Source organism: Meriones unguiculatus, chromosome 7, assembly GCF_030254825.1.
Source record: "Meriones unguiculatus strain TT.TT164.6M chromosome 7, Bangor_MerUng_6.1, whole genome shotgun sequence".
Lineage (NCBI taxonomy): Eukaryota > Metazoa > Chordata > Mammalia > Rodentia > Muridae > Meriones > Meriones unguiculatus.
The window spans coordinates 47309815-47379750 of record NC_083355.1 but is presented as its reverse complement, the minus strand read 5'-3'; the positions used below and the strand labels follow the sequence as shown (position 1 = coordinate 47379750).

The window sequence follows — 69936 nt, the reverse complement described above, 5'->3', positions numbered from 1 at the left end:
AAAAAAAAAAGGGAAAGAAAAGAAAGCAAGAATTGTTCTTCCACATGACCCAAGTTCAAGTCCCAGCACCCACCAACTCCTGTAAGTCCAGTTCCAGGAAACCCACCTTCTGAGTACCAGGCACAAACATGGCACACACACACAGGCAAAGCACTCACACACAGACAAGTCTAAAAATGTAATTGATAATCACCGTATATGTGTGCATTGTAAACTGGTTCAATCCAGTTAACGTCGTGGCCATCATTTTAAAAATACTTATTTTAGCCAGGCGTGGTGGCACATGCCTTTAATCCCAGTACTTGGGGAGGCAGAGGCAAGTGGATCTCTGTGAGTTCAAGGTTATCCTGGTCTACAATGAAAGTCAAGAACAGCCAAGGCTACACAGGGAAACCCTGTCTTGAAAAACCAAAACTAAAACAAAAACCCCAAAGTCTTATTTTATTCAGGGATAGGGACATAGGCCTTTAATCCCAGCATTCAGAATCTGAGTTTGAGGCCAGCCTGGTCTAAAACAAAACTTTATTTTAATTTATATGGATGAATGTTTTGTCTACATGTATGTGTGGGTACCAAGTGTACACCTGGTGCCCAAGGAGGATATTTGGAGCCCCGGAACTGGAGGTACAGGCAGGAGTAAGCTGCCCTGTGGATACTAGAAACTGAACCTGGGTTCTCTGGAAAAGCAACAAGCGTTCTTAACCTCTGAACCATTTTTTCAGCTCCACAACCATTATTAAAAAATATTTTAAGCTGGGAAGTGGTGCACACCTTTAGTTTCAGCACCTGGAGGCAGAGGCGGGCAGATCTCTGAGTTTGAGGCTAGCCTGGTCTACAAAGCAAGTTTCAAGGCTACACAGAGAAACCCTGTCTCTAAAAACCAAAGTGAATAAATAAACAAAAAGTTCTTTGTCGATTCCAGACATATTGAAGATAGGTTGTACCTTCCCACCAGCCCCTGGACCGGCTCCACACCCCCCCTCCCATTTTATGTCTTTTTTTTTTCCCCCCGAAACACACTGTGTGCAATTACTGCTGGTCCCGTCCGCATGGATGTGAGTCTCCTCCTGGAACACAGCCACCCTGCCTCTGGATTGTCTTCTGGTTGATCTGTGCAGATCATTTTAAGATTAAGAAGTCTTTGCCTTTAATCCCAGCAGAGGCAGGCAGATTGCTGTGAGTTCAAGGCCAGCCTGATCTACAGAGTGAGTTCCAGCACAGCCAAGGCTACACAGTGAAACCCTGTCTTGGAAAAGAAGAAGAGAAAGAGGAAGGAGGGGGAGGAGGAGAAGAAATCGTCGTCTTTTTTTTCTTCTTAAGATAGGGTTTCTCTGTGTAGCCCTGGCTGTCCTAGAACTTACTCTGTAGACCATGCTGGCTTTGAACTCACAGTGATCTGCCTGCCCCTGCTTCCCTGAATCCTGGGATTAAAGGAGTGCATCACCACCACCTAGTGAGGTTAAGAAGTCTTAATTCACTTTCTTCTCTCTGTTTCTCAAGAACACATGACACAATTTAGGGAGGTGCCTCCATGGGTAAAGTTACAAGTGTGAGGACCCGAGTTCAAATCCCCAGTGCCCATGGCTGAACATGGTGCAAATCTGAAATCCCAGCCCTCTTTTTTTTTTTTAAATATTTTATTTATTATGTATACAATATTCTATCTGCATGTACATCTGCGTACCGGAAGAAGACACCAGATCTTTTTATAGATAGTTGTAAGCCACCATGTGGGTGCTGGGAATTGAACTCAGGACCTCTGGAAGAACAGCCAGTGCTCTTAACCTCTGGGCCATCTCTTCAGCCCCCAATCCCAGCCCTCTTGGGGGTGGGGGAGAATGAGGGATGGACGTGAATCTCCAGAAGCATGGTCAGTTTAATGCACATCTGGTGGACACTGGAGACCCCATCTAAGCAAGGTGCTCTTCCAGGGTAACAGCTGAGGGGATCCTCTATGTGTGCTATGCCCAGGGACATGAACACACATCACACACACAGGAAGAGCAAAAAACAGAGTAAGGAAAGCTGGGTGCAGCAGCTAGGGTACCTGAAGCCTGGTTTGCACCTCATTATTGCACACATCGGGTGTGGGGTCACATCTGTCATCCCCAGGAGAAGCAGGAATTTGACGCCATCATCACTGGCTACACAGCAAGTTCAAGGGCAGCCTGGCTACGTGAGACCCTGTACAAACGGGAAGATGGTCTTGGCTCTAGTCACCTCTACTCAGTCTCTGTAGATTGTGAATCCTTTGAGCAGACACAGTCAGGAGACACATCATCTCTCTGAGCCTCAGTTTCCCCCAGGTGGAAATAGTGCTGCCTCACAGGGGCCACGGTCTAATACCAGAATCAGCACCCACCCGAGGCCAGCCACAAAGAAGACCAGCCCAGAGTGCAGGGCCCCCGGGACATTTGGAGAGGTTCTGGAATCTACCTTGGGGCCTGGAACCCTGTTCGGTTCATAAAGGGAACTGAGTCCTGAGCAGAACATGGTGGTGAAATATGTGGAGGAGAAAGGTGGCCTTCCCTGCTGGTGGCAAAAGTGTTCTCTGGAAATGCCAGGTCAGACAGAAAGATGCCTGAGAAATGTAGAGAGACAGGGAGACAGAGACACCAGAGGGATACAGACATGTCACAGAGAACAGAGAACAGAGACATTTACAGAGAGACAGAAACACACTACAAAGAGACAGAGGCAGAGAGGCAGGCAACAAAAGCAGAGAGACACCAGAGAGAGCAAGAAAAACAGAAGCGGAGTGGTGATCAGAACCTGGCACTCCACCCTCTTTAGACATAACCCTCAAAAGATAGAGCTCCTACCAAGACTTGCCCAGTTAGGGGCTCGGGGCATGGCTAAGGCATGGCTCAGGAGTGGAAGCCCTGTGTAGAATTCCTCAGTGAGGGGCTGGGGCGTGGCTCAGGGGTGGAGCCTCTGCCCAGAATTCCCACTAAGGGGCTGGGGTGTGGCTCAGGTTATAGCTGCTGACTCGAATCTCTTTTGACAATGGGAGATTCTAGGCGGGAGCTCCTCCATGGAGCTGCACCCCAACATGTTTCTTTACATATGTGTTGACTCTGTCTTGAGCTCACTTCTGTCTTTGCTGATACTGATCATTTGTTTTCCTCCCTCCCTCCTTCCCTCCCTCCCTCCCTCCCTCTCTCCTTCCTTCCCTCCCTCCCTCTCTCCTTCCTTCATTCCCTCCCTCCCTCCCTCCCTCCCTCCCTCCCTCCCTTCCTTCCCTCCTTCCAAGAGACAGGCTCTGACCGTCCTCCTGTCTCAGCCTCCCACGTGCCAGGACGGCAGGCCCAAACCTCTTATAACTGAACAACTGGTAAAGCAGCCTGTTTGCTGGGGTATGAACAAAAAACTACGAGCTGTCCTACAGGCATGTACCCCAGCTACTTGAGCTGTGGTAGGAACAGAGCTCACATCCATGAGTTCGAGGTCAGCCTGAATGACGCTGTGAGGCTTTGTGCCCATAAAATAGCAACTGCCTAGTATTGTGATAGAAATCTACAAGACTGGGTCAGGCGTTGGTGGTCTGCGCCTGTAATCCCAGCACTCGGGATGCAGAGGCAGGTGGATCTCTCTGAGTTCTAGGTCAGCCTGGTTTACAGTGTGAGCTCCAGGATAGCCAAGGCTACCCAGAAAAACAGTGTCTCAAAAATCAAAACAGAGAAGAGAGAAATCTACAAGACTTGTACTTGGGTGGCAGAGGCAGGAGGATTGCTGCAAGTCTAAGGCCAGCCAGAGCTCCAAAGTGAGACAGACCCCCAACTCACAAAGCCAATAGCGGGAAACACCAAACAAAAATACCCCAAATCTACCATTCCCATTGCCACGGTTCAGCCTAACAAGTCAGTTAGACCTGTCTCAGAGCAAGCAGCACCTCGGACTGCAGAGCCCAGCGATTGTCCAGCAGTCTGCGTTTCCTTACAGCCGAGGGAAAGGCTTTCTTTTCCTATTTTGTTATATTTTTGAGCAGAGTCTCGCAGAACCCAGGCTGGTCTCAAATGCACTGTGTAACTAAGGGTGACTTTAAGCTCCTAATCCTCCGCCTCTGCCTCCCAGCGGCTGTGGTGCCCAGCCTGTATCTTCAGGCCTCACTTCAGCAGCTGTTACCATTCTCCTGTTCCCAGAGGAATGGGAAGAGCTTGGGATTCAAACTCAGGCCCAGATGTGGTGTGTTGTGGAGTTGCCGCGGCCCAGCTTCCCCTGTGGTTTAGTTCCTGTCTTTGGTAGGAGGGCAGTGATTTCACAGAAATCCCCACAGCCGTGCTGGAAGGGATCAGCGAGCTTGGCTCTTCCCCAGCCAGGACGCTCTGCCTAGGGCTCCAGCGTCCCTCGCACCCCAGCCACCTGCTCAGGCCCAGCGTCCAGCCCGACGGCTGAGCTCTGAGAGAGCAGGGGACCCTCCGCGCTCTTTATATACTGGGGTTATTTTTAACCTCGGCTCTCAGTACATTACGGAGTTTCCTCTCCCCAGTGCTCAGGAAGCCCTACTTGGCTGTGCTTCCTGTGAACACGAGGCCCCGGGATGGCTGAGAACAGCAGCCTGGAGACTGCGTGACTCCGAGGGGGGGAGGGCAAAAACAAGAAGAATCTGGCCCCTTTTCAAACCCTTTAGTTAGCAACTCCTGCCAGCTCCACACAGCTCAGACGTCAGCTACAAACTAGCTGAGCTGGGCCCAGGCCCCCAGATACAACCCCTCCCTCCAAAAATTGTAGAAAAATGCATGGTTGGGTTTCTTTCATAACGTCCTGTTTGATTCATTTATTTTTACTGAGGTTCAATTCACAGAATGTCAAATGGGCCATTATAAAGTCCCTGGCACTGGGCCAGCGAGATGGCTCAGTGGATAACGGAGCTTGTCACCAAGCCTGATGACTCTAGTTTGATCCAGGAGATGTATTAGAAGGAAAGAACTGACTCCTGCAAGCTGTCCTCTGACCTTCACATGTGTGCTATGGCACACACATACATGCACACACTAAGATAATAAATACACATGGTGAAATATTTACCATGGTGCTAGCGTTCCTTACACACTCACCGTGCTACTCACGTCTGTCTAGTTCCAGCGTGTTTTTATCAGTCCCTAAAGAAAACCATGGTCCTCTTATCCACTTCCTCTTTTCCCTCCCCCCAGCCCGGGCATCTGCTAATGTGTGGCTCCTCTCTTCAGGCCACAAAACCCTCTGGGGTCCTCTGAGCCCCATGGTGATTGTCTGGGGCTTCAGGCCACCATCCTGGCCTGATAATTAGCTGCCCTAACTCAGGCCCTCTTAGACCTGTCTTGCATCTTTCAGGGCTCCCTAGTGCCCTTAGAATAAATCCTCAATTCTATTGCTTTTCACGTCTGGATCCAAGTTTCCTGGGGCTCTTCAGTCTTGCTTCTCCAGACTGCACATTGAATGATAACCTCAGACCCACTCACCAGAGCCAGTACCACTAAAAGTGCCAATCCCAAACGTCCTCGGCATTGCCGAGCAGACCCCTACGTGTGGAGCTGTCAGGTGAGAACACCATCTCTGACAAAAGTCTTTGGTGTCCCTTAGACCTCATTCACAGCAAAGCTACAAGTGTCTGGCACTGCAGATGGCAAGAAGTAATGTCAGGAGAGACCAGAAGAGCCTCTCATGGTTGGCAGTAGAGTCGCCCTGTGAACTTGGCACTTCAGGGGCTGAGGCAGCTTTGAAGACTCCAGGCGCCATGCTGGCCAGCCTACTCTAAACCCTGTCTCAAAAAGTAAAGAAGCAGGGGCCGTGGAGAGGGCGTGGTCTGGACTATGCTCACCGTGGAAGTTTAATTCCTCAGACCTCGGTGAAAAGCTGGGTGCCCCTGGGCAGGAGGGTCCTTGGGACTTGCCGACTAACCAGCCTGGCTTACTTGGTTGGGCCCTGAGGGACAGCAATGGAGACTGGCCACTGACCTCTGCCCACACACACAAGTGAGGGAACTGGAATGGCATGAACTTCTAAGGGCTGGTGGGACCCAGGTCACAGGGACTCACCAGGGTGAACCCACACTCATCTTGACCATCTGACCACCTGGCACAGACATGGGTCAGCTACAAGCCTCAGTTTCCTTATCTGCCAACAAGAAAGGCCTTTGTGTGTGATCTCTCAGATCCTGAACAGGCCCTGGCTTTTGTTTTGTTCTGGGTGTGTGTTCGTGCGTGACAAGGTCTTACTATGTAGCTCTGGCTATCCTGGCACTTACTGTCTTGACTGATCAGGATGGCCACAAATTCACAGAGATCTCCCTGTCTCTGCTTCCTGAGTGCTGGAATTAAAGGCTCTGCTTAACATCTTTTTTGGAAGACAATTTTTTATTATATTATAAAGTCAGATACAATTATTCCACATACATTGATCATATCTGTCTCCTGCTCCTGTCTTCACCACATCTCCCTCCAAGCTTCATGTTCTCACTTATTTATCTATTTATTTATGTTTTTTTAAATTTATTTATTTTCATCTTTATGTGCATTGGTGTTTGCCTGCATGTATGTCTGGGTGACAGTGTTAGATCTTGGAGTTACAGACAGTTGTGAACCACCATGTGGTTGCTGGGAATTGAACCCAGGTCCTCTGGAAGAGTGGTCAGTGCTCTTAATCACTGAGCCACCTCTCCAGCCCCTATTTTTGGTTTTTGACACAGAGTTTTTCAGTGTAGCCCTGGCTGTCCCAGCTGGCCTTGCACTCAGAGTCCGCCTGTCTCTGCCTCCTGAGTGCTGGGATTAAGGGCACGCACCACCACCACCTTACTGTTAATTTTTTAATAACCTCCCAGAGTTCAGTTAGTGTATACCATATGCGCATGGCATGGAGGCCACCTCCCAGAGGGAGAGTGACTCTCCCTCCCTAAGCAGCTATCAAGCACCCACAGGACTATGGACTCCCCCTTCCCCCAAGAAATGCTGGAATCTTGTTCGTGTGTGTGTGTATGTGTGTGTGTGTGTGTGTGTAGAACTTGCAGGAGTTACTTCTACTAGGTATCAAAGATCAAAGTTGGCTGTCTTACTAGCAGGTACCTTACCTGCCTCTTCCCAAGGGTTAGATTAAAGGTTTGTGCTCCCACGCCTGGCTGGAATCATGCTTTAAGTCACAGAGTCATTGCAGGGCTGTCTGGGGTAGGCAGAACCTTCGGCACACCGGCACTGCTGGCCCTCTTCAGAGCTGGATCGGCTGTCTCTCCTCTGGGCAGGCGTCCTGAAGCAGGGGGCAGACACAGGTGCCCTCAACAACAGAAGACATCCCAGAGCTTGCCTAGGGCTAGAGGAGGGAATGCCTTCTTGGTTTGGTGGGAGGGGTGGAAGAAATCAACATGGTCTCTTGTCAAGACAGCAGACAAATGGGAACAGAATCTGGCCTTGTGCAGCTGATGGGATGTTAGCTGTACATTCCCAGCTCAAGCGGCCACATGCCTTTATACATTCCTTCTTTGCTGTGCTGGCATAGAAGCCAGATCTATCCCTCAGTCACACCCCCAGCCCCTCACTGCGAGATTCCTAGCAGGGGCTCCAACCCTGAGCCACACCCCCAGCCACTCACTGGGGGATTCCTGGCAGAGGTTCTACCCCTGAGCTGTGACCCCAGTGAAGATACTAGGCAGGGGTTCCACCCCTGAGCCCCCAAATCCTCTCTGGGGAGGACTCCTTTAAACTTTCTTCTATTTTCTACAAAGTTCTGCTGACTCCTCCCCCTCTTCTGAGAGAGAGAGAGAGAGAGTTTCTCTGTGTAGCCTTGGCTGTCCTGGACTCACTTTGTAGACCAGGCTGACCTCACAGAGATCTGCTTCCGGCTCTGCTGACTCTTTCTTCCTGACAACTTGGTGTCTCTTACTGCCATTTTCTCTCTGACAAGACAGGAGAAACCCCCAGGAGTATGATTTACTCTGGTCCGTTTCAGACCTGAATAAACAGGTTTCTAACAGAAGGGTCTGTGAGACAGCAGACAAGACACATTCCCAAGACCCTTCCTGGAAGAGGTGACCTTGGAGCCAGACCCACAAATAGGCTATACTCCGGGACCCTAAAAGTCCAAGGCTGTCACTGACAGTCTGTGGGCTCCTCCCCAGGGACAGGACACCTGAGCCCCTGGTGGGAGGTCTTTCTGCATGGTGGGCAAACACACCATGTTCTCATTATCAAGAACCAAGCCACTCAGCTTTCTTTGAAGTCCATGGTTTGCAGGCAACAGGCTCTGAATCTCCCATTTTCTCACCACATGCTGTGCAGACCCAACCACAGGCAGATGTGCTCCGTAGCCGCCTTGGAAGGGAGGGAGGGAAAGAGGAGCTATTTGCAGACCTGGGATCTATCATCTCTAAGCATAGAGAGCCTCTGGGGAGAGAATAGAGGGACAGATTCCGTGTCCCTCATCAAATCTCAGTTTAGGGATCTGTTTACTGGGGAGTAATTCATGCCCCATGGGAATGCGATGAAGGGTGAGCCTGGCTCCTGGAAGTCACTGTGTGTCTAGGGATGACTTTGAACTCTAGATTCTCATGCCTCAGGCTTCTGTGGGCTGGGAGGACAGTCAGGGACACACCACCATGCTGGGTGTCATGAATGTTTCAGAGAGGGAATACAGGGGTCGGGTGGGTGCTGACGGGGAGCAATTCTATTCACATCATTCAGCCAATGTTCTAGGACACGGAATAAGGACTAGTGATGAGGTTCAGAAGTTGTATTGAAGTGTAAAGATTGAAGTCTGCCTCGGTGGCACAAGCCTGTAATCCCAGCACTCAGGAGGAAGAAGCAGGTGGTGCTCTGTGAGTTCGAAGCCAGCCTGATCTACAAAGTGAGTCCATGATAGCCAAGGCTTCACAAAGAAACCCTGTCATGAACAACAACAACAAAAAAAGAAATGTGAGGATTGTTTATCTCTGCAACAATTTTTTTAAGTTTATTTTTGTGTACATGAAGGTCAGAGACAGCCGGTGGAAGTCAGTTCTCCTCTACCCCGTGGGTCCCAAGGATTGACCTCAGGTCATCAGGCTGTGGCCTTTACTCCCTGAATCATCTGCCTGGCTCACCTGAATTGTCTGGTAGACATTTTTAGAATGTTTTGGACCTCGGATATCTGAAACCAAATTTCTTTGTCTTGGAGACATCAGTTTCTCACCTTTCCAAGAGAAAATGTCCCTGTTAGCAGCCCCCACCCCCAGCCCCTGAGCTGCTCCTGGCCCTGTGGACTGACCTGTTCTGGGCAATGTGGGCCTTGTGGGCTTGGTTCCTGCTAGTCAATGGTAGGGGTGTGTGAGCGCATACATGCCTATTTGCATGCACATGCATGCACACATGGAGGCCTGTAGCTGACGCAGGGCCTCTTCCACCACTCTCTTCTCTTTTCTTATTATCATGTTTATTTTTGTGTGTAGGAGCAGACCAGCAGGAGGCATCAGATCCTCTAGAGCTGCAGTTACAGCTGACAGTGGGTGCTGGGAACTGAACTCAGGTCTTGGAAGAGCAGCCAGGGCTCCTAACTGTGGAGCTACCTCTCCAGCCCCTCTGCCTTTTCTCATTCACCGTTTCTCTCTAATCCCAGAACTCAGCCAGTCTAGTTAACCAGTGTGTCTTAGTCCCTGTCTCTGCCTCCTCAGTTCTGTGATTATAGGCAGAAGTTTACAAGAAGCCTTGACTCCTGCCTGGCTTTTACATGGGTTTTGGGATTGCAAAACCCATTTTGGTCCTCACACTTGCATAAAAGGTCACATTTTAATTTATTTTTTTTCTTTTAAGGGAGAGAAAAGAGCTTTATTCCTGTCTCATGTGATAGGACACACCAGTCGTCCCAGCACTTCCTGCAGAGGCAGGAAGCTTTCTGTGAGTTCGAGGCCAGCCTGCTCTATAGACAGCCAGGGCTACATAGTGAGATGCTGTCTCAAAGAGAGAGAGAGAGAGAGAGAGAGAGAGAGAGAGAGAGAGAAAGAGGAAAAGAAGGACCAGCTCAGCTACATTCCTTCTTGGGCCTGACCAAGCCTACAGTACAGTTCTGGGAATCAGAGCTCTTCGAACATGCATGCACACTGCTAAATTTGGAAAACATCAAACGATACTTTCTTTTTTCCCCCTTAGACCTTCCACAAATAGCCTAGTGTTGGCTCAAAGGACAAACATCACATATACCACCATGCCTCACCACAGCCCATGGGCCTCTTGTTAAGGGGTTGGAATTTGGGCAGCCTGGACAAGGCACATTTTGTTTAATTACAAAACCATAGTAGGATCTGAGAGATGGCCCAGCAATTAAGAATGCTTGTTCTTGCCAAGGACCCAAGTTCAACTCCCAGCACCCACATGGTGGCTCATAACCATCTATAACTTCAGGTGCAGGAAATCTGATGCCCTCTTCTGGCCTCTGTGGACACCAGACAAGCTTGTGGCACACAGACATACGTGCTGGCAAAACACGCATAAACATAAAAAAAATCTAAAAAATAATTATTAAAAACAAAAACAGAAAACCCAGTGACAAAGCCAGATGGTGTGGGTGACCTGGAAATGTGTCAGGGTATAAGAGGCAGGAGAGTGGCCACAGCAACGGGCAGCCTCCACAGCAGGCACTGTCTCAAGAAAACAAGAGCACCAGGCTGGGGAGGGGCTCTGCCAGAAGAGCACTTACTTGCTCCTCAGGCACCCAGGTTCAAACCCCTGGCACCTGTGAACAAGCTAGGCTTGGTGGTGTGGTCTGTAACCTCACCTTGTGGGAGCTGAGACAGGAGGATGCTGGGGCTGCGGCAGCCAGCCTACTCCAGCTTCAGTGACATTATTAAAGGGAACAAGGCAGAGAGCAATGGAAGAGAATCCCACCTTTGGCCTCTACCCATGCACATGAATCCACATTCATCACACATTCGTTCCCCTCACACCTCTACACAAATACAAAAGCCACAAACAAACACAACCTGGCAAACAGGCTGGTGGAGAGCGCTTGTCACCAGCACTCAAGAAGAGGAGGCAAGTGATCAGGAGTTCAAGGTCAGCCTGAGCTACGTGAGACCCTACCTCAAAACACCAAAAATAAAAGACAGAGACAGGGAGCTCGGCTCAATGCAAGCACTGGCAGCCAGCACTGTAGGGCGCTGGCCGTGCCTGGCACTCCATGGCGGCCTTCCTGGAGCCCCAGTGGCCACAGTCCCCAAGCTGAGCCAAAAATAGTTTTGTCTTTTATTTGGAAAAAAAAAAAAAAATTACAGGGCCAGCAGCCCAGCCAAGCTTGCCGCTCCGGAGCGGTATTTTTGAATTTGACCGCCAGCATTCACTTGCTCTCTGCCCAGCACCATGCGGCCCGGTGCCAGCTTGCCCCAACCGACCATAAACACGGGTTCTTTTTTACTCTCGTTTGAAGGTTTATCAACTGTTTCTGAGCAAAAACATTTAAAGTTGTGCTGGCTCAAAGAGCCCTGGAAGCTAGCAGCACGTCTGTGAAGGCAGTCCTCTGGACTTCACCTCCCTGGGGGCTGGGGAGATGGCTCAGTAGGTACAACACCTACTTCACAAATGTGAGGACCTGGGTTCAAGTCCCAGCACCTACATAAAAATTACACATGATGGCTTATGTCTGTAATTCCAGCACTTGGGAGCAGAGACAGGAGGCCAGCCTCCACCATCACACGAGTTCACACACCGGATGTAAGACCTGGAGTCTCACTGCTCAGGATCGCGCCCTTCCCAGGAACTCTCACAGACCACAGCTTGATGCAAAAGCAAGAGGTTTTTTTGCTATCGCGATAGGGTCGCCCCTCCAAAGATAGGAGACGACCCCGAACATGCAAAGCACAAGGTTTTTATACCTGAAAATCAGGTCAGTTTGCTCTATAGTTTACAGCTGGTTGTAGATAGTTTACAGCTGGCTGTTTCTCAGAACAGTTCACCCCTTCAAGAGCTCTCTGCACCTGGCTTCAGTTCAAAGAATCAGTGTTTTTTCTCATTCCCAGGTGGTCCTTCATTCCCCCCTTTTCTTTTTGCCTCAATTTTAACCCTAAAATTGTGGATCAACCTCAGAGAGAGGTTGATACTGTCTCTGGAGCATCAGGACCTAAACTGCATTTACACGTTCCCTGACGAAGGCGAGTGCTGGTCGGAGAGTTCATTGTCCCTGATGAGTTTCAGTTTTAGCGGGCTGCTGGAGGCGTGGACCTTCCAGGTGTCTGCAGGTTGATGAAGAGCAGGTTTGACGTGTGACGTGTGGATCCAAGATGTGATGCCCTCTAGTTTGACAGCAGTTGGTACAGTGGTGAGCAGGACGTAATAAGGACCCTTCCACCGGGGTTCCAGATTCTGGCTGCGGTGTCGTCGCACATACCAGATCTCCAACCTGGAACTGCTGGGGCACCTCCAAGGACCCGGGTGCATATGCACTGCCAACCTTGCTCCAAATCTCTTTCTGAATAAGCTGCAGTCCTTTCAGCCTGGACAACAAGTCAGAGTTACCACTAGTTATGTCAAAGGGGTCCCCAAGAAGTGTCAGGGGAGCAGGAACCCCATAGAGTAGTTCAAAGGAAGTCAGGCCCAGTAAGGAGGGAGTATTTCTGACTCTAAAAAGGGCCAAGGGAAGGAGCACCACCCAGCCACCGCCAGTCTCCATGGTCAATTTGGTGAGAGCTTCTTTTAGAGTTCTATTCATTCTTTCTACCTGTCCTGAACTTTGGGGTCTATAAGCACAGTATAATTTCAAATCAAGCCCCAGAAATCTGGCCACCTCCTGACTTACCTGAGCCATGAAGGCCAGCCCATTGTCTGACCCAATTACCTTTGAAATACTGAACCGAGGAGAAATGTCTTCCAGAATCTTTTTGGCTACGACCAGAGCGGTTTCTTTCTTTGTGGGAAAAGCTTCCACCCATCCTTCTGACAGGGTTTACACTCCCGAGTCACTCTCTCAGAGTGGTGAGGTTTAGTATTCGGTACTGGGATTGGTGGGCAATTTCAGCCAATTTCTTTGGCCCCAAGTGAGTCCACTTAGCATCTGAGTTACTAATTTCTCAGTGTCTTCCTGTGGTAGAATGATTTTACCTTTGGAGTCAATCCATGCCCGCACACCGGTGTCAAATATCCCAAGTTTTTGCCGTATTAGCTTCAAGTCACTTTCTGAGTAGTTTAGTCATTCTTCTCTGGGCAGCTCAGCGGTCATTACCACTGGGACAGAGTTTCCTCTAGTGATGCTTGAGCCTCCTGATCGGCCATGTTATTCCCCTTTGCTGCCCTGGAAGTTCCCTTCTGATGTCCCGGGCAATGAATAATGCTTACCTTGGCAGGCAGCAACAAGGCATTGAGCAAAGCCAGAATCTCAAGTCCTTCACCATCCCTGTTCCTCTGTTAGAACCTGCAAACAATCATGCTCCGGAGGCTGGATTTCTGGATCTGGCAATAAGGTGGCAGGGTTTTGCCCCGTAGCCGGGGCAAAGGTGACTCTATCATCATTCAAGAGCAAAGCCTGGTAATGCGTCATTCGGGCATTTGTGAGCCAGCGATCAGGTGGCTGCCTTATGACGCTCTGAAGGGCATGAAGAGCGTAGATCACCGGTGAGGTCCTTCCCACAGTCAGTTTGTACTAGTGCCGCCACTGCTGCTATTATTCTCGGGCAGGTTGGCCATCCTGCCGCTACTGAATCAAGCTTTTTGGATAGATAGGCTACTGGTCTCTTCCAGGATCCAATTTTCTGTGTTAGCACCCCTTTGGCCATTCCCCGATTTACCAAATGTGGCTTGTTCATCCTTTCCCTAGATGAAAGAGTTGTTGCCCTTTGTTTTCTAGCCTCCGATAGCTATCTCTTTCCCTCTCAGTATATATCCCAGATAACTGACCTGTTTCCTGCACAGCTGGGCCTTTTTCGCTGATGCTCTGTAGCCGAGCTCACCCAGCTCTTGCAACAGCCGGTCGGTGGCTTCAAGGCAGGTTTCTTTACAATCTGCAGGTAATAGTATTTCATCCACATATTGGAGAAGAGTTACCTGGGGATTGGTGGTCCGGAAGTGTGCCAGGTCCCAGGGTAGGGCTTCATCAAATATGGTAGGGGAATTTTTAAACCCCCGAGGAAGTGGATTCCATGTAAACTGGCCCGAGACCCCTGAGTCTGGGTCTTTCCATTCAAAAGCAAAAATGTCTTGGCTGATAGGGCTAAGTTGAAAGCAAAAGAATGCATCCTTAAGGTCCAGGACTGTATACCAAACTCTGTCAGGGGAAGAGAACTCAAAGGTTATATGGGTTGGGCACGGTAGGATGTAAGTCCGTGACCCATTTGTTAACTTCTCTCAAGTCCTGTACGGGTCGATAGTCGTTGCTCCCAGGCTTCCAAACTGGCAGCAATGGAGTATTCCAGGAGGATTGGCACCTTTTGAGCACCCCTAGGTCAAGGAGCCATTGTATGTGAGGCAAGATCCTGTCATGGGCTTCCTTAGACATCAGATATTGCCGCACCACGATCGGGGTAGCCTGAGGCTTCGCTCTATCTGAACTGGGGGCTGTCTCTCTGCTTTTCCTGGGCCAGTCATTTCAGCCCATGCCCTGGGATGTCTCTCTAGCCACCAGTCAATGTCTTTTTCTGGACTTATCACCTTTTCAAACAGGCGGTGTTCATCTTCCAGTTGAATCGTCAGCACCTGAATGGGGTCCCCTTTATTGTCTGTCACCTGTGGGCCATCCGGTCTAAAATGAATATGGGCCCCTATCTTAGTTAGGATATCTCACCCTAACAGCGGGTACGGGCACTCGGGGGCAACTAAGAATGAGTGGGATACCTGGCCCCCTCCAACGTCACCGCTCTTCGAGTAGTCCATGAGTATTGTTTACATCCAGTGGCTCCTTGGACCCACTATTTTTTCTCTTTTTTTAGCTCCTAAGTCTTGTAACAGAACAGAATGCTGGGCGCCAGTGTCCACCAAGAAGTAGACTGGCTTTTTCTTCCTTTTGGACAATCCTTGATCCAGTGTTCTTTCTCCTTGCAATAGGCACACTGATCCTTAGACAGAGGGCCCCTCCAATTGCTAGGAACTCTCTCCCTATCATTATGACTCTCCTGCACTACAGTGGCCAGGATCTTAGTCAATTTTCTGTCTTGCCTCTTATCCCTTTTTCTTTCTCTCGCTTCCTGCTCTTTCTGCTTTCTATCCTCTTTCTCTTCTTCTGTCTCCCGGCTGTAGAAAACCTTTTCTGCTACCTGCACTAAATCCTTCAACGACTTGTCCCATAAACCCTCTATTTTCTGGAGTTTTCTACGAATATCTCTGGCTGACTGGTCTATAAAGGTTATAGTCACCATTGCCCTATGCTCATCTGAGGTAGGATCATAGGGCGTAAACCGGCTGTAAGCCTCCATCAGCCATTCAAGAAAGGCTGTGGAGGATTCATCCGGCCCCTGAACCATCTCTCTTACCTTCGTCAAATTGGTGGGCTTTCGAGCGGCCCCATGGAGACCCGCCATTAGAATTTGGCAGTAGACTTTCAGGTGCTCCCTACCTCCAGGTGTGTTGCAATCCCAATTGGGGTAGGTGAGGGGAAGCCATCATCAATCTCATTAGGGAGGACGGAGGCCTCCCATCTGTTCCCAGCACATTCTTTCTCGCCTCAAGGAGAACCCATCCCCATTCCTCGGTAGTCAGGAGGGCCTGCAAGAGTTGCTGGCAATCATCCCAAGTGGGCTGGTGTGAGAATAGGACAGATTCAAACAAATCAGCTAGAGCTTGGGGATTTTCGGAAAGGGGGGGTTCACTTTCGGAATCTGGTGGCAACTGCAGCAGTGTGGAGGGACTGCTGGCAGCACTCTCGCTTTCAGAATCTGGCAGTGCCGAGGGACTGGTGGCACCCTGCTGCAGACCTGCTGGGGGATTAGTGGGGGAAAAGCTGGTGGATAAGGAGGTGGAAGGTCAAAAAGAAGTCACAGTCTGTCCCATAATAAAGTTGTCCGTCAAGAAAGTCAAAGAAGCAACAAAGATAGAGACAAAGAGAACATGACAGGCAATTCAGATAAGGACGCCCTTATGGGTGGTACCACAGAATTCTGATTGAGAGGCTGCCGCACGGCAGCCATCTCCAATGAGAAACAGATGGGAGGAGGACCATCATGGACCTAGCCTCCCCAGATGGAGAGGCTGCCTCACGCAGCTGTCTCCTACAGATGGGAGGAGGACCGTCATGGACCTGGCCTCCCCAGATGGAGAGGCTGCCTCACGGCGGCCGTCTCCTACAGATAGAATCTGGAGCATCCTCCAGTTCCCAGATACAGAGTGGTATACCAGAAATCAGACTAGTTCCGAGCTCGACCTCCGAGCCCAGTCTGATGAGGGTTGGGAAGGAGCGCGCTGTTTCCTGGCCAACGCACCAAAAATATAAGACCTGGAGTCTCACTGCTCAGGATCCCGCCCTTCTCAGGAACTCTCCCAGACCACAGTTCGATGCAAAAGCAAGAGGTTTTATTGCCCTAGGCAACCCTATCGCGATAGCAATAAAACCTCTTGTTTTTACATCGAGCTGTGGTCTGGGAGAGTTCCTGGGAAGGGTGCGATCCTGAGCAGTGAGACTCCAGGTCTTACATGGATAATGGGCATGTGATACATACAAAAGCCATGCTCAAGGAAAAGCGAAAAAAGACACAGGTCAAAGGTGTCAAGATTATGACTCTGCTCCTAGATTTGTTTTATTTCTATTATTTACTATTGTTATTTTTGAGACAGAGTATACCTGTCCTGAAACTATGGAAACCAGGCTGCTTGAAACTCCGAGATCCAGTTGTCTGCCTCTGCCTCCCGAGTACTGGAAGTAAAGGCCTGTGTTGCCATTCCTGTCTCAGTTTTAAATTTGTTTCTTCTAAAAAAAAAAAAAATTAAGGGCTGGAGAGATGTCTCAGAGGTCAAGAGCATTGGCTGCTTTCCAGAGGACATGGGTTTGGATCCCAGAGACAAGTGGTGGCTCTGAACCAGCTCTAATTCTAGTTCTAGGGTGTCCAATGCCCTCTCATGGCTCCAAGGGTGCCAGGAACACACATGGTACCAGACATACATGCAGGTGGACATCTATAAACATAAAGTAACACAAAATAGAACACTGTACAGTTATTATTGTGTGTAGGATTGGGAGGCAAGTTTTTTCCAAGACATGGTAGAGCTTGCTCTCCGAAGTACATGTGTGAAGACATGAGTTCAAATCCCCAGCAGCCATGCAAAAATCCTCAGGAGATAGCAGGTTCCTGAGGCTTGCTGGCCAGCCAGTCTAGCTGAATCTGTGAGCTTCCGGTTCAACGAGACCCTGCCACAAATAAGGTAGAGAGAGAGGCGGGGTCTCTGTGAGTTCCAGGGCACCAGGACCACACAACAACCCTGTCACACAGAGACCCTGTCTCAAAGCAAAACAGAAATTGAAGAGCAGTCAGGGAAGACACCCAAGGTCAAACTTTGGATTCCATGTGTCTACACACACACACACACACACACTCAAACACATGCATACATACATATACACACAAACATACACATAGACATTTGAACACACAAATATGCACGCACACAAACATGTATATACACTCACACATGTGCATGCACACATAGGCACAGGTAGCATGTTTGCACACACAAGCATCCATACATAGACATGTGTACACACATGCATGCACACACATGCCCACACACATGCCTGCACACACGTGCACAGAGGATTCCTGAATATCAACCTTCTACAAAAGGATACAGGGTCCCTGATTTGAGACTGATTGAATTACTTGTCTCCACCTTTAAGCTGCTCTTCAGATTTGGGTCTTTCCCAGGGGCCACTTGGATGGTCTTCCAGGCTGGACGGCAGCGTGAGGGCAGCTCCTGGCCCCACCACTGCCAGAGCGAGCAACCTGCTCTGCGCAGAGCACTGTGTGGCTAGTTTCTTACGCTTGATCGACAGCCGTCTCACTGACTGGGGCAACAAAGGTTATTGAACAAATTTTCCGTTTCTGTTTTTTCCTCTTTCTTCCTTCCTTCCTTCTTTCCTTTCTTCCTTTCTTTCTTTTTCGAGACAGAGTTTCTCTGTGTGGCCCTGGCTGTCCTGGACTCACTTTGTAGACCAGGCTGGCCTAGAACTCACAGAGATCCGCCTGCCTCTGCCTAGCTGAGTGCTTACAGGCCACACTCCTGGCTGATTTCTGATACTTGCAACTCATGAAGCGTTTATTAGGATAGGACCTCGTCGTAAGTGGAGGCACAGCTGCGTCATCAGCTGAAAAATGGAATTGTGAGGTAGAGGAACCTCAAAATCATGACTAAGACAGAGCCAGGCACGAAAGACCCCACACATGTGATCAGTCACAGGAAATATTCTCCACAGGCTAATCCACAGAGATGGGAGGTAAATAAGGGTCTGCCAGGACTGGGGAGGGGAGCGGGAGTGACTGCTGAGGGAGGGGGCACGTGTGTGCGTGTATGTGGTGTGTGCCCTTCTGTGTGTGACTGCTGAGAAGGGCCATGTGTCTGTATGTGTGTATGTGTGTCCATGAGTATGTACCCATAGGTCGACCTTAGTTGTCATTTGCAATCACTCTCCACCACCACTCTTTTTTTTGAGACAAGGGTCTATCACTGAACCTGGAGCTTGGTTTGGCCAGTCTGATTGGCCAGTGAGCTCCAGGATCCTCTGCCTCCTCTAGCAAGAGGGTTACAGGCACAGCTCACCACACTCAACATTGTCTGTAGGTGCTAGGGATTCAATACTGTGACCAAAAGCAGCCTGGGGAGGAAAGGATTTATTTGGCTTCCAAGTAACAGTCCATCACCGAGGGAAGTCAGGCAGGAACAGGGACAGAAGCCACAGTGGGCTCCACCTACTGGCTTGCTCCGCACAGCTTTCTTACTTAGCCGGGACCCCCAGCCCTAGGGTTGTGCAACCTCCAGTGGGTGGGCTCACCACACCAGTTATCAGAAAGAAGATGCCCCAAGCCCTTGCCCACAGGCCAAGAAGACTTCCTCTGCCCCAGTTGCGTCCTGGCCTGTGTCAGACAAAACCAACCAGCACACCTGGCAAGTACCCAGCACTCCTCAGGCGCCATCTGAGCCCTGGGAGTGGGGCTTCTTTGGACGATAGAATGTTCTGGAATATACAGACATGGGTTTTGCAAGAGACAGTAAATACACTAAAAACTCTGGAGTACATTTTTGTAAAAACCATGATGGTTTTGGACCCTTAAGATGGCACAGAGGGTGTAAAGGTGCCACCAATCCAGAACCACTGGGATGGGAGGAGATGGCTGGCTGAAGTCATCCTCAGACCTCCACACACCCACTGTGGCACAAATAATATTTTTTACAAAATAAAATGGTGGAGCACTGGCTGCTCTTCTAGGGAACGCAGGTTCAATTCCCAGCACCCACATGGCAGCTCACAACTGTTTGTAACTCCAGTTCAAGGGGATCCAGCTCCTTCACACAGACATACACGCAGACAAAAGGCCAATGCAAATAAAACAAAAACTAATTATAAAAAATAAAATAAAATGGTTAGCACGCCTTTAATTCCAGCACTCAGGAAGCAGAGGCAGGCAGAGCTCCATGAGTTCCAGGCCAGCCTGGTCTACAGAGTGAGAACCAGGACAGCCAGGGCTACACAAGAAACCCTGTCTCGAAAAACCTAAACAAACAAATAAGTAAAAATGAAATGCAGAGTATCTCCTCGCCCCCCAAAATTACATAGACCAGTAATCCCCCCCCCTCGCCTCAGGTGGAGGAAGTGTCCAGGCACAGGTGGGCGAGGTTTCGAGGGATTGCAGCGCTGTGAATAAAGGGCTGGCTGGGCCGTTGGCCTGGTATGACTCAGCAGGTGGGGAGGAGCTAACGGGAGAGTTTCTGCTCAGCAAGAGAGGTGCAGGGTGGGGGTTAGCTGGAGATAGCTTCCATCCTGCTCCTCTGGCCAAGCCACAGCAGAACAGGTTGAATGAAATCCTTGCCAGGTGGAGCTCATCAGAAGCCAGTCACCCCAGCACTCAAGGAGCTGAGGCAGGAGGCTAGTCTGGATTGCATAATGAGGCTCTGTCCAGCAACAGTGAATCAACCCAAACAAGTGGGGGGAGGGGCCAGTAGGGTCTTGTCTGTGCTGATGTGGATCAGCGGTTCACCTCTTCACTTCCCCAACCTCGCTCCACCGAGTTTTTTAATTTGGGTCCATCTCTGAGCCTGGAGCTTGCTGGCTCTCTGGTCTTCCCAGATTACAGACACTGACCGTCACAACTGTCTTTTTCATGTAGGTTCTGGGTAATCTGAACTCAGGTCCTGGACTGTGCTTGTGCAGTGAGCACTGTCTTGAGGAGCCACTTCCCGGCCCGTGTCCACTTCCAGCCTTCGGAGCAGAGATGCCTGACATCCCAGCTCTGCTGCTCACTGCTGTGCGACTTCAGGAAAGACCCCAAACCTCTCTGAGCCTCTCCTCTATGAAATATGCACAAGAGCATTACAGTGTGTGCCCCTTAGCCCAGGGCCTTGGGTAGTGTTTTGGATTTGGGATGTTTCATTCTCAGACATGGGCATTCTTGTCTGTGTTCAATGCCTGGCTGAGATTTCCACTGCCTTAAAAAGACAAAAACTTATGCTACCTTTTTACTTACTTTGGGGGAAGAGGAGTGTGCATAGGTCACTGTGTCAGTATCCGGGACAGCTGTGGGCATCAGTTCTTCCCGCCGTCCACGTGGGTGCTCGTCCTTACCGACTGAGACTCCTTGCCAGCCCAACCTTGCTGCCTTTTAATAAGTGATACAGAGGTAAATACTGTCCTGAAGACTGTCTGGGGCCCAGATACCAACCCCTGCCTCCACAGGTTGTCCTCAGGTGTGCACATGTGCACACAAAGAAATGAATGTAGTAAAAACATTTTTCTTTAAATAAAAGAAAGTAGAGAATGACAGAAAGACATCCTAGCGCCAACCCTGGGCTTTGTCATCTCTGCTCCGGCATCATGGGATTTGGCATGACGTCTGTGTTGGACCTATGGGTTTTCCTTCGCCCAGAGACTCGAGGGAGACCCTGTCCCTGCTGGACTCTGATTTTCAAGTCACTGGCTGTCCCACATCACCCTGCTTTGCACCTACTAGGGCAGGGTCAGAGTGAAGCAAGGCCTGGACAGGGGTGCCTGGCCGCGTCCTTCAACGTGGGTAGCCTGGCGGGGGGGAAGTGGTTCCGAGGGGAAGTTGAGAAAGAAGAGGGCGCGGGGAGAGTGAGATAGCAGATAGGGACAGAGGGCACGGAAGGCCCCTGCCTTACCTTACGCATGCATGCACAAAGAAAAGAATGTGTGTGTGTGTGTGTGTGTGTGTGTGTGTGTGGTCAAGCATGTGTAGACACTGTGATGCACATGTGCAGACCAGAGGTTGACATGAGGTCTTTTCCTCGCCTGCTGTCCACCTCATCTCCTGAGCCGAGGTGTCTGTTTTGGCGGCTCTTGCTGCCAGCTTGCTCTGTGTTTCTTTTTCCCATGCGCAAGGATGACAGGCTGGCTGCACCATCGCCCAGCATCCGGCTGTGGGTGATGGGATATGAACTCAGGTCCGCATGTTTGTGTGGCTATTGCTTTACCTCCTGAGGTGTCTCCTGACCACTGAGGCAAGCCTTTCTGGAGAGGAATAATGGGGGCTTCCCAGTGGCTCTGACCTAAGGCATGTGAGGAGCAGACAGGAAGCTTGGGTGAGCGCTCCACTACCCGGCAAGTGAATTAGTGTCATGTTTTTAAGGGAAAAAGAACGCCGGGGCTGTCGGTTGATTGGTAGAGTGCCCAGCAGGCATGAGATGCCACCCTTAGCCTCACACAACCCAAGCATTGTGTGTACACCTGCCATCCTAGTCCTCAAGATTTTGAGGCCAGGGGCATCAGGAGTTCAAAGCCACCCTCAGCTGCACAGTAAGGCGGAGGCAGACTGACTGTCTAAGGAAGGTGTTGGAGGATGCAGTGTCGGCTGGCCAGAGCCCTCAAGTTAGACACGTTACTGTTGTAGTGCACGTGTGAAAACAGGTTCCGTGAGCAGAGGCAGGTGGGTGGCGCCCTCCTTTAACCCCAGCAGAGGCTGAGTTCAGCCCAGCCTGGTCTGCAGAGTGAGTTCTAGGACAGCCAGGGCCACCCAGAGAGACCCTGTCTCAGAAAACGAAAAAACAAAACAAAGAAATTTTAGCTCTCTCCCTCTGTCTTTCTGTCTCTACCTCTCTCTTTCTCTCTGGTACACCTGGTTTTCTGGTAGGGGCATTGTGTTGGCCAAAGGAGGGAGGTAGTGAGCTGCACAGATAGGCTCCTACAGCACGCACAGACCAAATAATGTAATAAATTAAATGAATAAAACACAGCCTGAAGCCACTGTTACTGAGACTACTGTAGTAATCTCTTTGTAAAATGTTCTATTACATTTTTACTTATTGGGGGAGGGGTGAATGCCAGGTGACCCCAGGGGAACTCCCACAGTCCTGGCTGCCAGCCAGGCAGGTACTAGGAACTGTCCCTTAGATGTGGGATCTGACCTGAGCCCCCTTTGCCCACAGCACAGGGCCTCCTGGGGTTTCCGCATTCGACACCTGTCTACCTGAGAAGCCACTTCCTGTCTATCTGTCTGTCTGTCTGTCTCCTAGCCTGGCACCGGGCATACACCCTGCACGGTTTCCTTGTTGGCAGCTTCAGGAGGGGGCACCAGGCCTCAAGGGTGCCCAGGTCATAGCCTGGCCTTGCCATTGGCCCTCTGGGGATCTTCTAGGAACAGATCTGCAGCCAGGCCCTTGGACCCAGAAGTTCCCTCCTGGGGGCATGGTTCTAGAATTTTTCAGAAAAGGCCAACTCCTACAAGAGGTCTTCCCTGACTGCCCTACCCATAGTGCTCGTGGGTAAGAGGGTTTGCTGTGCAAGCATGAATTCAGCTCCAGCAGCCATGCGGAATGCCAGGCGTGGCCATGTGCCCGCTGTCCCAGGCCCAAGGCAGGATCGTGGCTGCATCTTGGTGGTTGCCAGCCTCGTTCTGGATTCAGTGAGAATTGTGCTTCATGAGAATATGGTGGCAAGCGACAGAGCAGGACGCCAGGAGTCCTGCATGTGCCCACAAGTGGGTGCACCTGCACAGATAGGCTCCTCCAGCACGCACAGACCAAATAATGTAATAAATTAAATGAACATAAACACAGCCTGCAGCCACTGTTACTGAGACTACTGTAGTAATCTCTTTGTAAAGTGTTCTATTACATTTTTACTTACTGGGGTGTGTGTGTGTGTGTGTGTGTGTGTGTGTGTGTGTGTGTGTATGCCAGGCTGTGAGGACAGCTAGCGCGATCTGGTTCTCCCCTTCCATCGTGGCTTCCCAGGGTTGGAGCTCAGGCCATCAGGCTTGTTGAGCCGTCTTGCCAGCCTCTGTTTACTCTTTATTTTTATCCTGAGAGGGGCTCATGTAGTCCAGCCTGGCCTTGAACTCCTGACCCCCATGCTCTGCCTCCCAAGTGCAGGTGTATGTCGCCATGCCCATATATTTTCATTTTGACAAGGGTCTTACTGGGGTTGTGCAGGCTGCCTCTGTTTGCAGTTCCTGCCTCAGCCACTCTGGGATCTGGATGGCTGGATGGCCTCTGCAGCCAGTTTCTCCTCAGCTTCTGCTCCGGCTCCACAGACCCCTTCCTGCTTTATTTGTACCAGGGCACTTCACAGAAGTCCCCCCTTCCTGGCCCTTTGACTAAGGCCTGGGGCCAAAAAAATCTTCGAATGACATCACAGAGGACAGAGCCTGCTGTGTTCAGGCTTCTGTGTGGGCCGACAGTGTGTGTCTGGCTCTTTCAGCCACCCAGAGTCAACACGCTCGCACTTCTGAGAAGAGGCAGGCTCTTAAACCACCTGCACCTACCTCCGCCCTCCGCCTGCCACCGACGCAGATAACAGCCCTACCTGTGCTTTACGAAGAACCCCAACTGTTGACAGGGGGTCAGAGAGGAGGGTGGGACTGAAGCAGGGGGTGCAGCAGAGATCTCAGCTCCTTGCTCCAGGATGGCCACGCCTTCTTTCATGAAGACACCCTGGAAGGGCAGCTTGTTGGGGCAGTTTGGTCTTCCTGAGCTGAGGCTTAAGCCTGGCGGGGCTGGAGGGACCCCAACCCTGCTAGACACGGACAGCCTTGGGCTCTGGAGAGCCTTCATACGCGCGATGTCATTGTCTTCTTCTCCACTTTATACCAAAGGCTTGCTGAATCTGGAGGCTCCAGGCTCTGCTCCGCGCATGTGCTTAGGGATGTGAACTCAAGCCTCATGCTCCCGTGGTACCTACTTTCCTGGCTCAGCCTTCTCCAGGCCTCTAGAACTAGCAGTTCTTTGAGTCAGGTTAGACTTCCCTCAAAGCCAGGGGTCACCTCGGGAGCCTCTGCAGCTGCTGCCTGGGGAATCTGAACCCTAAGGAGCCAGTGTCCCTCACACCCACCGCCAGCACCCTGCCTTGGCGGCTTCATGCAAAAATCGAAGTTTTCCAAGCGTCCTTTGCAGTGCCAGGGCTCCTCCCACTACCCATGATTTTATGATCTCTTCTCATTTCTTGAAAAGGCTGGAGGAGGCTCGAGCAGGGGTGCGGGATTCTGCTGTACCTCTGAAGTCCTGTACCCAGGCAAGATCCCCAAGAGGCAGCTCCCTGTCACAGGCAGGACAGCAGGCCCCAGTGGAAGCTGGGATGCCTGGCCCGGGAGCTGCCAGGGACGAGGCTTCCCCCAAAGCTCGTGTAGTGGGGGGAATTTAAGGGAAGGTTGTTTGGATTCCTGGACAGTGTTCTCTAGGGGCCTCAAGACTGAGGAGAAATTGGATGGGATTGAGCTCTCTGACCTAGGCTTCCATTTCAGGGTTCAAAGAGTTTTTGGAAAACATGTGTTACAGTTTTTCACAGGGTCTCAGTCTGTAGCCCAGGGTGGCCTCAGACTCTAAGCAAGTCTTCCTCCTCAGCTCTCCTCAGATGACAGTGTGCCGCCAGTACATTTACTTATTTCTTCCTGTGTACATGCATGTGTCACGCCATGCACGTGGAGGTCAGAAGACCTGTGGGACTCGGGTTTCTACCACGTGCCTCAGGGACTGCACTCAGAGCATCCCAGTTGGTGGCTCCTGCTGAACCGTATTGCTGGGCCTTGCTTTGTTTGTTTATTTATCTTTTAAACAGTTGAACTAGGCCTAACCTGGTTGCTGTATCTAATCTTCAATCCTGTGTTTTTATTTTATGTGCATTGGTGTCTTGCTTATATATTTATCTCTGTGAGGCTGTCAGATCTCCTGGAACTTGAGTTATAGACAGTTGTCAACCACCATGTAGGTTCTGGGAATTGAACCCGGGTGCTCTGGCAGAGCAGCCAGCACTCTTAACCACTGAGCCTCCTTTCCAGCCCTCTGCATTGTTTATTTTGCATCAGAATCTCATGCTGGAGCCCCGGCTGACCTTGAACTCCTCATCCTTCTCTCCCTGGAACACGTTTCCTCTCCTACAGAGGAACATTCTTCTCTTCCTCTGCCTGAGGACCTGAGACGCCTGGCCATGTGCATCTTTTTCTCAGTTTCCATGTCCATAAAAGCAGTGAGCATGGAGACGCATCCTACTATGTCAGTACTTGGAAAACTGAGGCAAGAGGATCTTAAATTCAAGGTTATCTTGGGCTACACAGAGAGCGTGAGGCCAACCTCTACTATACAAAAAATGGTACTGCTGGCATAACTGCTGGGGTGGGGGAGCCTCTGCCTAGAGGCTCCAGTGAGGGGCTTGGGGAAAGGTCTGGCTCAGCTCTAGAGCACTGGCATAGCATGTATGAGGTCCTGGGTTACTTCTCCAGCACATCAAAAATATACTGACTAAAATGGCAACCAGGTGAGAGTTTTTTTTCAGAGCCCCATGCACTGTCTTCACACTTCCTCTGTACAGTCAGCACCTAATCCTCCAATGCTCAGATCCCCTAGTCTGCCATTTGCTGGAAGCCAGCGCAGAGGTGGCAGCCTAGGGTCGTACTCACAGGTGGTTGTCACAAGCCCACAGTGGCAAAGGGGAAATGGGGCTTTCGTGGTCTCTGGGTCCTCAATTTGCATGGCTACTTTTACACAGAAACCTTTCTGGGCTTGGCTCAGCAGCCCTGCAATAGGCCATGGGGTCAGGGCTCAGGGACAGCAGCCAGTTTGTGCTTCTAGTTTTGAGGGAACATTACCACCAATGTCTTCTTAGAAAGAGGGCAGTGGGTAACAGCTGGTACTCCGGGTCTCCTGGTGGCCATTTCCGCCTTCCCCTGGCATCTGGGGAGGATGACACAAGTCCCAAGGTCAGAGGAGGCACTGACCCTGTGGAGGTAACAGTGACCACTGACCAAGCTTTTCCCAAGTGCCCCCAACTTTGTATGACCTGTGACATTTCAGGGAACCCCTCTGGGAAATATCACACCCTAGTCTAACTGTCCAGCTGAAGGAATTGAAGTTAGAAGGGACAGCTGAGCTGACTAAAGAGCCATTGCCCTGCCCCACCCAGGCTTATGACATGTCCACTTAAGGGGTGCAGGTCGGTGGCAGATTCCGGCCCAGAGCTCTGGGTGCTCAGGCTGGAGACAGAACAGGGTGTCATCCCTTTGGCGGCCAATGGGAGGCACTGAACAAAACAAAAAGTGGGTATTTAATACAGGTAGGTTTGTTGTTTTAAATTTTGTGTGCATGTAGATGTAGGTGCTGTGGAGGCCAAAAGAGGGCATTAGATCCATGGGGCTGGAGTTCCAGGAGGTTGCAAGCTTCCACGTGGGAGCTGAACTTGGGTCCGATGCAAGAGCGGCAATCGCTCTTAACTATTTAGCCATCTTTCCAGCCACTGCCTCCTCACCACCTCTCCTGCTCTTTGTTTCTAAGACATGTTCCTCTATGTAGCTTAGACTAGCTTCAAACTCATGGCAATCCTCCTGCCTCAGCTTCCCAAGTGCTGAAATAACAGGTATGAGCCACTGCACTCAGCTTTTGTTGATGTTGTTTTTGTTTTGTTTTTTTAATTTATTTAATTTTATTTTATATGTATTAGTGTGAAGGTGTCAGATTCCTTGGAATTGGTGGTACAGACAGTTGTGAACTGCCATGTGGGTGCTGGGACTTGAACCCGGGTCCTTTGGAAGAGCAGACAGTGCTCTTAAGCACTGAGCCATCTTTCCAGCCCTTGTTTTGTTTTTCAAGATGGGGTTTCTCTATGTAGATTTGGCTGTCCTGGACTCAAGTCTGTAGATCAGGCTAGCCTTGAGCTCAGAGACATACCTGCCTCTACCTCCCAAGTGCTGGGACTAAAGGCGTGCATGACCATGCCCAGCAGCTTTTTTAAAATTGCATTTCTGTGTGTGTGTGTGTGTGTGTGTGTGTGTGTGTGTGTGTGACAAGGCACACTTGTGGACATCAGAGGACAACTCCAGGGGTTAGTTCTTTCCTCCCACCGTGTGGGTCCTGGGTTGCCAGGAGTGGTGTTTTCAACCGTGGTGGCATTTAGCTAGCTCATGGTTTACATTTTTAGAGACAAAGTCTCAGAATCTTCAGTCCAGCCTGGCCTGAACTCCAGGCACTGCTGCCTCGGTGCTCTGAGTGAGGTATCACAGGCCTGAGTCACCATGCCCAGCTCTTTTCCTTTTGAAATTTCTGGGTTTTTTTGTTTGTTTTTATTTTTTTGACAGAGTCTCACTATGTAGCCCAGACTGCTCCCCGACTTGCAGCGACCCTCCCGCCTCCGTTTCTGAGTGCTGAGGTGACAGGTGTGTGCCCCCTCCCAGAGCCTCCTTGGTGCAGGCCGAGCCCTCTCAACCCCCAGCCCTCCTCTCCTCTGCTGCTTCCTCCTCAGAGCAGCTTTCTGAGAAAAGCCACCACTGCCATCCTCTGCAGCTTGTGAAATGTCCTCTGCACCGCCTGGCACCGCGGTGCAAACATGCAGGGACTGTGGCTCAGAGAGCGCCACCTATGGGTGGCTGAAGGACGCTCTCCGGCCCCTTCCCCCATGCCGCTCTGGGATGGTAGGCCATTGTCAGGTGGCACCTGGACACAGTAGTTCTGTGCCCTCCAGGCACAGAGGAGAGGAAGGGACTAGCCGGAGGGCGGCCAGCCAGGGCCCTTCTTCTGTGGACCCCTGCAGTCTGTCTTTGCTGAACCTCAGTCTCCCCACTGGAAGAAGGAGCTGCAATACCGCCTCTACTCATGGAATCTCAGTTCCTGGGGCTGGGAGGCCATAAACATGCCCACCGTAGCCTGGTGTGATGGCGCAGCCTCCACTGATAACTCATAAAAAAGTCTTTAAGTTAAAGAAAACCACCAGAGAGCTGTCTCCATGGTGAAGAGCACTGGCTGTGCCTGCGAGGACCCTGCTGGGCTCCGGAAGGCCTCCACAGCCACCTGCGCACACTCACGCACACAATTAAAATACATTTTATACTGAAGGAGGAGGAGGACTGAGACGAGGGGAAGGGAGGACGGGAGGGAGAGGAGAGGCAGAGGGGAGAGGAGGAGAGGGGAAGGGGCAGCAGTTGGAAGCTCAGACTCCAAGGGAATTGAGGGAATTGGCAGGTGTCTGAGAGGCTGGATGTGGTGCTGGGAGCTCAGGCTGAGGCAGGCTCTCTCTAAGCTGGGGAAGGCCCTGGAGGCGGCAGGACCTTGACCCGGAGGCTAGCCGCAGTCTGCTCTCCGGGACCAGCTTGCGCAACACTGATGGTGGCAGCAACTTTCACTAACTCAAGTTTCAAAGCTCATGGGCCATAGAGGGCCTCACCCCAGAACACAGGAGGTGTCAAGGCTCCTCTTATCTGAGACCACAGAGTCAAAGGCCTGCAGGCCCAAGCTCCGTCACCAGGGCCTAAAGACGTGAGGGCTGGGCCTCATGGCCTGCCACACTGAGGCCGTTCCTGGAGCTCAGAAACTGGGGCACAGGATAATAACTTACACGAGTCTTTGGCCCAAAGTGGCTTTTCAGGCACAAGGCTCGGAGCTGTGCTCTGGGCGGGGTCTGGCAGGTTATATCGGGCACAGCCGTTCCCTTTGGGTGGCTGCAGCTGCCCGGGCGGGGGCCACAGTGCCCGCTTCAGCACCCGTCCCGGCAGGTGCCGGTGGGTGGCCACTTTACATAGCCACGCATGGTGTCCCTTGCCGGCCCCTCCCCAGCTCTGTGCAGGGCCACACAGACCCAGGGAGCTCAGGGCTCTGTCTCACTTCTACTTTTCACTTTTACTAGCCTGAGGAGAGACGTGCTGTCAAAAAGACCTGGGAGCTTGGCTGTCTGCTCCACCTGGGTGCCATAGGGAAGGTGGAACTGGGTTCAAATCTCAGTCCTGCTTCTAGCTGGCCAGCTATGTAACAGAAACAGGGCTGCGGTAGCCAGGGCCTCTGGGCTGCTGTGTGGCCTCAGGCTAGTGTCTTCCCTTCCATGGGTCTTCATTTGCAACCCTGGAAGATGGAAATAATTCCAGCAGTATCTTTATAATCCATCATTCTGCTTCAGTCTGTGTTGGGAGGCCTTAGAGGGGCTGGACCTGGTAGGTCTGTCTTTCCTTCCTTTCTCTAAAAAGCAAACAAACAAACTCTCCTCAGAGGGGGAAGGAAGGTCATGGCACACACCTTTAATACTGGTACTAGGGAGGCAAAAGTTGGAAGACCTCTGAGTCTGGACAGCCTAGTCTACAGAACAAGTTCCAGGACAACCTGGGCTATACAGAAACACACACACCCTTTTTTTTTTTTTTAAAGATTTATTTATTTATTTAGTATGTATACAGAGTTCTGCCTGCATGTACACCTGCACGACAGAATAGGACACCAGTTCTCATTATAGATGGTTGTGAACCACCATGTGGTTGCTGGGAATTGAACTCAGGATGTTTGGAAGAGCAGACAGTGCTCTTAACCTCTGAGCCATCTCCCCAGCCCCCCAGAAAAACCCTTTCTTGAAAAACCAAAACAGCTGAACAGTGGCTGGCCTGAAGCCCACAGAGAGGCCCCTGCTTCTGCCTCTTGAGCACACAGAGATTAAAGGTGTGCACCACCATTCTAGGTAGTTTTCTTCCCTCTTTTTAAAAGTACTTTTAAAAACCATACTTACGTATTTATTGTATTGTATTTCTATAGGTCAATTGACAACTTGTAGGACTCAGGTCCTAGGGATGGAACTAAGATTGTCAGTGGCGAGTGCCTTTATCCACGGAGCCATTTGTTGTCCTCTTTTTGTTTGGGGGTGTGTTTCTTTTCTGAGATTAGGGCTTCTCTCTGTAGCTCAAGCTGGCCTGGATTTCACTATGTGGCCAAAGCTGATCTCAAACTTTTTGCCTCAGCCTCCCAAATGCTGGGATAACAGATGCAAGCCAACACACCTGTTCTTTTTTTTTTTTTTTTTTTCTTTTTCATGACACAGGGTCTCATGTAGGTCAAGCTAGCCCCAAACTCAATGTGTAACTACGGATTACCCTGAACTCCTGTCTCCCTGTCTGGAATGCTGCATTTACACTGGGAGTGACATTTCGGCCTTTCTGCCAGCTGGGTAAGCACTCTGCCAATGGAGCCTCAGCATGAGGCCCTCACTATTATTTTTATTCATTTACTTTGAATTTTAATTGTATATATGTGTATGTCTGTGGATCTGTGCAGTACCTTCAGAGGCCAGAAGCTGTGAGCCTCTTGACGGGTACTAGGAACTGGACTCCCATCTCTATACATGCTCCTGATCACTGTTTGGTTTTTTGTTTGTTGGTTTGGTTTGGTTTTTCAAGACAGGGCTTCTCTGTGTATGTAGCCTTGGCAGCTCTGGAACTTGCTCTGTAGATCAGGCCGGCCTCAAATTTATGGGGATCCACCTGTCTCTGCCTTTCAAGTGCTGGGATTAAAGGCGTGCGCCACCTGACTGGCACGCACCCTTAATTTTACTTATTTTAGAATATATTTGTGTGTGTTTGCCTGCATTTGTGGATACTGCATATATACCTTCTGCCTGCACAGCCCAGAGGGGTCAATCCCCTGGACTTACAGAGGTGTGAGCTGTGCCATGTGGGAACTGAACCCAGGTCCTCTGAAAGAGCAGCAGGTGCTCCTAGCTGCTGAGCTGTCTCTCCAGCTCTGGCACTGTTTTCAGGTGAACACGGGTCTCCCTCACATGCTGGTTTAATTAGGGACTTTCAGCTATGCCCTGGCTTCCCAGTTGGTTTTTCACCTAGGACAGAATCCAAGGAGGGTTGTGAAAGGGGAAAAATGGCTCAGAGAGCTGAAGCCATTTGCTCGGGTTGCCCAGCAGCCAGAGAGGAGCCTGTACCTCTAGAAAGGGTTTCTGGGATCTGATCCCCGTGTTCCTGTGGCATTGGGCTTGTGAGGGATGTGGAGACAGAGCCTCTCCGCAGGAACAGTCCAGCTCAGAGTAGGAGCTGAGTTGGGCTTAAATAGTGGCTCCCAAAATATCAGGCCAAGGATAGGCTGAGCCGGCGCCGCGCAGTTGGCTCATTTCATGGCTTCCTGCTTGCTAAGATGTTTCCTGCTGATAGCCCACTGGCAGCCTTATCTGTGACCCCGGGGGACACTCAGGGGACAGGTTGTCCTGGCCGTGGCAGGGGCTGTGAGGAAGGGGAGGGGACACAGCCCAGGTGGCTGTGGCTGGGCACCCACGTGCAGACATATTTTGGGGAAGAGCACTGTGTTCGGAATCCTGCTGCTGGGGGCTGAGCCCTGGACTGCCTCTGCTTTTACCATTTTCCAGCCCTTTGTGTCCCTCAAGGATCTCCAAGTCTGGGGCAGGGGCACAGATGTCCCTGGAGCCTCAGGGTTCTGCTTCAGGGAGGGACGTGCAGATGAGGTTTGACAGACGGTAGTCACCAGGAATATGGCCTGGAAAGGATGACCAGGCCAAGGGAACACATGTGCCAATGCTTCCAATCCCCACTCCCCAGAGGAGGAAATGAAGATTACAAGCCTAAAGTCTGATTCTTTTAAGTTCTTTTTTATTTTTAAAATTTGTATGTGTATGCGTGGGCATATGCCATGGTGGACATTGAGAAGTCAGAACACAACACGGGGGAGTCAGTGCTCGTCTTCTACCATGTGGACCTGGGGATTGAACTTAGGACGTAAGGCTTGTCGGCGAGTACCCTTATCTGCTGCACCCTCTCCCCTGGAAATCTGATTCTTTCTCTGCTCTCACTGACAATACGAGGACTTCTGGAGCGCTCTTTGCTGTTATTGTGGTTGTGGCTTTGATAGAGAATCCTGTTCTGTGGCCCAAGCTGGCCTGAAGCTCATATCTCCTGCCTCAGCCTCCCCACTGGAGGCACATGCCACCTCACCTGACCTGAAATATTTTCTTTTATTTTAAAAAGTTTTTTTGACACAGACTTCCTCTGTGTAGCTCTGGCTGCCCTGGGTCTTGACTTGCAGTTTAGGCTGGCCTTTCACTCAGAAAAATGCCTGCTTCTGCCTGCCTTGTGCTGGGATCAAAGGCCAGTGCCACAACACCTGGCCCTTAAAGTGGTTTTATTGCAAATACATAAATGACATGAAATACATAGGTCTGCCTATAGTGTGTGCGTGTGCACATTTGCATGTGTGGTGATCAGAGCGGAAGTTTATTGCTCTGAATTCACCAAAACATTAAAGTCATACATGAGTGACAGAGCGACATTCCGTTTTCTCACCTTCTTACATCTCTTAAAATCCTAGCACTTACCATCAAAGGACCCGCACAGAAGAAGGAAAGAAGCGATACAAATAGTGTAATATTTTAAAATTAGTGAAAGCAAGGCAGTGGTGGGACACCACTTTAATCCCAGCACTCAGGAGGCAGAGGCAGGCAGATTCTCTGTGAGTTTAAGGCCAGCCTGGTCTACAGAGAGAGTTTCAGGACAGCCAGGGCTACACAGAGAAACCCTGTATAGGGGAAAAAACAAAAACAAAAACAAAAAACAAACAAAAAAAAAAAAAAACAAGAAAAGAACTAAGGATAAATGTTCAAACAAGTGTGTGTGTGTATGCGCGTGCGTGTGCACTCGTGGCCAGGAGGATGGACCCCATCTACACTGTGGACTCTTGCTCAGCCTTGAAGATGAGCAGAGCTCTGAAACACATTGCCTCGAGACGGATGCTGAGAATGAGACCCTGAGTGGCAGAGCACCAAAGGCCCCATGGCGGGTGATCCTGCCTCCACTCACTATCCAAGTCAGCTGACGGCCCAGGAAGCCGCTCACAGGCTGCTAGGGGCTGAGGGAGGGATTGGGCTGTGACTGCTATTGGGGGCCGGGTTTCCTTCTAGGTAAAGGGAATGTTCTGGAACTCCGTGACGTGATAGTTGTACTACATTTATTGCTGAATTTACATTCTCCAAATGCATGTCATGTGGTTTTAAATTAAAATATTTTTAGGGGCTGGAGATAGAGCTTCGTTGTTATGGTGCTTGTAGCTCAGTTGGCAGAGCTGATGCCCTGGGTTCATTCCCAGCACCACATAAGCTAGATCTGGTGGCGGTCACCTCTCACCTCTGTGCCAGGGAGGTGAAGGCAGGGAGATCAGGAGTTCATGTCAGCTTCTTCTACTTGGCAGGCTGGAGGCCAGCCTGGCTGCATGAGACCCTTATTTAAAAAAAAAAAAATTAAAGCAGTGTGTGCTGGCGCACGCCTGTGATCCCAGCGCTCAGGACATGGAGGCACAGCAGCCATTCAAGATAGTGGCCAACCGTTACACAGTTTGACTCTGCGCGTGTGTTTTATTTTTTTTTAATGTATACGTGTGTGTACGTGAGCGGAGGCCGCAGACCTACTATGTTACTCTCCTCTTTACTCCCTTGAGTCTGGGTCTCGCTGGCCCTGTTGGCAGACTGGCAGTCAGGAAGCCCCAGGGTCTTCTGTCTCCCCACAGTGTTGGGGTTACAGGCTCACAGCATGGCCAGCTTTTTACAAGGGTGCTGGGATCTGAACTCGGGTCCTCATGCTTGCACAGGAAGTGCTCTCCCGCTGCACTGTCCCAGCCCACTAAGCGAGGAGTTTCCCAGTGTGTGACAGGGGTGGACCCAGGGCAGAATGCTACACTGTCATGGAGGAATTCTGGTATTCTCTATTTTATTGGGCCCTTGGCCATGATGCCGCTGGCTCCCTGCTTGCACCTCTCAATCCTACCATAGACTCACCCTGAGGGTTTAGGCCCTTCTGAACCCACTTTCCAGAGAGGGCTTGGAGATTCAGATGCTTGCAAGCAGCTGAGTCAGGTTGGCTGTCAGATTCAGAGGGCTCCAGCACCCTGGTCTCCAGCCCTCCCTCCTGTGCAGCAGAGGTGGTAGGCATGACCGTGTGACCACACGCCTCACACAAATCTCTCACATGGGTTGGCTGCTGCCACCAGGCCTTCTGGGAAGCTGTTTCCAGGTGCAGCCTGTTTCTCTTGGAAGCTGCTTGGGTGGGGGTGGGTGGGAAACAGCTGGGTGAGCAGAGCCAAAGGGTGGAGCCCCTGCAGGAAGGGGCTGTGGGAATCTGGGCCTGCTGCGCCTGCTGTGCCTCCTGCTCTGCTCTCTGGAGTCAGTGTGCTTCTGTGGAGCATGCATCTTGAGGGTCACTGCCTGCTTGACTCAGTGTCTCTGCGTGTGTGTGAGCATGCTCAGATATGTGCAACTGCATGCAGAGGCCACAGCAGAGGCCTCATTCTCTCTCACCTGCTGCCTTACTTGGTCCTAAACTGTTTTTGGGAATGCTGTCAGCAAGCCCCACAGAGCCCCTCGCCACCTCGATGTCGGGGTTCCAGGCATTGGTGGAACTCCTAGCTTGTTGCATGAGTGCTCCAATCAACACTCGTGCGTGCTTATGCTGGCGCAGCAAGTGCCTGTCACTGCTGACATCCTACCCTCTCCCCTCACGAGAGACATTTCCTTCAGCGGTGTGGCCACTGGTAAGGAGCTGTGCACCTCTGCACAAGTCTGCATACTCCGTAAGAAGCCATCCAAGAGGAGGACAAGCTGGGAAGAGAAAGGGGCTCAGTGGGTGCAGGAGGGGAGGAGGGTGAATACGATCAAATATGTCACATGCATATATGAAAACCTCAGAACGACGTTCAACATGCACAATTCACATACACACTAAAGACCTAGGGCACAGAGAGGTTGCCGGGCCTTGGGAATTGGCGTGACTCAGGAAGACGGGTGTGGCCAGTCCTCGATGAGTGCCTCCTCTCAGGCCCAGCAGTGGTACAGAGCCTGTAACCTTGTGAGCCTGCCTGATATCACTGAGTGTCGGTAAGGAAACAGAACCACCTGCCTGTTGTGAAGGAAAAGAAGTTTACCAGTTGGAAAACTGCAGCATCCATTCAGCTGAGCTGAAATTTCTCCTGGACACTAGCCACGCGTCTGCCACAGGGAGACAGGCATGCTTGGAATTGCTTCATGCCCAAGAGCTCATGATGGAATAGTATGCAGTAAGGACAAAGGGACGAGGCCCACTGCACACAGCGAAGTAGGAGAGCAATAAAAGACACATTTTGCACAAAAGCAGTTATGAAGAAAACTGGTGATACTGACATTCCAGCCCCCCCAAAGATTTATGTATTTATTTTATGTTTGTGATCCTGACATTCAAGGACAGGAGTCACAAGAGGAAACTGGGAGCAACTGCAGAAATGGCACAGCAGTTAAGGGTTCATGCTGCGCCCACAGAGGAGCCTTCTCAGCACCCATGTAGGACAGCTCACAGCTGCCTGGAACTCCAGCTCCAGGAGTCAGACGTGATCTCCGGCCTCTGTGGGCTCTCACATGTGTACAGACATCTAAACAATAAAGTGAAATCTTTTCTTTTTTGCTTGTTTTTTTTTTTTTTTTTTTTGAGACAGGGTTTCTCTTTGTAGCCTTGGCTGTTTTGGACTTGCTTTATAAACCAGGCTGGCCTCAAACTTACAGCAATCCCCCTGCCTCTGCCTCCCTGGCTGCTGGGATTAAAGGTGTGTGCCACCATGCCTGACTAATAAAGTAAAATCTGAAAACAGCCAGAACTGACAGTTCATAGTTTTTCTCTAGGAGGGAGGATAGCCCCCAATCAAGGGCATGGAGGAAGGGCTCGTGCGGATCTGAGCATGTGCAGTGATGAGCAGTGTATCAGGGTACACATTAAAGGCACACTTGAGCTGCCCCTGCCTAGAGTCCCTCGGTGAGGGGCTGGGAGATAGCGTGAGTGGAGGAGGGACATTGAGTGATAGTGGGCAGTGTGCAGGGGAGGGATGTGACCTGGAGCACCGAGCTGCACCCTACCCTGCGGTGCTGGGGGAAGACACTGCCTTCCTACCTTGCCAAGAGAAAGGGTTTTACAAAGAAAACCGAATTCCTTGGGGGAACGAAACAAAATTATCACATGTCCCGCAATTCTGCCACTTGGGAATCTACTTAACAGAATAGCAGACTGCTATGGAAACGGCTCTTTGTACGTGGGCTTCACAGTATGAGCACAGCGGCTTGAGGGTGGAAACATGCCTGTCCACAGATGAGTGCAGACATGTCCAGCCACAGTAAGGAGGAGGCAGCGACCTGCGCCACAGGAAGCACAGAACTGAAACCATGTTCCCGAGTGAAGGCAGCCAGACACAGAAGGCCCCGTGGTGTGTGACCTCCCTTGACATGAAGTGTGCAGACCAGGCCAGTCCAAACAGTAGCAGATCAGAGCTGGCCTGGTCTGAGGGAGGCCCGTGGGGATGGGCCTGCGGTGATGCGGATATGGTAGGATTAGAGGCCACACAGTATAGCCAATGTTTTGAATGCCACCGAATTGTTTAAATATAAAAAAAAACTAGGGCTGGAGAGATGGCTCAGTGTTTAAGAGCACTGCTTTATCTTCCAGAGGCCCTGAGTTCAATTCCCCGCAACCACATGGTGGCTCACAAGAATGAGATCTGGTGCCCTCTTCTGGCCTGCAGGCAGAACACTGTATACATAATAAATGAACAAATCTTAAACAAAACAAACCATCTATGAGCCTGGGGAGACTTAGTGAATAAAGCGACAAGCTGAGCCTGCTCTCCAGGACCCAAGAACAGCAGCCCTGCCTGTCTAATCCTAGCACTTCCACCTCAGGAGCAGAGGCCAGAGAGTCACCAGAGTGGGCAAGAGGCCCTGCCTGAAAGAGGCAGAAGGTGAGGGCCACACCTGAGGGTTTCCCTGGGCCCCCTAAATCAGTGGTTCTCAATCTGTGGTTCACCATCCCTTTGGCAAACCTCTGTATCCAAAACTATTTACATCACAATTCATCAACAGTAGCAAAATTACAGTTACAAAGTAGCAACAAAAAGCTGGGGTCACTACTGCATGATGAACTTATTAAGGGCCACAGTATTAGAAAAGCTGAAAACTGCTGCCATAAACAACTAAAAATGATCAGCCACATGGTACCTGAATTTCAGTTTCAGTCCGGGGGGGCGGGGCTGACCGGGCCCTGCCTGGCCTGCCTGGAGCCCGGGTTCAACCCCTGGGGAAACTGGGGCAGTGCTGCACACCTATAACCCCACAGTTCTAACACATGGGAGGTGGAGGCAGAGGATCGTGATTAAAGGTCACTCTTGGCTACATCAAAAATTTGAGGCCGACCTGGGAACCCCGCCTCAAATTAACAAAGACCCAAAACCAGGAAAGGCTACCGGCTCAGTGGCTCAGTTGGTAAGAGCACTGGCTGTCCTTGGGGGTTGGTTCCCAGCACCCACATGATGGCTCACAACCATCCGAGGCTAGCACATAGCGCACGTATATGCATGCAGATAAAACAAAACACGGATAAATCACTACGCTGCAGGCCTTGGGTTTCTAGTCTGTCCTGCCTCCTTGTCTGTGGATAGCTATGTCTAACCCACGTCTGCCCTCTAGTGGTCACAGTTGGAAAGGTGCAATGGACAAGTGGGCACTTCTCCATAGGGACAGAGCAGTGACAACCGGGCAGCAGGTAGGCAGGCCTTGGGGACACAGGCAACTGTGGAACCAGCTGGAGTGACAATAAAGGTTGAATAGGATTTCTGTCACACATGTCAAGAAGTGGCTGATGTGAGAGTAGGCTGTGTTGTGTCCCAGGGGCAAAGGGTGGGAGGGGTAGGGGCAGTGTAGGGACAGAGGGGACCAGCAAGGTGGTGAGAGAGAGAGAGAGAAAAAGAGAGAGAGAGAGAGAGGCTTTTCCTGAGGACACTGGAGAGCCATGGTAGGCTTTTGAGCAAGAGCGGGAGACAATTTCAATAAAATCTTATTAAAATTGGCCTTAGGTCATGCCAAACATGATCATTTTGTGCCTTTAGGGGTCCCATGTGTGGTGTGTATGCATCTGGACACCTGGCCATGCTTACTGATTTTATTTTTATGGTGCTGAGGCTGCAGCCTAGAGCCCTGTGCATGCCAGACATGTGCCCACAGGAATGCCCCATTTAAGGTCACCGAGTGCCTTGCTGGCAGGCCCCAGCTCCAAGCTGTTTGTCTGGGGACACTTGAGTGTGTAGCTGGGGCCGGGGCTTTCCCTAAGTTGGCTGGAAATGTCACCCAGTTCTCCGCCATTTCTTTGAAAATCCTGTCTGTCTTATTTTTTAAGTCGTGTATATTTTTTCTCTGGCTACCTTAAAGATAATCCTCCTCCACCTTTCAGTGTTTTTCTTACTTTGTACATTACCCAATTATAACTGCAAAGACGTAATAATTATTTTTAAAAGGACCAGTGAGATGGCTCAGTGGGTAAAGGTTTAGTTCCCACGACATACATGGCCGAGGCTGTCCTCTGACCTGCACACCAGATAATGACAAACTCCAGACCAGAAAGTGATCCAGGTGGTGGGTAGGACCTTTAATCCCAGAATTTGGGTGGCAGAGCAGGCCTATGTATGCATTACAGACTACTCGGTTACTTAGCAAAACCATCTCAGATAAACAACACAGCCCGTTCCTCTTGGCAGTTGGTAAATATTCACTCACAAGTGAGCCCTCGTGCAGCCTCGTCAGACAGGCTCCATTTCATGGCACCACTGGCTAGGGACTTCATAAAGACTGAGTACACCCCCAGTGGCGTGCCCTTTAATCCCAGCAGGCATGCTTAAGTGAGTTCCAGGCAAGCCTGGTCTACACAGTGAATTTCAGGTCAGGGCTACATAGAGAGACTCAGTTTCAAAACAATCAAAAGCAGCAACAGCAGAAAGAATGCTTTACAGTTCAAGAGTCTGACATGTTCTCTTGTGTCATCCCATGGCAGGAGGGCAAAGTGAGGCAAACTTCCTCCACTGGAAACGTTTTTCCTTTGGAGTGTGGGGACGGAGTTCAAGGTTTTAGGTGTGCCAGATGCCAACTTTTTAAAAAGATGTTTTTCCTTCGAGGCTAGGGAGCCGGCTCAGTAGTTAAGGGCACAGGCTGTTCTCACAGTAGACCTGAGTTTGGTTCCCAGCTTCCACTTCGGCCCACACCCCTGTAACTCCCGTTGCCTGGGCAGCCTTGCTTCGATGTTTAGACATCCGCATACATATGTACTTACCACACCCACAAATAAGCACTTAATCAATCTTTAAATCTTTTTTTTTTTTAATGTTTTGCCTGAATGTATGGATGTGTGCCAAGTGTGTGCTGTGCCCTCAGAGGCCAGAAAAGGGTACCAGGTCCACCGAAACTGGAGTTACAGACAGTTGTGAGCTGCCATGTGTATGCTGGGGATGGAACCCAGGTCCTCTGCAAGAGCAGCCGCGTCTCTAGCCCCTGCTTCTACTTATTTGTTGTGATGGTATTACGATCCTTCTTCCTCCTAGTGCTGCAGACACAGGCGTGGGCCACTGCGCCTGGCTTGACTCTTTATCTTGGGCAGCGGGGTGTGTGTGTGTGTGTGCTAGTGCACATGGAGGCCAGAGGGCAACTTTTGAACTGATTCTCTCCATCCAGCATGAGGGTCCCAAGGACTCAACTCACACCCTCAGACTTGGCAGCAAGCCTGGTCACGTGCTGTGCCATCTCCCTGGCTAGCACTGGTTCTTTCACACATGGGCTGGCAGATTCCTTAGACTTCTGGACTTCCTGGTGTCTATGACACACCCATGCTCAGTGCTGTCACCTGCTGAAAGCTAAGTGTGGGCATGTCTGTGCCCTCTGGTGACCTGGCTTGCTTCTCTGCCTGGCAGCTGCCATTTCTTCTGGCTGCCCTGCACGTCTCCATCCCTCACACGATAGCAGTGTCGGGTGGGTTTTGGGTGACTGGATTAAACGGGCTGCACATAGCTGCAGCCGGCTGCATACCTGTGAAGGGTGGTGAGGTGGCAGGACACAGTCTGGACTAGCAGTCTTCGGGGCTACTGGTGTTTAAGGCAGGGCAGAGAGGCTTCCAGGGCACTGGCAGGCCCTGCCCTGGCCTTGTCAAACTGGGAAGTGAGATGTGCAACACACTCCACGGAGGAGTGTGGTGACAAGACAGAGCACAGGCCGCAACCAGCACAGGCCGCAGCCAGCACAGGCCACAGCCAGCGCACGTACACATTTCAGCCTCCACGCCCACAGTTCAGTCACCAGCTGGGCAGGTAGGATCATGGGAGTCTGTACCTTCAGACCTCCAGAAGTCCACCATGCACAGGGGGACGGGCAAGGACTGAGGCGGAGAGGATAATCTACCCTGTGTCCCTCCAGCTACCGAAGGAGGGATCCTGTGGTCCCCTCACTGCTAGCGCTGCCTTGCTGCAAGGGAAGGGACCTGAGCCATGGCACAGAGAGAAGACAGGCGGCGAGTATAACGAATGCACTTTAATGTAACTGTCACACACTGGGGTGGAGGGCACTGTGGCTTTGTACTGAGGGTAGCCTGTACCTGCCCAAGGACTCTTGGGGGGGAAAGGCTGAGGCCAAGTACCTTCTCGGGAAACACTGATGTGGCCAAGGGCTGGCATAGGAGGCACCGCTGGCCCAGGCGCAGCAACGCTCCTGGCCAAGGACTAGTGTGGAGAGGGGGACAGCTGCCTTCACTAAGTGCTGCAGGTGGCTACACAGGACACATGGAGAAAGGTGACGGGACAGCAACGAACAGTGACAATGATCAACACGCTCAACAAAATGGCAACAAAAGGAGGCCCTGGGAGTGGGCGAGGATGGCATCCACTGGGTGCTAAGTGGCCAGGCATGTGGCACCGAGAAGCCAAGGCTTAAGCTGGCTTGTCCCTGGGGGAGGCTGGCAGGCCCTTTCTTCCCACCCTGGATCAGGGTGGGACCAAGCAAGGGGTTCTGTGGGGTCCACGCAGGCTTGAGGGGAGGGTGGCTGCGTGTCCAGGGCCACCCTCCAGCTTCGGTCTCTGAGTATGGCGGGTGTGCCCTGAGGTTGGATGGGCTGGGGTGCTTGCAGAGGCCTCTCACTGGGTCCGGAGCTGGTAATCTAGAAACATGGGGCACCCTCAGCAACATGGAGATACAGGGCAACCCCCCCCAGCTCCACATGGAGACACAGGGCACCCCGCCTCAGCTCCACACAGGAAGCCCCAGCCCAGAGAGACCAGCGCAGGTCCTGAGAGCCAGAGCCACTCACCTCCGTTCTGTGTGATGTAGCGGACCCACGGCAGGGCCTGATAGCCACTTTTCTCAATGATCTTCAGGTAGCGCACCTGGACACAGGGACCTTGAGTGGGCTGCACTCCCACCAGCACCCCTCATCCAAGGGACAGGCCAAGGGGGCAGGTGTGGCACATTATTGATGGTCTGCCAGAGGCAGCCTATAACCAGGCTGCATGCTTTCTCCTTGGTGACCTTGAGCTTTTCAGGGGACAAGGATGTGTCCTTCACCCACACACTTTCTGAGGGTCCCCAAGTAATTATCCCCCATGCCAGAATTGGGGCTTGGCGGTTCTGCTGTGACTCCAGGTGTAAGTGTGGTCCTAGGTGGCCCTGACACACTCATACCTGGATGCCAGAGGTGGTGAAATAGGGAATCTCGAACTTGACGCTGATGGGAGGCTTGCCCTCCTTGTCTTCAGCTTCCACACTGGGGAGGCCAAAGTGGGCCCGCATCAGGTACTCCTTGCCACCCTGGGAGCCAATGGAGGAGGGTTAGGCAGCTGCCCAGCCCACAGCCAGTGGGCCGGCTCCCAGGCGAGCCTGTGGCTCCCAGCAGCTGAAGCTGGGCAGGCTGTGAAGGGGCTTCACCAGCTCCTAAGAAGAGATGGCGTAGCTGCCTAGCCAGGCAGGCCCGCCTGGCCACGGTGGGAAAGGGAGCCCGGGAGCACACGGGGAGAGTGGTGTGTCCCACTGCACAGCCCTCCTGCTTGGTCTCAAGAGCAGTGTAAGAGAGCAGCAAAAGGCGAACTGCGAACAGGGAGACAGATGACACTGAGCTGAATGGGTTCAGGTCCCCAGGGAACCCAGCAATAACTTGGAGGTGGTTTGAAAGTGGGACCAGTCAGGACTGGCTGGGACCCTTGCCCTTGTTCTGGCTCAACAGAGCATCAGGCCTGGGCCTGGATGTCCTTTATGCCTGGTACCCCAGCTCTAGCTGTATCTTGCACAACATGGCCTTTGTTTTCCTGAGCTCAGATGGTGGGACAGCAGGAACGGCTGTGACTATGGCCCTGCTTAGGAGCTAGGGTGCAGCAGGTTCCCTGCGTCAGTTCCCAGCCATAATGACATGGTGTGAATAACAATCTGAAATCCCAACAAAACACGAAGAAAATGGAGAGAGAAGACCCATTCACAGGAAAACACAAGAAAACCAAGTGTAAGCAAGGCCTGGCAATTTCAGCATTCAGGGAAGACACAGGAGGATGGTGGCAAGTTCAAGGCCAGCCTAGACTACATGGCAAGTTTGAGATCAGTCTGGGCTACAAAGTGAGTTGCAGAACACTGAGACTACCCAGGGAGACCCTGTTTCAGACAAAGTCCCAACAAAACAAGAATATAAAACAACTTCCCTGTGAAAACAGAAGTTGTAGAAAAAGGCATCATATGTTATACAGTAGATTTTGTGGGTACAGTTAGGATGGAGCTGAAACATTAGGTGTGTCAACACTAATGTAAAATTACCCTGAGTGACCTGAACTGAAATTTGGGAGGGCGGCCTGGATCGGGGACTGGGTCAGGGGCTGCTCCCTGCTTTGGGTGCACGTTCATAACTTAAAGACAGAGTTTGAATGTGGTGTGCACCTTCAACCACAGCCCTGGGGGGCAGAGGCACCAGCTGGAGGCCTGGGCTGTAGAGTGAGTGCTACAAAGTAAGACTCAAGCTCCAAAACAACTGAGATTAACAGGAAGGACAAGAAGCCTCATGCACCTCTGGTGCGCATGTGCCATTGCTACTCAAAACACCAAGACAGGTCCTCAAATAACTAAAAGTACTTTTTGCAAATCATTCAGAAATTCTCTTTGTGGGCATGTGCTTGAGAATAGAAGGCAGGACACAGAAGAGAAGTCTGAACACCCATATTCACTGCAACTAAACCGCTGCCCAACAGAAAAGGAGGGTCTCAGTGAAGCGTAGTATCAGTGATATGCAGGACACTGGTAGGCTTTGTCACTGTGTCATGTGACAAAAAGGGGCACAAAATGGCAGACACTATCTGATTCCATTTACAGGTGGTCCCTGTAGTCCTTGAAACCAGAGGGTGAAACAGTGTTCACCACAGGGCGAGACAGCAGATGTGTCACCAGACAGCATCTACCTTGAGCCTAGCTGTCATTCCCACCCATACTCCCAGACTCCATACAAGGCCTCAGGCCAGGGTGCAGTGTGGGGAGAGTCTACACGCCCGAGGTACCTTGGGATCGTACCTACTATAGAGAAAGGGTAAAAAGAAGAAGCCTGCTTTGGCTCTCACTATTTCATCTCTGAAACACTGCAGGGTGGCGCAGGCAAGGGCAGAGATGAGGGCAGAGGTGGCAGCAGGGACCCTACTGTGTCTGGGCCCTTTTGTAGTGTGGCTGTGTTGGGGCACCAAGGGAAAGCTTTCCTGGGATGGATCTGTGGCCCGCGCTGGGGTGCAGAGAGGAACTGCACCTGTGTCCCTGGGACCAGGACGACACTCCGCAGGGCTGCCCCTCGATGCCAGGAGGCGGCACGGGGGTGGGAACTGGGGAGTGTTTAGGGGCACCTGCTAAACATGGGGCTCACCGGAAAGGACTTGATGGACCACACGATCTCGCTGTTCTCGGGGACCCACTTGACACTCCCCACCGTAGTCTTGAACTTGGGTGAATCAGCGTCATTGGGGACTGGTATGTGGATCTCTACGTTGTTGGCTGTTGACCGCCGCTTGAACTGGCTCTTGGCCTGCAAGGAGGGGCCAGGGAGAGAGGCTCTGGATGTGCAGGGAAGGAAGCCCAGCCAGCCCCCAGTCATCTTACTAGGACCACACAGTCCCTGCTTGGCAGTGGGAACCCGCTATGCACCGGACTTTGCCATTTCCAGGCACTGCTCATACCTGACTCCCTCCTGTCCTAGGCTTCCAAGGAGCCCATCCTCCCACTGACCTTGACCATGTACTCAATGCGGCTGTGGGAATGCTTCTCAATCACAGACTCAATCCAGATCAGGGGCTTCACCTGTAGGGTGAAGGAGAAAGGCACTCCCACCTGCTGGCATCTCGCCAAGTCTCATGCTACTGAGGAAAAACTGAGGCCAGATAAGGCCCCATTTTTCCAGGAGACCAGTAGGTAGGAGTATGGGGTGATGACCACGGTGGCGCCAGCAATAGCCAAGGCTTCTGCCCACCTAAGGGGCTGGGAGGCACTCACATGGGTGTTGAGGCGGTAGGACATGAGTTCGAACTCTCCATCCGGTGGGATGAAGGAGATGGTGCGGTCGTTCTCAAAACGTGACAGCCGCACGCACTGGTGGAATTTCACGTCTTCTAGCTCCACCGATTTGCTCTTCCCTCCTATGCAGGGCAGGGGTGAGGCTGGCAGGGGTCTAGAGTCCCTGCACTAGTGCCAGCTCCCACTGCCAAGACCACCCTGGCAGACCAATGCCTGCGCCATATCCATCTCTGTTTGCATGCACAAAGGGCCAGCTCCTAGACAACCTCCCATATCCTCCCTCCAACATCCCAGCCTGACACTGGCATGGAGTCCTGGGGTCTGGGCTGCCTGTGCCATGCCAAGTCTTCAGCAGCCAGAGAGCAACTGGTCAGGACACATTTGCTAAGTGGCTGTGGGCTGCACCCACCCACTTCAGAGGGTCCAGATAGGGCTAGCAACTCCACTCCACAAGGCTGTCAGGGGGCGGGAACCTGAATCAAGGTCTGGATGATGCGGCCAATGAGGAGGCCGAGAAGCCCAGGCGTGCCCACCTGTCCTGTGCTCTACCCTTTCTCACCAGAGAGAGAGCACGCCTTGCAGTGTGACCTCCCAACAGCCTACACTCAAGGCGAAGGGGACAGAGGATGGGGCCAGGCTCTCCACCGGGCCTCTGACTGTGAGGCAGGCTAGACCTGGTCTAAGTACTCTGAACCTTGGCTCTCTGCCACTCTCCCAACAGTCTCACACCGTAGCCCAGGCTGTCCTCAAACTCATAATCTTCCTGCCTCAGTGTCCTGAGTAATGGGATGACAGGCAAATGCTACCACACCGGCCGGATCTTACTGTCTTTTTTGGCAGCCCTGGCCTTTGAGGCCTTTCGAGTAGAAAGGAGTGGAGTCTGTGGATGGGAGGGGGTATGCCATAGCACACATGCGGCACTCTCCTCCCACCATGTGGGCTCAAGATCTTACTCAGGTCATGGGGCTCGGCAGCAAACGCCTTCACCTGCTAAGCCTATCAACGACGGAAGACATTTTCTTATGCCTAGCACTTGAAAGCAGCTGTCCCAGCAGGTAAGCATGCACTCAGGCCAATCTCAGGGTCAGCGGAGGCCACCTCCCCAGCCTCTGAAGGTCCTGAGGTACTCACGGCCTGTGTTGTCGAAGAGAACCTTGTCGTTGAGGCCCAGGCGCAGCTCGGGCATGCCTGAGAGAAAGACTCGCATCTTGATGGAGCCCACGATCTCACTGCGCAGCACATTGCCATTGGCGCTGACCTGGAGGCAGGGGGGCCGTGAGGTGAGACTGTGGGGCCGTGTGAGGTGAGACAGTGGGGGCCGTGTGAGGTGAGACTGTGGGGCCGTGTGAGGTGAGACAGTGGGGGCCGGGTGAGGTGAGACAGTGGGGGCCGTGTGAGGTGAGACAGTGGGGGCCGTGTGAGGTGAGACAGTGGGGGCCGTGTGAGGTGAGACTGTGGGGCCGTGTGAGGTGAGACAGTGGGGGCCGGGTGAGGTGAGACAGTGGGCCGTGTGAGGTGAGACAGTGGGGGCCGTGTGAGGTGCGGCCTCCGCCATATCGGCTCAACCTGGAGGTAGGGGGGCCGTGTGAGGTGTGGCCTCCACCATACCTGGCTCAACTGCAAACACCACTCTTTCCTAGAGTCTGCCTCGAGATGGACAAGTGATGAGCCAGATGCAGGCGAGATTAAGCAGCATGAAGGACCTGGGCTGCCTCACTTCCAGGAGGGCACTTGTTTAAGCAGGTAAGTCCCAAGACCAACTGGACTGTGGTATTTGGTGATGTGTGACCATGACAGCATCACAGAGCGCCTACTCGCCTAGACTAGGTGTGGGCTACCAGCAGACACTACCTCCGTGTGGCAGCAAGGTGTATGAGGGTGTCTGCCGAGTGATACAGCAAACATGGCTACTGAGCCACCTACATGTCTCCTAAAGTCACAGTCCAGCATTGAAAGGGAAGCACTGCAAACATGTCACCGGCCAGTAGGATGTGCTGTGCAGCAGTGGGTGCAGGGCAGACCAGCATAAGCAAAAGCACTCTCAGCATGGTTATGCTGGCATTCACTACCCTGGGTGAGGACAGGGGCGCCTTCCCAGCTCTCCATGGTCCTCAAGGGAGCAGTGTCATTAGTGGGGTGCATCATTTGCCAAACTGTCACTATGCAACACAGAGCTCTAGGCACGTGCAGAAGCCGCTAAAATAACCACACTGTGACACAAGAGCAGAAGCACAAGGAAGAAACAATGAGCCCTAAAATCTCTCCATAACCCTCAGGGAGAAAGGGAGGGGACATAGAACAGGAAGCAGAAAGGAAAGCAAAACAGCAGCCCCTAGACCAGAAACTCAGCGAGTCTAGATGGTCTAAACACATCAACTAGAAGACAGAGACTGAGGCTGGGAGGGTGGCTCAGCGAGTAAAGTGCCTGCTATGTAAGCGGAAAGACTTGCGTTCAAGTCCCCGGAGGCCCACAAAGCTGACGCTTATTGTAAGTACCTGCAAGGGGGGCGTAGACAGAAGAATTCCTTGAAACTTTTGGGCCACTAAGCTTGGCATACACAGCAACAAACAAGTAGAGAAGAAAAGGACTGTCTTAAATAAGGTGAAAGGCTCAGGACTGACCCCCAAGACTGTCCTCTAAACTCATATACTTAGACACATGTATTCATCCACACAAATGTGCACACACACATATACACACACGTGTGCACGTGCAAACTGTCAAATGGATTTTCCTTTTGGGGATGGGAGACAAGTCATACTACGAAATTCAGTCTGGTCTCAAAATGATGATTTTCTTGCTTCAGCCTTCCAAGTACTGGGACAATACATGGGTGCTACCAGGCCCAGTCTCAGATTAGGTTTTTAAAATGCTGCTTCCTACCAGACCTCACTTCTAATAAGATGCAGGCAGATTCAAAGTAGGATAGGGCGTGGGGTCTGAAGGAGAAATGCCTTCCAGAGCCTCAGACATGTTCTCCAGTTGGAGGTATATTTGGAGGTTTAGGAGGATGGATGCCATTGGGGAATGGGCTTTCAGGTTTCAAAGCCTCATGCCATTCCCTGTCACTGTGTTTTATGCTCGTGGTTGGAGCGCTCAGCTTTCAGCCCCAGCCACTACTGTCATGCTGTCCCTCTACTATGGACCCCATCTCTCTGGAAACTGTAAGCCCAAATAAACTCTTTCCTAAGTTGCCTTGGTCATGTGTTTTACCATGGCAACGGAAAAGCAGCTAACACATAGGGGAAGAGTAAATGAGAAAAGAAGAGCCAGGTATGCATTCCTGTCATCTCAGCACTTGGGAGGATGAGGCAGGTGGATTGTCTGTGAGTTCAAGGATGGCAATCCTGTCTGTCTTATTCAGTGTGGGTACACTGTAAATCTAGTGCTAAGTGCTCCAAGCCCAGGTTGTTCCTCACCATCTACTTGGATCAGTTATAGGAGAAAAATACTGTCAGCATCAACAGTTAAAAGCATGTTCTATTCCTTTGCCTTGAATGAAGAGGCTGAGCCATTTCATTAGTCCAGAGACTTCCATGAGTTTCAGGTCAGCAAGAGAGAAATAGAGTGATCCTGTCTTAAAACAGAACAACAACAACAAAAACCAAGGCCAGGTACAGAGGTGCACACTTTTAACCTCAGCACTTTGGGGGCAGAGGCAAGTGGATCTCTGAGAATCCCAGCCAGGGCTACACAGTAAGACCTTTTTTCAAAGAACAAACTGCCGGGCATTGTGAAACAAGCCTTTTATCCCAACACTCTGGGAGGCAGAGGCAGGTGGATCTCTGAGTTCAAGGCCAGCCTAGTCTACAAAGTGAGTCCAGGACAGCTAGGACTGCACAGAGAAACCCTGTCTTGAAAAGTCAAAACAAACAAACAAATTACAACAAACACAAAGCAAAGGAAACAGGCTGTAAGAGCACACACTATGCAAAAACCAATAAACAAACAAGCCCACTGGGATCTGGGTGTGTGGAACACACCTCTTATCCAGCACCTTCAATGCCAAGTTTCTGTGCCTGCAGTTCAGTGCCCAGAACTCACATCAGGTGATCACAATGGCCTGGAACTCCAGCTGCAGTGGACCCAACTCCTTTACTGGCCTCTGTGGGCATCTGCACTCATACATGCATGCATGTGCACGCGCGCGCGCGCGCGCACACACACACACACACACACACACACACACACACAATTTTTTGCCTTGATGTGATGGTGACTCCTATTTGCCCCCGTTCCCCACAGGGTTTCTCTGTGTAGCCTTGGCTGTCCTGAAACTCTCTCTGTAGACCAGGCTGGCCTTAAACTCACAGAGATTTGCCTGTCTGGGATTTGTGCTATTAAAGGTGTGCACTACCACCTCCTGGGTGTGACTCCTAATTCTTAACATGACAGGTTCCACAGGCACCCTGAAACATATACACATATACATACCCTAAGACATATGTAAGCATACACACACACACTCATATGTACACATTTGCCTGATGTGCTGGTAACTTCTAACTGTTAACACCACAGGCTCTATAGTCACCCTGAGACATACACACCCTGAAACACGTATGCTCATATATACACAGTTATAATTTTTTGCCTAATGTGATGACTCCTGTTAACATGACAGGTTCTAAGCCATGAGCGGTGGTGCACACCTGTAACCCCAGCACTTAGGAGGGAGAGGCAGGCAGATCTCTGAGTTTAGGCCAGCCTGGTCTACAAAGTGAGTCGAGGACAACCAAGAAGCCAAAGTTATAAAGAGAGACCCTGTCTCAAAAAAGCAAAAAAAAAAAAAAAAGACAGGTTTTACAGTCACCCTGGGCAGAGGCATGTCTGGGAATTTCTAGACTGGGCTTACTGAGGAATGAACACCTACCCAGCATGGGAAGGGATTTCTGGACAAGTGAAGAGGAGGAATCCAGTGGAGAGCAGCCCCCTCTCTGCTTCCTGACTGGGGACACTAATCCACAGCTGCCCAAACTCCTCCCACCACGACTTCCCCATCATGATGGGCTTAGAATACACCCTTCCTCCCTTAAGCTGCATCTTTCAGGTGTTTTGTACATATGTAACTGATGTACTGTGTGTGTAGAGGTCCTGGGGTCCACACCCAGTACCACAAAAAACAAACAAACACTAAGCAAGGAACACAGAAGCCAACAGCTCAAGCGAACCATGGCCTCAGCATTCTTGAAAAGTAGCAGCTTTGGGGTGTGTGGTTTGTGGGGTGGCAAAAGGACTCCAGAGTGAGAGTCTCTTGGTGACAGAGCCAGCTTTCTGACTTTTTTTGTGTTTTACAGGCATGGTTTGTTACGTGAGGGCTGCGTCACACATGCATGGGTGCAGAGGCCCGTGTGTGAGCGTGTGGAGGTCAGGTTTCGCATCCTGTTTGTGGCAGGGTCTCTCACTAAGCTAGAGTTCTCGTTTTGGCTGAGTGATCCTCCTGCCTCCATCCCTCAGGGTTGGAGTTTCAATGCACACACTGAGCTTCCACATCTGTGTTGGGTCCTCAAGCTTGTACACCAGTGTTCTGCTGCTCTTCCTATTTTTACATTAAAATGTTATTACTGTATATGAGTGTGTTATGACCTCTGTGTGGAGACCAGAAGACAACTTTGTGGTGCTCTCTCCTTTCACTACTACAAGGGCTCTGGGGAGGAACTCAGGTCATCAGACTTGAGCTGTGGCAACTTGGTTGACTGAGCCATCTCCTCAGCCCTGTATTTTTAAAAACGAAATTGCATTTATTATTAGTGTGTGTGTGCATGTACACACATCTGGGTGAGGTCAGACGACAACTTGAGGAGTCAGTTCCTTCCATCATTGGTCCCAGGATGGAACCGAGACAATCTTGTTGCCCCTTCTATTTTTGTTTTTCTGAGGGCCTGGAACTTGAGGGTCCCCTACTTCAATCTCCTGAGAGCCACAACATTGTCCCTACATTGGGAGGGAGGATGGCGCAGAGAGAACACGGTGTCTCTAGGGCTGAGGCTGAGCCCCGCCATTTGTTGCCACGACCCAGGCTTACACGCTCTGCTGGTTTTCAGTTTTATCTGACTTCCATCCTGGAGAAGGAGGCAGGTTAGGAAAGGAAGAGAAAAGGCAGCCTACCAAGAGGTTAACAGCCTCAATTACGTCCAGGAACACTTCGTTCTTCCGATATTTTATGCCCTCTGAGCGCCAGGATACAGCATTGGTGACAGTGGCCGGGGGCCGAGGAGCCCCCGTTTCCAGCTTGTGGCCTTCTTGAGTGATGTACCTGCAGGGCCAACAGCTCAGTTACAAAGGTGACATGCAATGTTGGGCCTTGACACTGGGGTGGGGCTAGGGAGCAGGTGAGGCCCAGCTAATTGAAGCTCATCAGAAAGCTCCAGGAGGGGTGGCCTCTGACCTGGCAGTTGGCATGCTATGGTGACTGCCTGCATGCACTCAGTTGCAGAGGCAAGGAACTGATGCAGGAAGGGAATCGGGGGTGGGGGGATGTCAAGTGGTCAGTTTATGGGCACCTGGAGGGGTCTAAGCCCTGGACCACCCAGTGACCCATCCCACTGGGACACAGAGTGGCAGCTTTCCCAGTCAGTGGGGAGCTGGCACTCCGGGTTGCTTTGAGGGGATGGAAAGTCCATCATGAGGCCTTCTTGTTTCTGCTTGTACAGGTGGGATTCCAAAGGACTCTCACTTACTACAAGCAAAGGCAGGACTCTGAAGCAAAGACACAGCATTTGTATAGATAAAGGAGACAGGAGATACCTATGGGAAAGGGTCCTGACCCTGGAAGCACTCAGTAGAAACCCAAGACCAGCCCTGGGCTCAGCAGCAAGTATCTGCAGGGCTGAATCCCAGAAACAAGCAAACAAACAGCAGAGTTAGGACCCCATGTCCAGTGTCCAGTAAACATGACATGTGGCCTACTCCTGTCAGCCTAGCAGTCCAAGACAGAGGCAGAAGGAGTAGCACCCTGCCTCAAAGTAACCCAAAAATAGAAGGTGCAAGAGACGCAAGCTGCCTGTCCTGTTGGACTGGCAACTAAGGCCCTGCGGGCAGGAGCCCCCATGCACTCACTCCTGCAGGATCTTGCTGTCCGTGGTCTGTGGGTAGCCGAAGTCCATGAGCTCATCCAGCAGCTCGTAGATGATGACAAAGTTGTCTCGGATGCTCTCCTCCTCCAACTCCTTAAAGTACTCAGAGAAGACCTGGGCCAGAAGCAGTGGAGTACAACTCAGCCCAGACTTGAGGGCCACTCCCCGTGGGTAATGGCACAGGCCCTGAACCCAAGAATCTGAACATGGACCCTGGGCACTGGCCAAGAGTGACCCTGTACCAGCACTGGGCTGCCCAGGGCCTCTGAGGTCAATCTCAACTGTGGCTGTCACCCCTGCCTCTGACTTCAGGCTGCTGCCCACCTCTCTAGGATACTGTCTGTCTGTCTGTAGACAAGGATCTCCATTTCAATGGATAGCTAGGAGGCTAAGGAGGGGATCCTGTCTTTATATTTTTATACTGAAGCAAGCAGGTCATTAGAACAAGTCATTAGAACAAGACCAGTTCTGGGGAGAAACATGCTCATCCCTGCTCATCCCAGCACCCCAATCATATCCCACCCACCAGAGGTAGCAAAATCAGGCTGTTCACAGTAGACCTGCACAGGAGAAAAGCACCTGGAGGCTCTCCCAAAAGGACAATGGGTTCCCTTGTTCTACCCCTGGCCTTTGGCTACAAGGCACCCAAGAGGGAGGGAGGAGAGACAGGGAAAAGGGTTTCTGCCCCCACAGGCACTCAGTGGAAACCCAAGACCAGCCCTAGAGCCCTTGTTTCATCCTAACACCAAACAAACGGTCTGCAGCTCTGCTGTCTGCATCGCTCTGACTTGGCAGCCAGAGGTCGCTTAAAGTTCAAAGGTGTCCTGGGTAAAGCTATGCACCAACTAGCATCAGGTTTCATACTCCTACATGTGCCCACGGCCCACCCCTGGGCACCTAACTGACCTCAGCACCCTACTCTGTCCAAGCATAGAGCCTGGATCACACTGTGGACCCTCTTGCCCCAGGGCATTTGCACAGCTATGATGTCTCCCCAGTTTGTTCACTTTCTTCCTCCCCAGGGTAGGGATGCAATGAAGGCCAGAGACTCTCACCTGCAAGGAGACTGAGGCTTCCTGGCCTAGAATACCCAGGTATACAATGCTACAATCCCCAAAGCCATCCCCAGGAGGGAAGTCCCACAGTTGGGGGCCTTACCTGTACCACCTTGTAGAGGAAGGAGAACACCAGCGACACACAAGCGTTCTTTTTGGAAGTGGCGACCACTGCATGGGGGCAGTCAAGGAGCCTTCTGAGGCTGGCATACCACAGCACAGGTGCCCATCCCCATGCCTCCCTGCCACAGCAGTACCCCAGCTGTCCACTGGGCAAAGATTAGGACTAAGGTGCCAGTTTGAGCCAGGCCAGGGCCATGTGGTAAGCAGTCAGGGGAGCCTTGGGGGAGGTTTAAGGGGAGTGGAAGGGTTAAGGGGCGGCTTCTGGATGCTGCATTTAGGGGAGGACTAGAAGCGCCAGCCACGTGGGGACCAACCAGGGCCAGATCTGTCCCTGCCTTTCAGTTGTGTGGCAATATTTTCCTGGAGGAAGGCTGCACAAGGATCTATCCAACCCAGACAGGGAGCCCACAGCAAGCCAAAGTATGAGCCACTTCCTCTCAGGTACTCTAGGAAGGTGCCTAGTGGGACCATGTAAAGTCTGGTCAAAGGAAAGCCCACAGAGGTTGGAAAAGAGGTAAGGCTGCTGACATTCCTGTGAAATATTCTGCTGTTTTGCATGTTCTCCAAACATGAGGCCCGATTACGGCCTCAACAAACGGATGGGACATACATAATCAACCTGTCCCAGGAGAGACTGGCAGGTAGATTTCATAAGGCCTATGCTCATCAGTGTCAGTGAGGGATGCAAGTATTTTCTCACCAGTATGGATACAGCCACAGGCCTCTTACAAGCATTTCTGAACAGGAGAAGCCAGTATTAACACAACTAACCAGGGGTTATACATGGGTGTCCATGACAGTGACAGAGATAGCCTTTTCATTAACACTGATGTTCAGAACTTGGCTGAAGACAACCAGGTATAATGGTCCTTCCACTTACCCTACAACCTAACTGAGGCTTGGATAACTGAAGGGGAAAATGGAGGGCTGGAGAGATGGCTCAGTGGTTAAGTGCACAGGTTGCCCTTCCAGAGGACCTGAGTTCAATTCCCAGCAACCACATGGTGGCTCTAACTCTACTCCCAGGGGACCCTGGCCTGTATAGGCATGGTGCACAGACATATATACACACAGGCAAAATATTCCTATAAATAAAAAACATTAAAAAATAAAAGAAAGAAAAAATGAGTTGTTCAAACAGGCAGAGTTTAAATCCAAATGGTACCCTATTATGGGGGAAACAACACTCCTGGAGGTCATCAGGTTGTTGAATGAAAATCCTGTGCCAGGAGTGGGCTATCTCCTGTGAGTTGTTGGCCGGGGACTCTGTGGCTCTACAGGCCATAAAGGCTATTGCTCCTGCTGCTGGCTGTATGCCAGAACTAGATGGTAAGAGCCTATTGCTGAAGACACTGCACACTCTGACCGTAGACGTGGAGAAATTAGGTTGGAACTGAATGGAAACTCCTGTCCTATGCAGGCTGCTGGTAAACTGTCACCAACCTTCCTGCTCAGCTATGGATCCTGTATGCTAAAATACTGACAGGCTAAGCAGCACATAACTGATTGTGCAATAGTGGCTCGACTATCAAGGCTAATACCAACAACCTTTCTATTTGACTTCAGCCTCACTGAAGGCTGAGGAAGCTCACATCTGGTCCTATAAGCCAGGGTAAAACCCTGTGGCTGGGCACTGGTTCTAATGGAAAGCAAATTCTAATGTCTGACCATATTGATGTGATGTGCCCATCAAATTGCCTTCCAAATTTGTGTCTATGCCCACTGCGCTGCTAGGGCACAGTGGCCTCACTTTTAACCATAGGAGGACATCTGTAGACATCCCTGTGACATCAGGGATCATAGTGGCAGAGGGGGCAGAAAGAGTTCGAGGCTAGCGTGGTCTACAAAGCAAGTCCAGGGCAACCAAGGCTAAACAGAGAAGAAACATGCTTAAAAAAAAAAAAAAAAAAAAAAAAGTAAGAGCTAGAGGAAGAGATGGAGTGGTGGAGTGGAACACAGGATGGAAGTTTCCTCTGAGACTGAAACATTCCATCCTGAAGGGAAGCTTGCTTCGTAAGCAGAAAGGTAAACAACTCCAAATAGCTTCACAAAGTCCCTGAAACTGAGCAGATTCACTAGGCCCATTCTTCGCAAGAGTGAACAAGCAAAGTTACAAAGAGGACTCAACCAGACCAGTTGCCGAGGAAGAAGCAGGAGTCGGCTGAGTTGCCTGGCCCAAGTTTAGATCAGGGTAACTGTGAAGGGATATTCTTTAACCGGCCGAGCTGCTTGCCTGCAGGCTGTGCAGTGAGCTCCAGGTTCCCCAGCTTTCGTGAGCTGTCAACCATGCTGGGGCAGGCCTGGGCGATGCATGTCTTTGAATCGCTTCTGCTCCTGTAAGTAACCCCTCACCCATAGTCCTACATGTAAACGGTAAACTCACTGTCTTTGGTGGTAGCCATACTTTGGTCTGTCTTGGGCTTCCTATCTGTAGGAAGTAGGTATGTGTAGCGTGTCAACAGCAAACGTTTGGTCACGTAGCACCTTCCTCAGCAAGCCTAGCTGGCCTAGTCCAATCAGCAAGGCAGAAACCTCCAGGTCTCCCCAACTGGCTGAGGCTGCTAACCGTCCAATGGCTGTGCTGGCACAACCTGTTCTCCAGCCCCTACGAGCTTCCTGCTTCCCTGTCCTCAGCCAGAACTACCAGCCTGTGCTCAGCCCTCTAAGTCCCTGTTTCTGTCACACCTGTGCCCCTGATCCATGTGTTGGGCAGAAAGGCTTGAGAAAGAGGGAGGAGGCCATGTCCACTTGATCCAGTTATAGCACAGGAGCCCAGGCACAAACTGGAAACTCACAAGACCACAGCATGAGGGTGGAGCAGTGGTGAAGGATGACCCAATGCAGGACTTTGCTGGCACACAGCAGGACTATGGTGGCAGGGATGCCACTACGTCTGCTGGTCCAGCTGAGCGTACCCGGCCTGTTCCTGCAGCTGGGCAGCCACAGCCTAGAGTGGGGCTTCAGGTGACAGCCATCTTTCTCTGGGGGTCCTGGCCACCTGTCTTCTCCAGAGCTCTCCTCAGGCTTCTAGAGATGGGGTCTCCCCTGAGATCCACCCAAGGGACTACCTATCACCATGGCTAACCTGTGGCTCCAGGAGCTTGCCTGGGTGGGAGGGCACAGCAGGAGCTGAAAGGCAAGAGCGTGTCCATGGAAAGAGGCATTGGTGCCTGTTGGGAACAACAGACACACATTTACTGACTGGCCCTGAGGGGACCTGCAGCTGCAGAGCTGCACAGACTGATCCTGAGAGGTCTGTCCAAAGTCCCACATGGTGCACCCAGGGTGGATTTCTACCTGGCACTAAGCCTGGTTTGAGGCTGAAGCAGGGCTAGGGATACAGGGCACATGAGAACTTCCTACCCTTTACTCCTACCCCACTCCCCTCATCTGTCTCTGACAGTCTGGCCACACATGGCAGCCAGAGACCTCTAGACTACAAAGATAGCTATAGCCAGCGCCCCCCCCCCCCCCCCCGCCAAAGACCTACCCAGCTTAACATGGCAAAAAGGCCAACCTCAGGTCCAATCGGGCCTTACTCTTACCATGCCCCCCCCCCCCCCCACAGCTGCAGCTTCTGGAATACTTCGCATTCCCTACACCTGTGCCCTCTGGCTGCCCAGCCGCCCTGGGCCGGTGCACCAGGCTGCCACTCCCGAGACTCTGCTCCGCAGCACGGGATACAGTACAGGTTGTTGTGCTTAATCCACATGAAGCGAACACCACCGTGGGCCAAGATAGGTGACAGCATGCCCTCCTCCTCCTTCTCCATCAGGATGGGCATGAAGTGCTCCACCTCTGACATGTCCACATCCCCACGGTAGTTCCTGCAGATGAGCACCTGCATCAGGAAGAAAGAACGGGTGGCTTCCACTCTGAGGGCCTGGGGTGGAGGCGGGGACCACCTGGGAAGAGACAAGCCTTGAGGCCAGTCTGACTTCCCTCCTATTGGAGTCCCACCACAAGGCTTTCCCTGCAGTCAGAGGGCAGAAGAGGGAGGGACTGTTTCTGAGGAGACACAGGGCAAGCCTTGTCCTATGAGCACTCCATGCAAACATTCCCAGCGCCTTTGCTGTGCTGGTGCACTTGGCTCTCCTGAAAGCATCAGGGCAGCTGATTCCCGAGGAATCCATGGGATCCCACTGAGGCCTGCACAAGTACAGAACCACATTGCAAAGTTAGTGGTTCCTCATAAAGTGACACCACAGCTAAACATGACCCAGTGGATCCTCTTAGAGAAGAAGAGAAGCTGTGTGTCCGCTAACACTCAATGGGGAATGGAACTGGGAATGCAGATGGTCCCAAGGAGCCAAGGCAAATCTAAAATCTACTATGTAGCCAAGGATGGCCTTGAATTCCTGTTACTCCTGCTGCTACTTCCTGTGTGCTGGGATGACAGGAATGAGCCACCATACTCAGCCCACATAAATGAACACTTTAATAGCTGAATCTTAAATAGAGCCAGAGCACAGACAAGTACATGTCTTTCAACAAATGCATGAGGAATCTGGGTCTGAACCTTCCCAAAGCACTCCACAGCTGGTTCCAGGACCCCAGGGTTCTAGAATCTGAGGGCCCTGCAATCCATACACGGTGCTGTGGTGTCTGAGGATAACCTGCTCTGACAAGAAAGATGCCTGCAGCTTTTGCTTTGTTGAGATGATTTCACTGTGTAGGCCAGGCTAGCCTCAAACTCATGGCAATCCTTCTACCTCCAGAGTACTGGGACTGCAGACCTACAGGCATGAGACACCAAATCCAGTTCAAATGCAACTTTCTCTCTGTGTGTGTGTGTGTGCGAGAATGAGAGAGAGAGAGAGAGAGAGAGAGAGAGAGAGAGAGAGGGAGAAAAGGAGAGAGGAGAGGCCAGGGTATCTTGCCTAACCTTCATTTTGAGGGCAGGGGCTCACTTGAGCTCAGAGCTTGCCACCTCAGACAATCTAGCTAGGCAGCTTGCTCCTGGAATCCTGAGCCACCATACCCTCCTGGCATTATATAAATTCTGGTGATCTGAACTCACACTTATACAGTAAGCGCTTTCCCTGCTGAAAACACTCTGCCAAGCATGGTAAACGAGCACCTCTAATCCTAGCACTTGGGAGGCAGAAGCAGGGGATTTACAGAGTAAATTCTAGACCACATATACCCTGTCTTTAAGAAAAGAAAAAAAAAAAAAATCCCAGGGTTGCTGGTTGTTGGTGGCACATGACTTTAATTCCAGCACTAAGGAGGCAGAGGCAGGTGGATCTCTGAGTTCCAGGCCAGCCTGGTCTACAGATAGAGTTCCAGGACAGCCAGGGCTACACAGAGAAAACTGTGTCTCACAAACAAACAAGTGTTGCATTGTTGCTCTTTCGGAGGACCTAGGTTCAGTTCCCAGCACCCACATCAGTTAGCTCCCAACTGCCCAGTAATGCCAGCTCCAGGGGATCTGATGTCTTCTTCTGGCTTCCAGAGGCACTGCACTCTTGTGTACATACCCAGTCTCTCTCTCACACACACATATGAAATTTAAAAGAATCACTATTTCCTATTTCACTATTTCCAGCTGAGTGCAGATACAAGATGTGAATGCAGGACACGAGACAGTGAAATGGAGAACACAAGGAAGCCTGGAGTAGGCTCTGCCCCCAGAGTCACTGTACAGAATCAAAGAAACCAAAAGTGCACCCTGGAGGACCCTGAGAGAATGGGATGGAAATGTGCGTGGCTGCAGGGGAGGGGCCATGTGGAAGCTGCTGAGGAGGGTCCCGGTTACTTGGGTGACAGTGCCTATCTTGTCCCACTGCCTCCTGTCAGCATGGCTGGCTGGCTTTGTGGTGGTGCCTGCAGCTTTCCTCAGCTCCATATTGTACAAGTATCATCACCTTTTACTTCAGAAAATATTGTCTCTAGCTGTGAGAGTGCTACAAGGGTGGTCCCTTCCTAAGTCCTTTTTGGTCTTGTTTGGACACAGTACTCACTAGTTGAGCTTTTGGGTGTCATGCCCTGGCTGAGGGACTCCCACTTGCCTGCTCGTAGTCCTCTTGGTATCTCTCATACAATGAGCTGGTTAGTTTTATAGACAGACTACAATGCCCAGGAAGGGTGGAACTGCCTGACTGAGGTAACACAGCAGACAGAGGAGGGCCAGGATCTGTGGGACATCCTTCCTCTCACTCGCTGTGGGGCTGCCTGTGCTCACTGGGACCTGCCGTCCCAGCAGCTCTAAGCCCACTTTCTTCCCTACATCTCTAGGGACTGGACAACTGGTCAAAGAGCCAGCCTGGAGTACCTGACTGTTCATAGCACCAGGGCTGTCCAAGGGCTTGTTCACTTGCTCAGCAAGTGTTCACCATGTGCCTATATGGTGACTATTACCATATAGCCAAGGCAGACATGGTTCCTGCACTGTCACAGCTGCCTGGGGACTAACTGGGGACCTTTTCACTAGTTTCTCCTTCAGTAAGGCTTGGGAAATGGGAAGGAGTGTCAGGAAACTCCTGCAGACTCAGGGAAGGGGGCTGCCTCTGGGCTGGTGTGGCAGTGGAGTCAGGTTAGACACTGAGGTGACAGCCCCTCTCTCTGCCATCTTCTCACCCCATGAAGTGGAAGAGGATTCAGCTTCCAGAGAAGCTAGACATGGCAGCCTCTTCTTGCTCAAAATGATCAGAAAGTACAGGAGCAATAGCCTGTCCCCAAGGGAGGGGATCACACATTCCTACTCTCTGCCCCTACAGCAGCACTGTCCACCTCTGAGTCCCAGGGCCTCCAGGATGCCCTATGGTCATCCGAGACATTTTCCAGGTACACCCTGTCACTCACAGATCCTCTCCACCAGAGCATGGCATTCTGTCCTTTCCCATGGCTTCCTTTCCTTCTGCGCTGAGTTCTGTCTGACGCCCTGGCTCTGCTCTGGGGATCAAGACCCATTGTGTCTGCTCATCTCAGAAATGTCCCAGATAAGGAATGGACAGATAAGCATGCATGTAATGCAGTGGGCAGTGTAGGCCGGAGGATGAAGTGTTGCCAAAGTTGAGAGGGCTGGAATATGATCCCTGCAAGCAGGAGAGGCTTCCTGGAGGAAGGACTGTTTGAACCAAAGCCAGCCCTGGCAGCTCTCCACTGATGCAAGTCCAAAGGTCCCAAGGCAGCAGACAGACTGTCTTGAGACCTGCTTATGGTCCTCACTAGCTGAGTGGAATGAGTCAGGGTCACAGGGATAGAAAGGCACTGTGGCAGAGGGGCTATGAGAACCCAGAGTAGAGAAATCCTTGTGAGCAATAGGGGGAAGCCTGGGGTTTTATTCTCGGTGCCCAGAATAAAAGCATGGAGAGGAAGAAGAGGAAGCCAGAAAGCTCCGTACCCCAGATCTTGGGTCACCACAGCCACTCTGCCAGAGAAGCTGCTGAGGTGGCTGGGGAAGCAATAGATAGCACTCAAGTATTCTTGAAGGACTTCCTACTTGCCTTCCTGAAGAGCTTTCCAGAGGCAGGTGTGGTCACAGCCCAACCTGGGGACTCCTCCCTGGAACTTCAGTGGCCTTGGAGCCTGCTCCCATTGGATCCCTAAGGTGCCACCACCAATCTGTGGGATGCCTGTCACCTTCTCAAAACCACCTCAGGCCCCCAACTCTGCCTGGAAGTTTTTCCTAACTTTCTCTGACTGCCAAACCCTTCGGCTGCTGATCCAATTGTTTCCTGCTAGGCCAAGAGGCCTGTGGAGCCTAATACCATGCTTGGGCCTTGCTCAGGGCCAGGCCTGTCTCACACCTATACTCAATAACCCAGATAAGGCTCTTTGGGCCAGCTGGGACGGCAAGGCTCAGAGAGGCCAAGGTGCTTGCTGTGATCACACACCTCAGCCACAGAGATGGGCTGAGTCCACATGCAAGTCCACTTCTCCAGCTTCAGCCCAGGATGAGGCACTTGCTAGCACCAATGACATGCTAAAGGAATAAGCAAGCCACAACAGGCAGCCTGTTGTACCTCTAGGCCAGGGTGGAAGGCATATGCCATAAGACCTAGTGAACACTGCCCCTACCCAGCTTCCCAGAAGGCTGTGGAGAAAGCCCAGGTCTGGGACTCACCAGTTGTTGACTTTGGGTGGCATCCAGGGCAGGTACACACTCAAGGGACTAAGGAAAATGCTGGGGGTGGGGCACTCCACCTCTTTACTTCTGAACAACTCCAGCTCTTCCATGTAGCTTGGCCACCACTGTTGTTTCTCTGATGAATGTTGGACTTGTTTACTGTGGCCGGACCTGTTCTGGCAGCTTCCAAACATAAGAGGCTGGCCACTTGCCTTCCACCCTGATGGACTGGGGTAGAGTGAAAGCCCATTTCTCAAGGTGGAGAATGCCCTCCTGTACGAGCTTTTTTGCACTGGACACACTGTGGCTCCCTGGCAGAGAGCTTGTTAAACATATTGGAAGTCCTGGGATCTATTCCTGGCATCACAAAACCAAACAATAGCCTAGGGATACAGCTCAGTCCTGTAAGTTTTCCAAACTGACCCGAATTCCAAACCCAGATCCCACATAAAAGCCAGGTGCCTGCCAGGTGGTAGCGGGACAGGCTTTAATCCTAGCATTCCTGAAGCAGAGGTAAGTCGCTCTCTTGAGTTCACGGCTACCCTGGTCCACAGAGTGAGTTCCAGGGTAGCCAGGGCCACACAGAGAAACCTTGTCTCATAAAACCAATGGGGGTGGGAGGTGGGGGAGAGTCCGATGCTACTGGGAAGTACAGATAGGCAGATCCATGTGGTTTATAGGCCAGGCAGCCTAGCTCAATCCGTCTAGTGACGTGAGTTTGATAATAAGAGCCCATGTAAGGATAGCGGGGTTTTCGTCTTCCACACACATGTGCACACCCGCACACACACACAAATGAAGTTTTCTCTTTCAGATACCCCTGGGAAAGATGCCTGGGTCCTGTTTCTGTCCAGGGCTTTCATGTCTCAGCAGTCATTGTTATTCTCCAGTCAGGAAAGCTCTCCCTGACCCTCCAGCTGGGGCTGCCAGTCTGTTATGAACACACGGCCTCAGTGGGCTTCATTTATTTGTGCTTTTCCAACTGACTGAGCTTAGCCGTGTCGGATTCTGCCCACCCACGGTGGCCCAGGGCTGGTATCCTGCTTGGCGAGGACGCTTGGGATGAGCCTTCCAGACGGCTGCTTTCCCAGTAATCAGTATGGGCAATCTTTCCCCCTCCGTAAAACCGCACTCCTATCATCCGCCTCTCATAACTCAATGTCACAGGAAGCGCAGCTGCTCTAGAAAGCGCTGAAGCCTGAACGCTACGGAGGGAGGGACCTAAGGCCCTAGGCCCCGCCACGCCTCTGGCCAAGGGTCGCACGGTCCGGGTCCGCAGGGTGCCGCCTCTAAAGGCAGCTTCCGGTCCAGGGCAGAGGCTAGAACCTTGTAACCGGAGCTCGAGGCGGGAAACGGGGCAACGTGGGCAGTTACCTAGCAACCGCAGCCCACCAAGTTGGCTAGCGATGGGACTGGACTCGCGACGAGAAGACCACCTCCCGTTTCCTAGCAACAGGGCGGGGCCGGCAAGTGAAGCTGCCCCGCCTGCCTGACGCCCTGGCAGGGCTGGTCGGCCAGTTACCTAGCAACAGGGTGGGTCCCGACAGGGCGAGGGCCCCGCTGGTTGCCGGGCAACGAGGAGGGTGGAGAGCCCTTCAGTACCTTGCCCTTCAGGTCCAGTACGTAGACGGCGCTGGCTGACATGGCGGCTTTGGAAGTGCTCGGCAGTAGCCGAGGGCGGCTGCAACGGCAGGAACTGCCGGCGTTCAGCAAGGCCCGGCGCGCTCCGCGATACTTCCCCTCCACTTCCGTTTCATGAACCGGCGCGTGGACCGTTATGTCCGGTCGGGGCGCAGCCGCAAGTGCGCAGGCGCACGACGGATAGGTGCAGGCGCAGTAAGAACTTCTTGGCATTATTTTTCACCCACAGCCCTAACGGGCCGGAAGTAAGTCTCAGGGGGCGGGGCCTGGGCGGGGCAACTGTATCACCGCTCAGGTGGTTGGCAGACTAGCGGTGGAATGAAGGTGGACGCTTCCAAGCCCTCTGCTGTGGGCAGACACTGAAAGCGGAACTGATTTGGAGTTTAAGCTTGCTTTCAGCAGAAGTCTTGTAACCTAATATCCAATCATCTTACAGCAGCGATTCAATCGAGCCATATCAGCAGTCACCTGTCAGTGTCAACCTGTCAACGACTGAACAACTGCCCCACCCCATTTTGCCCCAAAGAACCCAGGAAAGCACGCGTGTAACTTAGCCACTATGCCTAGCGAAAACTGGCTGAATGCTCCCATTTTCTTTTAATTCTGTCATTCTTAAGCGCCCCTCACCCATCGAGATAACAAACCAGCACCTCAACACTGGACCCTCCACTCCGATTTTTGTTTTTGTGTGTTCCTGGACATACACACGGAGGCCAGAGGGCAGCTTGAAGGGGTCAAATCTCTTTCATCATGTAGGTCCCAAATATCAAACTCAGGTTATCAGTTTCGGCAGCAAGAGCCTGTACTTGTCCTTCCCCCTTGTCAGTTATTTTTTAGGACTGCAGCAGTATTCACTCCTAAACCAGTGAGATCTCTCCAAATCGTTTCCAACAACCGCAGGTGGTGTAACTCTCATTCAGTTGATCTGATGCCTCTGGAGAACACCTGCACTCATGTATACACCCCCACACATGGACACATAACTTAAAACAGTAAGTTCTTTTTTAAAGTAATGTTTCAGCGAGACATGGTAGTGCATACCTTTAATCCTAGCACCTGGAAGGCGGAGGCAGGCAGAACCCTGTGCGAGGCGGTAAGACCCAAGCTAAAGAAATCTATTCTTTGTGAATTTCATACATGTAATATTTTGGTCATATCAGCCCATTTTCTTCTTACTAAGCACTCCCTTCTTGCATACCTCTTCTTTTAAACATTTATTGCGTGTATTGTGTGTCAACATGTGGAGTTCAGATGAGAATTTGTGGGAATCACTTTTCTCCTTCTACCATGTGGACCCTGGGACTTGAACTTAGGTTGTCAACCATGGCGGGCTGCCAAGCCATCTTGCCAACCTCCTGATAGGAATGAAGGTTTGCAGAATTCGGTAAAAGGGGGGAAAAAGGCATAGAGGTGCATGCCTTTAATCCTAGCACTCCAGAAGCAGGAGCAAGAGGAATCTAATAGCCTGGTCTAAAGAGTGTTTCAGGTTAGTGTTTCAGTGAGACCCTGTCTCAGCCCTTCCCCCTCAAGAACCCAACTCCTCCCAAATCAACCACCCCAAACCCCTAAACAACTAAATCTCACAGCACAAGTGTCTCATGCACAAAATTCTTCAAAAGATTGTGTATTTTGTATACTATGTTCAAAGACAGAAAAAAAAAATCCACATAACACAACTTCAGGCTATATGCACAGGTGCAAATCAAATAGAAATGAAATGTATGCAAAGTCTGACAAGTCACTGAAACATTTCAAAACATATTAAAAAATCAATGTGTTCCCCAAATGTGGGAAAACTCTCAAATCCAAAATGGGCCTAAACACCATGCATGCACACCCCACACGCCACCTTCCTCAGGCGCGAACACAGATGGGATAAATGAGGCATCTGGACTGAGACAGCTCAGTGGGTGCAGGCACTGGCAGCCAAGTCTCACGGCCTGAGCTGGATCTGACCCCGGGATCCACATGGCAGACAAGTTGTTCTACATGTGCACACACGTTATATAACACATACATATACACCTTAAAGAAACAAAAGCATCTAAATTTCCCTACACTAAGTGGTTTTGCACTGTGCATTCATTCTTCAGGGACACGGGCAGAATGGAAAGGTCTTTCTGTACAGACAATATTCAGACTCTACTTCATGACTGGCACTTGCTTTATTCTCTACATGTCAGCTCCACAGATTCCTGTCATCCATTCTTTATCCGTGACAACAGAAGCTGCTGCTCGAAACAATGTGTGCACAAGTTCTCCTAGTGGTCCACCTGGACCCTCAGAAGCCACGGCTGTGCAGCACCCGCACCAGGGCTCTCGCACTGCCACACGATGTCTGCCAGCACTGTGCCCTGGCCATGTCTGGCATTTGGGTGTCCTTAGACCAGGAATGCCACGTAGGCTCATGTCACATGCCATATGCTTAGAGCCTCAGGTGCCATCACTGAGAACTGAGTTTGACTAGCAAGATCCATGGCAGCGGGACAGGGTATGTGCCAGAGACCTGTGTCCCATCCTTGCTTCAAGTGGCTGTTGCAAAATGTGATCTGATGTCCAGGTGGCCACAAATGGAGCAGCACTGGGGGAGCTTCTGTGGTGGTCCGCACAGGAGCTACCTGTCTGGCACTGTGGTGCAGGTGAAGACAGACACCCCTTTCCCAGAAATGACCTCACCTTGTCAATTCTCAACACTGCAGGCCAAACAGGAAACCAAAACCCAGTGGAAGAACAGCCCGACTTTAATCAAATTGCAGAAAGCCTGGCTGAGCCGATGCATAGACGGTTGTTGAGCATTCAAGAAAACACAGAGAACGCCATGGTTAGCCAGGCCCGCCTTTCCCACGGCTACTTGGTCCAGCTGACTTTGGGAATGTCGTAGTGCTCGGTGAGCGTGTCCAGGTGTCTGTTGAAGTCCTGTAAAGAGAGGTCACATGACTGTGAACCAGGTGGGCGGCACCCTCGTCTGTGCCCAGCCGTGCTCCACCAGGGGAATCACACTACCCAAACCATGCACTCCAACAGCTGCTCACGGCTCAGGGCTCACCTCCACTCTCTGCTTGTGGGTTTTGGATGCCTTCTTCAGGATTCTTTCCATTTGCTGAAGAGAGAAGAGACCACGATGAGTCCCCATGCCCGATACAGCCCAGGCAGGAGATGCACAAATGGGGGTTGGGAGCCATAACCACAGGCACCCAAAGCAGTTGCCCCACTCGGGAGGGGGCCTGCTTAGTCTCCCCACAACCCCAGCATTTCTCATGGGCAGAAGCCCTGCGCTGCCTTGAGCCATAGTGAAAGCCCAGGGCTGGAAAGAAAACATTTCCCACAGAAGCAGAGTCCACTGAGTAAGAGGCTCCAGGGAGGGAAGGCCGAGGAGACAGGAACTGAAGGAAAGCCCAGGGTCCCAATTTTCATTTCTGTTGCCATGACAAAATACCCAGGCAAAAAAGCAACTTGGGAAAACAAAGGGTTATTTGGTTGATAGTTCAGGTTACAGTCCATCAAGGAGAGAAAGTAAAAGCAGTATCTTTTGTTTGTTTGTTTGTTTTGAGACAGCGTTTCTCTGTGTTATCTTTGGCTGTCCTGGACTCACTTTGTTGATCAGGCTGGACTCAAACTCACAGAGCTCCGCTTGCCTTTGGGATTAAAGGTGTGGGCCACGACACCTCGGCTGCCAACTATTTACTTATTTATGTATATGAGTACTCTGTTTTCAAGCACAGCAGAAGACCAGACCATGTGGTTTCGGGAATTGAACTCAGGCCCTCTGAAGAACAGTCACTGCTCTTAACCACTGAGCCATCTCTCCAGCTGTGAAGGCAGGAATCTTAAGGGTCATAACTCAGCTAAAAGCAGAGAAATGGATGTGAGCATGCTTTATGCTCTTACACAGTAAAGATCGTCAGTTCGGTGGTTAGAAGCTCCCGCTGCTCTTTCAGAGCCAGCACCAAGACAGGTGGCTCACAATTTTCTCTAACTCCAGGTTCAGGGATTCTACCCTTTTCTAGCCTCCTTCGGCAGCATAGCACCACGTATATACATGCAGACAACACACTCACACCCATGAATAAAATTTCCAAAGTCTCACACCGGTGCTATGCACAACAGGCAGCCCGCCTACCCGACCCTCCGCGGTCCCCGCCCCCGCCTCACCCGTTTCTCTTGCATCTTCTCGAAGGCCGCCTGCGCCGGCGTGCGCTTGTCCAGGCAGCGCCTCTTCTCCTCCTCGCTCTTCTTGCTCGTCCCCATGGCTTCCAGCATCTTGGCCTTGTCTTTGTCCTTTTTCTTCTTCTTCCTGAGAGAGATGGGGTCAGTAAGAGAGGCCGGAGCCCGGGGTCGGAGACAGACCGCGGGCTCCCGGGCCTCACCGCTTCGTCACGCCAAGCTCCGCGATGCCTTTCAGCTTCAGGGGCCCCTTCTGGACCTGCTCGTACGCCTCCATAGCTCCCGCCTGGTGGGCCGCGGAAACTGCCACACTTCTTGTTTCCAAACAGTACTTCCGCCTGACGCCCTTCCTTCTGATTGGCCATCTGGTATGACGCACGCGTCTCCAGGACCCAGAGTTCTGGCACAGTTCCGGTCTCGGGCATCATGGGAACCCTGCCATAATGAAGCCGACTTAAAACCTCCTTTCGTGGTTGGTCATCCGTTTCCGTCGTAGTGGGCGCCCGCTCGAGCTTTGTGGCTTTCGAAGTCTTACTTTATTTTTCCAATTTAGAAAATTACATTTACCCAGCACTCCAGAGACAGAGGCAGGAGGAACTCTGAACTCGAGGCCAACCTGGTTTACATAGTAACTTCCAGGACAGCCAGGAATATGTAGAGAGACCCTGTCTCGACATTAACAAATAATAAGGAAGGTTAAATCTTAGAAATTACATTAAAGCTTGGCGTGGTGGCACACGTCTTTAATCCCAGCACTCAAGAAGACAGAGGCAGGCGGATCGCTGTGAGTTAGAGCCCAGCCTGGTCTACAGAGTGAGTCCAGGACAGGCAAGGCTACACAGAAAAACTCTACCTATACATCTGTGTATGTGAGTGCCAGAGCACGCATGTAAAATCAGAGGGCACCTTGCAGGAGTCAGGGCTCACCTTTTGCTCGGTGGGTTCCCTGGAATCAAACTGATGTGGTCAAAGTTGTAGAGCAGAGCCTTTACCTCCTGATCTCACAGGCCACAACACTTATTTTTGTGTGGGTTTGAGGGCAGAGGGTCATGATAAGTGGGGTCAGATTAATCTGGAATTTGCAGGAAACTGGACTGCAGCAGTGTGCCACTACCCTAGCTTGCTTTGTTGGTGATGTTGTGGGGTCTGCTCAAATCCATCATAACTCAAATATTTATCAAGTGAATGAGGATGACAAAAATCCATTGTAATCAAGCCGTTACTGATAGATCAGGGCTGCAGAACAGACTCGGGAGCTGAACTATATGAAGGGACATTTAAAGGATGAAATCGTAAGCAACAGAGAGTGTGGAAGGCTTTAGCATGGTCCCATCATAACCCCTTTTGACATAAGGGATTGAGCAAAGGAGTTTCCATCAGTCAGGATAGGAGTGGGTCCCTGGGCTTGGGAACATGAACTTGTTTGACCCTGCCAGGAAGATCGAGAAATTATCTTTGAAATGGCTGGACTCAGGCAATTGTCTCCTTACAAGTTGTCCCTAAGGTGGCTGGACTCAGACAACTGTTTCTTTACAACAGAAGCTGTTCAGCTATTGGGAAGTCCTTAGCTTCCAGGGACCTTGAATTTAGTTTCTCCCTATAATTAAATGGAGTCTGGAAAAGAAATGGTAGAGCTTGGAATAAATTTCTTTTGCTTGTTCCCAACAGGTGACAGGGTTTTACAGAGGTCATGCTGGTCTCAGACTTGCTATGTAGCAATAAATGACCATAAATTGGTTTGTTTTGAGACAGGGTCTCACTATGTAGCTTTGGCTATCCTTGAACTCCCTTTGTAGGCCACGATGGTGTGAATTCCAGGAGATTCACCTGCCTCTGCCTCACATGTGCTGAAACCAAATGTGTGCCCCACCATCCACAACCTTACTTTCCAGCCACTGGGATCGCAGGGGTGCTGGGAATTTTTGTTTAGCAATTTTGGGAGGTCAGAGAGTTACATTTATTTCCCTGCTACGATGAGCAAGTGGAGGTCAGAGGACAGATATGGGAGCTAGGGTGCTCCTTCCACTGTGTGTCCAGGGAATCAGGGACCCTGCTGCTGCTTTGGAACAACGTCTCCCTACGTAGACTGTTAGGGTCTGAGAATCACTGAAAACAAGACTCCAGACTCAAGTAGTATGCAAAAGCATAGAGCGTTTATTCTGCAGGGGCTACCATTCCTTAGGACGGGACTGTGAAGAGAGCATGCACACTCAATTTAAAGGCAATTAGGGCGATTTCCGGGAGTGAGGTAACCTCTCATTTGATTGGTTCACTCAGGAGGTATGGGGGATTTAGGATTGGCTAAACATTTAGGGACTTTCCAGAGTTGCTAAGGTCTTTTCCTCAGGTTTGCCAAATCATTTGTCTGCTATGTTGAGCAAGTGAAGGTCAGAGGACAGATGTGGGAGCTACGTTGCTCCTTCCGTGTGTTAACCTTTAGTCTGACTGACTGCTTGAGAGCTGCAGGCTTTAGTCAGATTAGCCAAACAGATTGGGGCCCTCTGGGGGGGTCTCTCAAGGCTTTGGAGTTATTGGACCTCTCATAGCCCAGGCTGACCTGAAGCTTGTGACTCTCTGGCCTCAGCACCCCCTTAGTGCCGGGTGACAGGCCAGAGCCACTACTCCCGGCGCCTTTATTAAACTGTATGTGATGACTATGATGATTATTTTTGGTTGTCAACCTGACAACATCTGTAATTAAATAAGTCCTGGGCAAACCTGTGAAAGATTTCTTTCCTTTTTTATTTTTTGAGACAGGGTTTCTCTGTGTAGCCTTGGCTGCCCTGTACTTTGTAGACCAGGCTGGCCTCGAACTCATTGTGATCCGCCTGCCTCTGCCTCCCTAAATGATAGGATTAAAAATGTGCAGCACCACACCTGGTGAGGTGTTTTTTTTTTTTTTTTTTTAATTAAATAATTTAAAGTAGAAAGACTCACGTTTTCCTAGGCTTTCCAGAGCTGAGGGCCGAATCCAGGGCCTTGTACTTGCTAGGCAAGAGCTCTACCACTGAGCTAATTCTTGGTGTGATGGAAGATGTACTTTTTATCCGGATCATTTGAGATGGAAGACCCACTTTTAATCTGAGCCACACCTTCTTCTGGCGGCCTGTGTAAAGGACATGCCTGCTTACCCTAGCTTCTCCTGGT

At 51.3% G+C, this 69936-nt stretch overlaps 2 protein-coding genes across 3 annotated transcripts; both read right to left on the bottom strand.

Moving 5' to 3' along the window:
• Nucleotides 1-40656: 40656 nt before the first annotated feature.
• Ap1m1 (adaptor related protein complex 1 subunit mu 1) lies at nucleotides 40657-62815 on the bottom strand. Of its 2 annotated transcripts, XM_060387356.1 has the most exons (13): nucleotides 62587-62725; nucleotides 60982-61212; nucleotides 56598-56754; nucleotides 52894-52961; nucleotides 51719-51849; nucleotides 50768-50915; nucleotides 45790-45916; nucleotides 44638-44780; nucleotides 44374-44445; nucleotides 44015-44173; nucleotides 41815-41940; nucleotides 41444-41519; nucleotides 40657-41293 (listed from the first exon to the last, which is right to left on the bottom strand). In XM_060387356.1, exons 3-13 carry the CDS (start codon nucleotides 56716-56718, stop codon nucleotides 41271-41273), a joined length of 1194 nt encoding a protein of 397 aa, XP_060243339.1. In that variant the 5' UTR covers nucleotides 56719-56754; nucleotides 60982-61212; nucleotides 62587-62725; the 3' UTR covers nucleotides 40657-41270. The 2 variants fall into 2 exon arrangements, with proteins under 2 accessions (XP_060243339.1, XP_060243338.1); XM_060387355.1 differs by lacking the exon at nucleotides 60982-61212 and having other exon boundaries at nucleotides 62587-62815.
• Nucleotides 62816-64771: 1956 nt separating this feature from the next.
• Nucleotides 64772-67146, bottom strand: Fam32a (family with sequence similarity 32 member A). Its single transcript, XM_021653822.2, has 4 exons — nucleotides 66993-67146; nucleotides 66778-66919; nucleotides 65672-65725; nucleotides 64772-65541 (listed from the first exon to the last, which is right to left on the bottom strand). The coding sequence occupies exons 1-4, from the start codon at nucleotides 67064-67066 to the stop codon at nucleotides 65473-65475; spliced, it is 339 nt and encodes a 112-aa protein (XP_021509497.1). The 5' UTR covers nucleotides 67067-67146; the 3' UTR covers nucleotides 64772-65472.
• Between the last annotated feature and the right edge of the window lie 2790 nt (nucleotides 67147-69936).

Excerpts from the sequence above, each read along its gene's own strand:
- Ap1m1 (XM_060387355.1), bottom strand. The coding sequence starts at position 62,628 with ATGTCAGCCAGCGCCGTCTACGTACTGGACCTGAAGGGCAAG. Across the intron at positions 44,446-44,637 it reads CCTACCGCCTCAACACCCAT|GTGAAGCCCCTGATCTGGAT; the intron begins GTGAGTGCCTCC and ends TTCACCCTACAG. Across the intron at positions 41,941-44,014 it reads GGTCCATCAAGTCCTTTCCG|GGTGGCAAGGAGTACCTGAT; the intron begins GTGAGCCCCATG and ends ATTGGCTCCCAG.
- Fam32a (XM_021653822.2), bottom strand. The coding sequence starts at position 67,066 with ATGGAGGCGTACGAGCAGGTCCAGAAGGGGCCCCTGAAGCTGAAAGGC. Across the intron at positions 66,920-66,992 it reads GAGCTTGGCGTGACGAAGCG|GAAGAAGAAGAAAAAGGACA; the intron begins GTGAGGCCCGGG and ends CATCTCTCTCAG. Across the intron at positions 65,542-65,671 it reads CCCACAAGCAGAGAGTGGAG|GACTTCAACAGACACCTGGA; the intron begins GTGAGCCCTGAG and ends CTCTCTTTACAG.